This window comes from Mercurialis annua, linkage group LG1-X (genome assembly GCF_937616625.2).
Source record: "Mercurialis annua linkage group LG1-X, ddMerAnnu1.2, whole genome shotgun sequence".
Classification (NCBI taxonomy): domain Eukaryota; kingdom Viridiplantae; phylum Streptophyta; class Magnoliopsida; order Malpighiales; family Euphorbiaceae; genus Mercurialis; species Mercurialis annua.
The window spans coordinates 14,568,157-14,640,245 of NC_065570.1; the positions used below are offsets into that span (position 1 = coordinate 14,568,157).

Below are 72,089 nucleotides of genomic sequence, written 5' to 3' on the forward strand. Positions count from 1 at the left end.
CAACCTCACTATCATCGATGTCGATATTTGTATCTGGATTAGATGAAGAGTGCGTGTGCCTGTTTCATCAAGTTTTGTTTTCTTGGAAGCATATTGAGGAGGGTAATTTGCTTTCCATTTTGGATAATATTTCAACATAACCCACACGTGTTAAAGAATAAAATTTTTTGACAAATTTGAAAATAAAGCTTGCGGACACGCTGCTGTAAGTGATCATCGCTCCATCCGCTATGATGTTCAGCCGCTAATTTATTGTAATATTGGTTGTATTCATTCGCCATCGGAATCATCCAATACCAATGTTGCTTAATCGAATTACTTGTTCTTGATGGCCTTGATTTTCAATTGTCGTTGAATTACTCGGTGATCCTTTTCCAATATTGCTTGCTATTTGGGGCATTTTCAGTAATGCTATTAGTTGAAATTGTAAGTCAAGCACTTACAAGAAGTCTTTCATCATTGATGTTCCACAGAACACACTTTTCTTATCCATCTGAATCATTTGTGAGGTCAATATTTTCAGGCCCTTCTTGAGTGGAATACGGCAAAAATTGTGAATCGGAAGAAGAATTTTTCGGTATTTCTTGATTACTATTGGAAGCTCTATCAAAATCTTTTATTTCCTCACTTGTTGGTGTTAAAATTGCAATTCTCATGCCCGAATTATAGTGATTATTTGTTATAACCGGATTAAAATAATTTGAGTTCGAAAACATTGAAAATGGGTATGAAAATTTTTGTAGATTTTGAAAATTTGGTAAAGAAGTAGAATTGCCCATTTGTGGTGGATATCCAATATTAGGCATATTTGGATTAGGAAAAGGAAATAAGAAATGAGAAAAATTTGGACGAAGAATTTTATAAATTTGGAGGATTGAAATTATTTTAAAATAATTATCACTAATAGTAAATAATAATTATTTTATAAAATATATAAAATAAAAGGATGAGAAATTTTTTTAGAGAATGACAATTAAAAATTTAGGTGTTGAGAGCAATTGAACAAATAAAATTAAGTTCAAGTAATATTTATACTACAAAAATAAAATAAAATAAAATAAAAACAACGGTAAAATGCGCAACAGTGTTGCCCATTTTACTTTCAAAAAAGAGCAGCCCTGAGTTTACCGTTGCCCAACATTTGATTTATTATTAAAAAAAATAGAAGGACTCAACATTGAGCGGTTGCCACTAACCAACCGCTCAATGTTAGTTGAGCACTTTCTAATGGGAAGTGCTCAACATTATCGGTTATTGGTGGATGCTCTAAGGACATGGGCCAGCCCCTTAAGATTTCCTTTGTCTTAATTTTTGTCTCTACGCTATATTTTATAGTGTAGAGACATAAATCTACTTTTTTAAAAATATTTATTTTGACGGTTTTTGAAATATAGACAATATCTTCTCGTAAACCACTTCTGATGCATTCTTAAACATTAATTTTAACTTTAAAAATCTAATATTATATTTTATCCAAATTTAAATATTTTAAAATCCATTTTAAAATATTTTGCATTTATTTAAGAAAATGTTGTTGCACATAACAAATCGATTTCTAAACAGCACGTAATCTATTTGTAACACGTAATCGCATAATTCCAACAATTTGACTCAATTATAACCTTAAATCGCCAAATTTATATTTCTATTCTCCCTAGCACTGGTCTCGACTCAATAATTTGGGTGACATAAAGATTAAAAGTTTAATTTCCATTTGAAACCGAAACTTTAAGGGATTTTTAGGTATAATATGATTTAAAGATTTTAAGTTTGAAACTTGTTGAATTTCAAAGAAAATAAAGATTATGAGATTATATAATTTTATGGAAAAATAAAATGTAAAGATGGTTAAATTTTTGTGTAGGCCGAATATATTGAGTTATTATTAGGCAAAAAAATTTAATAATTTTTATGGAAAATGTTTGGTGGCTATGTGTTATTTTTATAAAGCATGATTATAGGATTTAATATTCATGGTCAAAATGTATGCTTAGATTTGATGAAGGGTGATTAAAAGAGTTAAGTTATAAGCTAATTGTTTGATGGATTAGTTAAATAACATTTAGGTTGATGTTATTTAAAGAAATGGAATATAGTTAAGAGTTGTCGAATTAGATTATGTGGATGCGATTGGTAAGCGACGTTTATATATTAAACGTTATGTTTTGGTCGAGAATTAGCTATAGAATAGGAATTGTTGTTATATATATTATAACGATAAAATCATACATTAAATACGACGGATTATCGTGCTACGATTTTGGTGAGTCAAATAAGTTTGACGGGGATTAACGAATTTATATATTGTTTTGGAATGTTAGCGGTCATTATAAGTTCGCAATTTACTTTTGTGTATTGTTGTTTGTGCAAAGTTGACTTCTTATATTATTAGAATAAAAGTATCGTATATATTATGATCATATTAAGATGTTTATTATACGATGTTTTGGCTTTTTATTTCGCAACCCAATATAATGATCCGAAGGAACGAGCTACCTATTGGGCATCAATAGGACTGTGTGATTTATAGGAGTAAAATATTCCTATGTATTCTAGTTATTTTCCGTATGCTTTTACGTGTTTCGCCATGCTTTTCTGTTGCTTTGTGTACCTTATTGTGTGTGTGTTGTAGGGAAAACAGAGCAAAACAAAGTCTTTATGCCCTAAAAGAAGGAAGAATCGATAACCGAGAAAAGGAGTGAAGTCTTGAAGTGTTTTGACAAAGATTTTCACCCCTCAGATAGAGGGCTCAATCAAGCTCTCCCTGTTTAATGAAGGGCTCGATCCAGCCCTAGCTCTATAGCTCAATCATAGAGCACTCGGATAGAGGGCTCGATCGAGCTCCTCTTCTTTAATGAAGAGCTCGATCGAGCCCTGATATAAAATAGAGGGCTGAGATTGAATTTAGGCACAAGACAAGATGGAGGCCCACTTCCGGATTTAGCCAAACACAACTATTGTACTAGGAGTCTTCTTTCCATTTTTGCAAGCCCTATATAAGGCATTTTCCATTTTAGGTCATGTATCATTTTCTCTACATCACACTTTTAGCTTAAGGTTTTATTCTCTTTATAGAAGCATTTTTAGGGGTTTGTGTCATCTTCTCTAAGTAGCAATTACTCCATTGTTGAATACTTTTTGAAGTTTTAATTGAAGATTGAGTTCTTTTTACTATTGAAGATTTATCTATTGCATTGAATGTTCTTTATAGTTTATTTTACAAAGGTAATTAGTTCTTATTATTTAATGCTTTATTGTTCCATTTTGGTATTGTTATTGACTTAGCCATGATTGGCTAAGCCCCCATGTTTAAGGGTTGGTATGAAGCTTGTGAATGCATGATTGGGTTAGGGTTTAGGCTTTTTGCTGTTCTAATCAATGTTCCTAATGCTTGTTTTAGTCTAGCTACCTAAAACATGATCCTAGGTTGATTAAGGCTTTGAGAGAAGGTTAATTAATTGGATTATGTTGATTAGAATCTTAATTGTTAACACCATGAGAGTGGGTTAAAGATTAGGAAACCTTAGAGTTGATTATTAATTGTCAACTTGCTTGTTAATCTTGTTTAGTTCCACGAGAGTGGGTTAGGCTTGTTTAGTAGGTTTATTTGCGGTTTTGTAGCTCTTTGAGGCTCGAGAGAGCGGGAGTTATGCTTTAGAGACACTCGGTTCATGTTTATTACCTTAGACCCGATTCCCTTGATTGTATGACCTAAGTGTAGTATCAACCTCCAAACCTCTATCTATTAGTATCTCGTTAAGTTATTATTCGTTTTAATCTTTATCAATTGTTTCTTTAGTTTGTTAGTTGCAAGTTTGGTTTATGTTTAATTGCTGATTAATACTTTAGTTGTTAAACAAATTTCCTTCTCGTTTTGCTAAGCGAATTAAGATTGGTAAGAAAATCATTCTCACTTAGTCCACTATCCTCGTGGGTTCGACAACCCGGACTTTTAGTCCAATCTATATTACAAGTTGGTATTTTTATCAACAAGTTTTTGGCGCTATTGCCAGGGATAGTGTTGTATTAAGTAAAAACATGAAATTGTATGAGATAGAGTTAGAAAATGCAAATTTTGCTAGTCAAATGTTGGGGGTTCTGGAGATGGTGTAGGCGATGGGTAGCGTGGCCCGCCTTGGGCATTGTAATAGTCTCTCAACTTTTCCTCTAGTCTCATTTGTCTCGCCTAGAGCCTTTGTTGTTCATAACGGATTAGCTTCCACATTTTCCGTTGCTCCTCCATAAATAGGCATTGCTCCGCCTCAAAATTGCTTGGAGTCGGTGGTTGGTCCCATTGGGCACCTTGAAATTCAGTTTCGGGGAACATTTCCCAAACCAGAGCTTGCTCATAGCCTTACTCTTCACCTTGAGCGCTTGATTCTGTAACATGCTTGTCCTTCCTCTTCACACTCTCTTTTTTTGGCCTTTGCATTGGCTCTTCCCCTACCTCGGTTTCTTGCTCCTCTGCTATAGGAGATTCTGGTCTTGCACCATGGCAACTCACATATGTGGATCTTCTATAATAAGGTACAATTTAGCCACTTTTCACAAATGAGGCCGTCGAAAGGTGTTCCAAGTTTATCATCCGAGGGGCTTCCATCTTCACCCGACTCCAATTCATGCCCTCAATTTTCCGAGCTAGGTAGGTCACAAACCAACCAAAACAAATCTTCTTCTTCTGGGGGCCGATCTCAACATTTGCACTAAGCGGAAGGCGGTATTGACTTGCCACGAATTCACTTTCGGGTTATACTTGGTAATGTTTGTTATGAGCTCATTGATTGTACCGTGAAATGAAAATGAGGATTATGAATGGTAGATACGAGGTTAACTCGGCGGAACTATCCGAGACCTGTATTTAATGAGTTAACTCGGTTGAACTATCTCGGGACTCACAACTTGGGTATAAAAGGTGACATGAGTTAACTCGGCGGAACTATCTCGGGACTATGTCACATGGTAGCGGTAATTTTGGTTAAACTATCTCGGGACCATACCATATGGATCGATCGATTTGATTTAGATTTATTATGATACGAATATGATACGGATAGGAAATAGTATGAGTTTGGGTTTAGAGTTTCGATCATATTTATTATTTGGTTTATTTTTAATATATGTTTTAATAATACCCGATTTATGTTTTATAATACCATTAGTAAATGCGAATTCACTCAGCGTTGTGTGAGCCCCCAATAGTGTTTTCATTAAGGGTTTGTTTTGGTGTATGTGGTCTAGCTTCCATTCTATATTCTGGAAGTCTCAGTTCAAAGCATTCATGGAAAGCTTTGTTCCTCTTTAGAGTTTTAGTAGTCGTTAGTAATAGACCTAGTTTTGTATAAAACAGTTTTCATGTTATACACTTTGTTACATTATTTCATATGAATAAAGTTTTAATTTGATAACTGCGCTTTCAACCGCTTGATACCAATTGCCTATGTTTGGAATTGGCTAAGTACTATGGAATGTATGTTGGACAGGGCAATCCTCGATTGTGTTATCGCATAGTAAGTCTCTGGTGCCTATGGCTTATGCATCGGTTTTAAGAAAGTGTTTTCAACGTTTTCAAGTTATTGTTTAAAGAAGTTTTGGAAAACGTTTTATGCTTGATTCGCAAAAAGTATTAAGTGGTTTTTATGCTTGCTACGGGTTCTAGAGCAACCACTCCCGTACCCTAGCGCCGGTCGCGGCCCATGGATTTGGGTCGTGATAAAGTTGGTATCAGAGAAGTTTGTTCAGGATACCATTGTTTTTGTGTGTGAGTCTACTGAGAAACTACTACAGCATATAGGATTCAAGTCATGCCTTTTGCAAGTTTTCTTCGGTTTTCTGTTGTCTCCAACCTTCCTGTTTAGGATATAAGTCTGAAATTGTTGTGTGTTATTGCGTGCGAACTAGATGAATAGTATTTGTATGACTCGGTAACTAGGCTAGTATATCGAGCATCAAACGACATGAAGATGCTATAAAAGTTATACGATAGAAGCGTTAACGGATGATTAACAGAAAAACGTGGATTCAAAGAGGTGGAAGAACTTACCAAGTTATAGAGTTTAGGGTCTTGAGAACTTCCAAAGTTAAAGGTTTATGATTTACTAATACAGATTGTTTAAACGGTTTTAAAAGCATAATTGTGCCTAGACCCGCGATAATCATTGATAATATGCATCAATAAAACATGCATCGTATGCATTCTGTTTAGACAAAAAGGTGAGTTGTGGAAACTCCTTGGGCATGAGAAATGTCATCACTCTAGTGCATAATATAGCTAATGTTTAAACGGGATTTTGGATACGGATTTTTGTAATGAGTCATTTATTTGAAAGTGTTTTAAAGGGATTTGTTTTATACGTAAGTATATATAGGCGAGAACTCTATAACAGAAGTGAAATGTTCGAGGTCAAGTTGCTATCAATGCTCGAAGGAACAACGAAAGCGTATAGGAACGGGAGCTAAGGAATTATGTTTTGGATATACGAAGTTAGAATAGCAATGCATATCTGATTAAACGATGAGCTAGGATGTCCCTATGTTTAAACGAGGTGGCTAGGATTTAAATTCGAGGACGGATTTTTATAAGGGGGAGAGAATGTAATACCCCCAAAATTTACAAATTTAAATTTTAAAAATTGGACGGTAAAAGTTAGTCCCGTTGACAAAAGAGCCGAATGAAAGTGTTAGCTCCGAAACCCGTAGCAAGCCTAAAAATCACTAAAACTTTTTTGCAAATAATTGACAAATAACAATCATACAAATGGAAGCAAACATATATACATATTTACACTAGTCGATCGATACAAAACATGAGGGCATTTCACTTCTGTACCATGTACGTACTAACCCGACTATATACAAACATAAGTGCAAGTATAAACAAAACCATATGACACCCTGATGTAATGGCTACGACTGACAACCTACTACTGCAGACAGTGCACTATACATGCCCAAAAGAAGACTCCTGAAAAAAAAATAGGAAGCCTTGACTGTCAAACTCTAGGTACCTGAAAATATTTAATAACGGGGTTAGATTATGCTGACTGAGATATACGTTATAATGGTATTATAAAAATAACATCGCAATTTAAAACAATCATATAACAAAGTACAATATATACTTATACAACAAGTATTTGATCCGGACAAAGCTTTAATCCTAAAACGATCTTAAACTAGGTAATTTCCTAGTTTCAACGAGCGAAAGAGATTTTCTTAAATCCTTTTGGTATGGTCCCGAGATAGTTCGACCGAGTTTAACCTATACCGAAAGATACAGTCCCAGGATAGTTCGACCGAGTTAAACTAGTATTGATACTTTTATCCAAATGATCAAGGTGTGAATCTCGGAATAGTTTGACCAAGTTCTACTCACTGGACATAGGTCCCGAGGTAGTTCCATCGAGTTTAACCTCGTGTCTAACGCAAAAAAAATTGGAAAAGCTTTTAAAATATGAAAATAAAAGAAATAGAAAGTTTTTCCTTTTATGATAATAAAAACAAAATAATATCACATGCAAACTTAATCTTCAAGTTTGTTTGTAAGAGTGACACATGTAAGGACATGTGCCAAACCCCTAAAATTTCTTTTGTCTTAATTTTTGTCTCTACACTATATTTTATAGTGTAGAGTAGACATGTTTATTGGCCGACCTTGGACGGGTTCGGTTCAGGCTTGGTTCGAATTTCAAATATACTACCCAAATCCGGCTCTAATGCACTATTTTTACGGGATCGGGCCGGGCTTGGGCAGGCCTACATTGATTTTTTTACAATATTGAAATCCTGAGGACGCCCATAAAAAACGGACTTTTTTCGGGCTCTGGCTGGACTTTGGACAAAATATTGGTGTCCAAGCCCGGCCCTAAGATGACGGGCCTGGGCGGGCGTGCTGGGTAACCAAATCCATGAACAAGTATAGGGTAGAGACATAAATCTACTTCTTTTAAATACTTATTTTGACGTTTTTTTTAAATATATACAATATCTTCTCGAAAACCACTTCCAATGCATTCTTAAACATTTATTTTAACTTTAAAAATCCAATTTCATATTTTACCCGAATTTAAAATATTATAAAATTTATTTACGAAAATGTCACTGCGCATAATAAATCGATTTCTAAATAGCACGTAATCTATTTCTGACACGTAATCATATAAGTCCAACAATTTGACTCGATTATAAGCTTAAATCGCAAATTGACTTTACTATTCCTGGCTCTTATGTCAACGGGACTAAATTTATGTTATAACCCTGAAAATGTTAAGGCATCGGATCGTGCCACGGATCCTGAAATTTCATAATTTGGACTAAGTAGGTCGGAATTGGACACCGACATAAGAATTTTTTTTGAAGATATGTCATAAAATAATAACAATTTAAATGAGAAATTATTATTATTATTAATAATAAGTATGGACTTGTCGGAAAAATATTTTTCGAAGTCGTTTCGATAAGTAAGTACGTCGGTTTTGTGTTTGAGTTAAATTGGATATTTAACTCAAACAATTTGCTAAGTGTGAGATGACATAAGTTCAAGGACTAAAGGGAGTATTTTGTACATCTATCTTAAATAAGTTAAGATAGCATAAGATAACAAAACAAAATAAAAGAAAAAGAAAGAAAATAACCTTACCTTCGCTTCTCCTCTTTGCTGTGACCTCCATCTTCATCATCACTTTTGGATTAAGCTCTCAAACTCCATCTTTTTACTCGAATAATCATCACAAGCTTTAGGTAATCTCTTTCCCTCTATCAATTGTTAAGTTTTATGGTTGGTTATGGAGTTTTGATGATAAATTAAAGTTAGATTTTGAAAGTAAGTTTGATGAATTGGATTGTTATGGTTTGTGTGATGTTTGTATGGAGTCTAAGTGTTGTTTTCATGGTGTTTTAACTTGTGTTTGAGCTTGTAGTTGCGACAAAGGGTTCGGGCATGGACTGAAAGCTTTGATTAAGCTTGTTTGCTGTGTCTTGGGGATTAGTTTAATGATGTTAGAGCTGTTTATGTATGTTTTGTGATGAGTTTTTGATTAAGTGAATGTTTGGTAGTGTTGCTGGAAATTTTGCGTGTGGAACAGAGGTATTGCGAAGGCGATATCTCGAGCTATACAGCTCCGAATTAAGTTCCGTTTGTTGGTACAGAAACTAAGGATGTTAGCTAAAACTGTCTAGTTTTGAGTTTCTATTGATTCGGCCTCTAAGTGGCTCGAATAAATCAAAACATTTTGTTATACGTAGCAGTTTTACAATAAGGACAGCTTGAGTTTGAAATGTTTTAAACATGGTTTTAAAGGTTTTAAATGATGGTTTTGAGATATGGAAAATGTATCAATAATACATTCTGAAAGCCAAACAAAGTTTGGTTATTTGATGTTTGGAAAATGGTTTAAAGAAGTACGAAAACAAGGTTTTAGGTAAAACGTTTTATAAAATATAAAAGATGTTTTAAGCTAGGACTAAGTCGTATAGCTTAGTAGTTTGGTTAAGTTGTGGCTAAGCTATAAGTCGAGATAGATATTGGTTTTGCTTAGGTCATTAGTGACATTAGTCGATAAAGTTAAGTTATCGAGTTAGTTTGATATCCGTGTTAGATACTGTAATACCCCGAATATTTAAATACATTATATCGCGCCACGTGTCGAAATTTTCGATAAAAGTCGATTTAATATAATAGTGTAGGAAATTTGGAATAATTTCATTAAACAAAATTGTCGGGATTAAGAGATAATCGAGAGAAATTAATATAAAATAAAATATAAATCCCGAGTTGATAATTATTTCGCCAAAGACCGCGAGATATTTTGTAGTATCTATGGTAGAAGTTTCGAGTTAATCAGAGACTGTTTAAAATTTGGACGCGGATAAGTTTTGGGCTAAATTGCAATTTTTGAAAAGTTCAAGGACCAAAGTGTAAATTAGCCAATTAAGCCTCTAGAATAGCAATTAGAAGATTATTGACGGAAGGTAATAATTTTGGGCTAGTATTATTTATTTGGATATAAATAATACGTATGTAAGTGAGTTAAAGCAGATAAGTTTAAAAGAGAATTGGTTTAAGTTTAAGAAATCAGGGACCAAAATGACCTTTTAGCCAACCTATATATAATGAAAACATATGAATTAGAAAGGAAGCGAAGCATCCAGAAGAAAGAAGAAAATGTATCAGAAAGAGAGAAAAGTGACGATCGTTTCGATTCGCCGCGGTTTTGCCGTTTCTCGTCCGAATCAAGGGATTTTCATCCGGTTGCTTCAAGAAAATCGATATCTACCATCTCCAAGTTTCGTATCTAGGTAAGCTTGACGTTTTGGTTTAGGGTATTGAGATATATGAATGTTTTAGGTTTAATACGTTACGTTCGAGTCGAATCAATCGTAACCACATTGTTTTTGATATTTTTGGTGATATTTGAAATGGGAATTGTTAGAAATAATGTTGGGATCGCATTTGGAGCACGTCAGAGCGGCCCGGAAGAGGATTATGGGGCTGTGCAAAAGCACGGCCGTACGGTGTTGTGTGCGAGCGCACACCAGTGTGTGCGAACGCACACAGCCTCTTGTGCGCTTGCACAACCAACAACATGCCCGCTTGGACATTCTCGCCCCGTTACGACCTAGTTTCCGACTTTTACAGTGTCAGACATTGAAAAGGAAACACGAACTCCGAAAATTATTAAAATTGGATATAGAACGTGACAGTTACGATTAGGGTTTTGATACTGAGCTTACGTTTAGGAATTAAACGTTTGTGTGACGTAAATAGGTAACTGACGTACCGACGAGCTACCAGACCGACGAGCTGGAATAGCTGTGAGATCGAATGATGCATGGAACCTACGTGATTAATTGACGATATTGCAGTTTTTGGATAGCGGTTTCTGTGAGTTGCATTTTACTTTCGCGTATTATTTATAAAAGCTATATTCGTATATTATGAATGTTAGTATCAAATACATCGCATTTATATTCATTGAATGTAAGATATATTGTTTTATTGATTTTTTTGAATATTTGAATCTGGTGTACGATCCGAAGGAACCAACTACCTATTGGGTGTCATAAGGATGTGTGATCACCAGTATTTGAGTCAGTCTAGCGTGTCTAGATTGTTGTCGATAATATGAAAACGATAAGTGATATATGATAAATATGAAAGTTGGAATATGAATGTAGATACGAGAGTGAACTCGGTTGAGGTATCCCGAGACCCGTATCTAGTGGGTTGAACTCGGTTGAGCTATCCCGGGGCCCACAACTTGGGATTAAGAGGTGGTCGCGGCTAACGCGATTGAGTTATCCCGGGGCCGAACCATTGGATATGAAATGATTCGATATGGAAATGATATGAGTACAAAAGTTAGGAGTTCAAGTTCAGGGTTTCGATCGGATCTATCGCTTGAGAACATTATATTATTTTCATATGTTTTGAGCATGTGATGTTATGTTTTCTTTTTAATACCGTTAGTAATATGCAAACTCACTCAGTATTTTCCCAAATACTGACCCCTCACTTTTGATGTCTTTCAGGTGACTGGAGTCGGATCAGACAGACTATTCTCTTTGCCCCCGAAGTCGATTGGCTTGCACAAAGTACGAATTCATACAGAGTTGCAGTAGTCCATAGGTGTCAGTATATGGGTAGAGTTTTGATCTACAAATGATATTTATTTATAAAGATGCATTTTATCCGTTTGATTTCTTCACCAATTGCCATGAATGGAATTGGTCGTACTTATGATTAGAAACAGGGCAGTGTTGGATATGGGATATCGCTTGTAAGACCCTGGTTTCTTTTGTATATGTTTTCAGGAAAAAAAAAAGAGTATAATATTTTGATATTTTTAGTAAACGTTTTATACATATTAATATATTTAATTCGCGAAATTTTTTTATTGTGAATTCTAGGCTTGCTACGGGTTTTGGAGCTACCACTCCCATTCCCTAGCGTCGGTCGCGGCTCAATAATTTGGGTCGTGACAGATACGACTAGTATAGCAAGCCGTATTCGTGTTTTGTCTGAGGTATATGGTATCTATCGAGTTAGATATTAACTCGATGTCTATGTGGCGTTTGTGATAGGTTTGTCCGATCAATTTGTTAGTGGACAGGGAGTTCGGGGAGCTTACGCTATTAATAAAGTTTTTGGGAGTAGCACTGTGAGTTTGTTATGTGGAACATTTACGTTTGCAGCATTTAGATGCATTTCTTTCTACGCTATATATTATATAAATTACATAGCAAAGTTTTGAAATGAATGCTTTGCTTTGAAATGCATACATCATAGTTTTTTGAAACCAATATAGACCCGATTAAATGAGCTATCCTATTGGGCGACACTAGGAACTGTGTGATCACCAATTAAACTTAACAAATTCGAATTTCGGCTTTGGTTTGAGGTTGTGTGGTGTGGTGTGGATTTTTCCTAGTATGGTGAACTCGAGCTAATTATTTCGGGGCTCATAACTAGAAGAATTTGTACGTACTTACATTTATCTGCTTTGTGTAAGTAGTACAAGTAACAAAATATTTGTGCGAAACATTTGGAATCCTTAACGATCAAGGATTAGGGTTTCAATCAGAGACTTGTATTGGGATGCATACGAATGAAATGATTATACATTGTTTTCAATGTTTTGAATAAATACTCTTATGTAAACTAACAAACTCACTCAGTCTCGACTGACCCCCACTATAGTGCTTGGTGCAGGTGTCTAGTTTTTGGCAAGCCGGACTTTTATCCTTGTTCTAGAAGTCTGACGTATGTACAGGATTAGTAGTGCTGCAGTAGAGTCGATTCATAGTGTGTATATGTTTGTCAAGCAGTGTTCATATGTTTTGTGTGTGATCTGATATGTAAAAATGTTTTGACTTCCGCTTTACACTGTTTGCTTTGTTTGACTTCCGCTTTACTCTGTTTGTTTTGTGATGGAACGGGCTGTGCTAAGATATGAGATATCGCACGGTAAGACTCAGGTTCCTATATAATATTTTGTTTCGGGTTTTGAGCAGACGTGTATTCATCAAACTTTGCATGGTTTACAATGAAACCATATTTGTATATGTAAGTTTTGAAAGGATGTTTTGAGAAAAAAATTATGCATGGTTTTGTACGTATTTTTAAAGGCTTACTATCGGTTTTGTAACAACCATTCTCATTCCCATTCCCATTCCCTATCGCCGGTCTCAGCTCGAGATTTCGGGTCGTGACAATTTTACTGTCCGATCTTTAAAATTTACATTTGTAAATTTTGTGGCATTTTAATTTATTATTTTCTTTAGGCTTGCTATAGGTTTCGTAGCTAACACTCCCCTTCTTTAGCGCCGGTCTCGATCCAAGAATTCGAGTCGTGACATAATCTCAATTGGACTTTTCTCACATAGCCATTTAAAAGTTTTGTGAACATATGCATACAATAAACACATTGAATTTTATGGTTCACATGTGCATGAATTTGAGGTGGTTTGCCTCTAATGATCTCATGTGAACAATCATAAACATGTGTATTAACATGTGAATTCTTATATGTTTTTTTGTAATCTCAAAAAAATACGTTCAAAAAAACATTGTAATGTATATAAATAAAAAAATACCTTTTAAAAAAACCAATTAGGCACTAAAACTACATTGGAAAAATACTAAAAAATACCAAGAAAATATTAAGAAAACACATAAGCTACCTAAAAACACTAAAATGACACTCATACATAGAAAAGTCAATAGTCCCTTGGTCAACAATGCACATAACACATATTGACCAAGTTGTCAACCAGCGTTGACCACCACTGATCAAAATTTTTTTGGCCAGATTCCGGCAACATGCTAATTTTCAAGCGAGACTCATGTGATGTTTTTCTAATTTTTTCCAGGTATTTTTTTAAATAAGATTTTTATAAATAAAAACTAAAATAAAGTTCATAGTATAATGTATTTTAAGAAATGAGTTTAATTTTTAAAATTTTGCAATATTTTTATAATTAAATTTTAAAAATAGTAAATAACGTATTTTTTATTATAATTCAACTAATTTTTAAATAAGGTAATTTTTTTATTATGGGTGGAGAGAGTAATAAATTATATTGAACAAAAGATCAATTCAACCTCTCAACTTGATACCGAAAACCAAACAAGCCTAAATTCGCGAAACCAGATCAATTCAGCTCATAACTATGCCAAACCGGATAAAACATATCCTCCCCCACTCTCACTCCAGAGATTGAAACACACTCTCCATTAGAAAATGATAAAAAAAATATAAAATAGTTCTTAATATTACTTTAATTATTCAAATTAGTACTTAAAGTTTTTTAAAAAACAATTTAATTTTTTTAATTTTAAAAATTCATATATTAAATACAATTTTATTTAGAATAAGGACTTTACTATACTTTTTACATATTTCCTTCTTAGGTTAATACATATTAACCCTGAAAATCCTCCGTCGCCACCGCCTGCCTCCACCAAGGGACTGTTGCCGCTGTTTTATTGTTGTCCATCTTCTTTTTACCAAAGACGAAGCAACAAACCGCGGTCTTCTGGTTCGTTGTTGTCCATTTTCGTCAAAGACGGACATCAAAGAACGAGACGAATGTGGTTCTTTGTTTCACAAAAATACCGACAACATGAACCGACAGGCGAAGGCGGGTGAATAAGGTGATGGAGTACGAACTAGGCGAAGGGAACAAGCCCAACGATGGAGAATGAACCAGACGACGGCTGATGTCTGACTGATCAACGGCGTCAAAATTAGTTAGATAAGATTTTAATTTTCTTTAGATCAAGTTCTAATCAGATTTAGTTAGAATTTTAATTAATTTGAATTAATCATGGTTAATTAGAATTAATTAGTATTGAATTAAGGTTAATTAGGTAATTCCACTCTCTTTTTAATGTAAAAGGGTTGTTTTTCAACTTTTGGGTTTTTTGTCCAATGTTTTAAATTTGGGGCTCTTTGGTTTTTCATGCCAAGTTGAAGGGGTGAAGTGATCCTTTGTTCAAATTAGATTAGTTTGTAAAATTGAGCTTGTTTTATACAGAATTTGTTGGTAGATGAGCGGTGGTGTGAGAAAAATGAAAAATGGTTTTGGAGAAGAAGAAGAAGAAGAAGAAGAATGGGATGCAGATTTCTTAGACCAATTAATCCAAGTCGAAGAGTTCGCTCTGTCTTCCTCTGCTGCAACCCAAAACCCTAAAAATCCAAATCCAAATCCCATTCCTTTTCCATCGTTTCAACATCATTATCCCAATGCCCACTCTCCTCCTCCGCAGCTCTCTCAAAACCCTACCCTTCACACCCTTCCACAACCACCGCACAATTTTAAAGATCAAGAGATTGATCGCTTAAAGGTACCTCTTCGCTTTTCGGTTTTCGGTTTTCTAATGTTTTGTTGTTAACCTAGTAATTTGCATCTCATGATTCTAACAGTTTTGTCTATTTTATTACAGAGGGAGTTGGCAACTGCGTCCAAGCAGCTTTTCGACTTGGTATATCTCTCTCTTTTTATATTAACTCAACCTATACTTAGTTGTGAAAACCTGTTGATACTCCACCAATTATGTTGCAATCACTTTTATTTCGGTCCTACCTAATATTCTTGACCAAAAAATGTGATGTTCAAGTGAAGACGAGGTTAGAAATTTGCTGGTTTTGAAGCTCCAATTTGGCTGCATTTTATGTTTTCTGCACACAATCCACGATTTAGGCTTCTATTCAGTTTGCATGATTTAGCTTTAATCTCCGGTTCTTTATTTTTTCAGATTTAGCTTATCGTTCCATACTGTATTTTATGGTTGCTTTTGCTTCCTTTCTTTAAGTATTGAATAATGGCTTACATACTGTATTTTATGGTTGCTTTTGCTTCCTTTCTTTAAGTATTGAATAATGGCTTACATATTTAGCTAGCCATTGCTATTTCTTTTTGTTTTTGACTTATTTTTGCTTTTGTTCAAGTCTTATTTTAAAAAGGGCTCTATTTCATAAGTTGTTCTACTCTTTCAGGAACAAGAACGCAATCAACTTAGGAATGAGAGGAACAAAAAAGCGGAGCAGATCAAGTTTGTATACCCGCACGCTGCAGAAAAAGATACCACTACTTCTAGTAACTTGTGAGTTATAAACCCCTCACTGCACTTAAGCAGATTACTGGTGTTCAATGCTATCATGCCTTCCCATTTGTGTTTGTCATATCTGAGAATCTTTTGTCCAAAACTTGATTCTTTATGTAAGTGCCTTGTGGTTGAATTTTTAAATAATGTAAATTCCCTTTTTTTTTTGCATAGCATCACCGTCCAGGTTACTTATACTTATGTTACTGTTCAAACTAACATACAGTGAAAAATCAGACGTGCTTATCAAATTCTGGTTTGGTAGATAACTTATTCTTTTGTTTGTTTGGTTATGTAGGTTCATATTGTAATATTTTTATTAAAATGCAATATCAGTTTGTTAGTAGTTATAGAAACCTTATAATTTTAGTTATATATGAACAATTTATTGCTTCTCTTATTTTTGTTCTTTGCTTGCTTCCTTTATAAACCATGTCTAAAGATGTTTTCCTTAAAAGAATCTGGCCAATGCTCCTATATTATGCATCTGAATGGGCCTTTTTTAGTTAGACGATCTTTATCCCTTATTAAAAATGGATGGTTGTTATTCTTGAGGCCTGAACCTTCACTAGCAAGGCATTATTTTCCATTTGCAAAACCTTGGAATAATTCTCTTCTCCCTCTCCCCATTTTCGTGCTGCCATCTCTTCTATTTTGTTTTTCTTGTATGTTTGATACTTAGCTTGTGTAATCTGATTATAATTGGAATTTGATAGTATTCTGGTTCTAAAATGGAATATCTTACTTATTTTAGAATGGCATGACTAATGACAGGGAATGTGGAGTTCCTACTTTTGATAACCATGGGGCTACCATGCAATTTAAACATGCAAAAGCTGCAGACACTGAGACTGGATATCAGATTAATTTAGGTGTAGTGCCCACGTCAGATATACTTCCATAACTGAAGTGTTTTCTTTTTTTTCTTATCTCTCAATGTGCATGATATCTCGTTTTTTTGCTGTCTAGCCACTTCATCATCAAAGGCCATAGGAGTTCAGACGGATAAAGATGGTGAATTCAGCAACCTAGATTTGAATGGTAATCAACCTTCCCAGGTTAATCTTTCTGAAATGCTGCTTGGCATATGGGGTTCTGCAAGTGCTCAAGACATGGGTAGAAATTTACTCTCCAAGCTGTTCATGGCTTGTCCAGCAGACTTTCAGTTGCTTTTTGCGCACATGAGCAATGATATGACTGCGAAGTCAGGTGATTCTGCATTGGCCGAAGATTCTTCCAGTGCAGCTTTGCAGTCCCTTATCTGCTCCTCTAATGATTATGAAGCTGTAAAAATATCGCAGCTGTATTCTGTATTGACAAAGGTATGATTTATCACACCTCTTATTGTGGAAATTAACCTATTGCTCAAAGTGGAATAAGAAATTTTGATAGGCTGTAGGTCATATACATCTAACTATGTCCTAGTATATTTAATCTTCTGGATTTTCTTTCTAAGAAAAAGTATATGACAAATAATATACACACTGCATCTTCCTCCCTCTCCCTCTCCCTCTCTCTTTTTCTTTACTTAAATTAATTATTAATTTTTTTTAAGTGGTTAAATGTGAAAATAGTGTAAAGTTATGTAGTTAACTTCTCGATTGAGGGTGGGCAGCTGGTTTAAAATTCAATATTTTGTGTCGTCACGTTTCCTTTTAACAAGCATAGTAATGATTTTTTTAAATCTGGCATATCTCATGATCTTTTTATTATTTGTTTTTCTCTACCTGCATTTTCTATATGACACTATCTAACTAGGAATATTTCAAGATCCTTGCATGTCACTTTGTCTTTTCTGGCTCTGTTATCTTAAGTGTCAATCTTGGATGGTTTAGATAGTTGAAATCAGATAGCTGCTACTCGTGCTTTACTTGGACTTCTATATATAAATAATTAACATGCTGTAAATTGAATAATGATTGACTGATAATTGACCATATTATTTTTAATGCATTAATGCATATCAACAATCTTAATTGTTTTCTTCTATTAAACGTATTTTTATGGATAACCTCTTTTTATTTAGCTGTTTTTAATTACTTTTGTTATAATTAAACCCATAGTTATCAAAACGAGATTCGACTCGAGAAATGAAATCCTAATTTTGTGAATCGAGAACTGAATCGTATATTTGGTTTAATATTTATAAAATAATATTAAAATAAATTTTATGTTAAACCATAAATAAAATATTATAATAGAAATAAAGTATTCTTATAGCTAAATTATCTCTAAAATAAAGTTATATCTTCTGATAAATAAAATCAAATAAACTCATATATAGGAAACAAACTTATCTAAAACGAATTTAAGAATCCTAGTACAATCAATAGGACATTTCTTATTTAACATGATTTAATGGACAAAATAATTAATTTACTTTTATATATAGGAAACAGAATTCAAGAATACAAAAAAATACTTTTCCTAATCTAAAAAGGACTACTTAATTATTTAGTAAAACTCATACATAGGAAACTAACTCATAAAAAATGAAATTAGAAATCCTGTACAATCAAATAAGATAATCTATAATTGGACAATTCTTATTTAACATGCTCTATTAGTAAAAAATATTAATTTACTTTTAATTTTACATACACTTCTCACGTGTGTAGTAGATACCAGTACAATAAAGTATAAGTTAAAAATAAAACAATTAAACTTCATTGTTTTTCTTTTTCTCTCCAGTTTTTTTTATCTTTTTCATTCTCTTTTCTTAAATTTTTAATTTTTACCTCTTTTTCTTATTTGTTCCTCATGTGTAACAAGATCTCACATTTAAAAGAAAAAAATATGGAGTTTTGCATGAATCAAGTCGGACGATTCGAACAATTCCCTTCCGATACGAACGAGTCCAGACTGATTCTATATTATTCTTGATTCATGCATAGAGTCGCGTCAATTTTACCTCGACTTGTGACTCATAAGAGTCTAACAACAGTTAGTTAAACTTAAAGAATTAGTTTTACTTGCCGAATTTTATGAATGGAGTTCTAAATTTATTAGAATTCATCATAATTGAATGCACAAGAATTGAATATAGCTATTTGCAATAATAGTTTTCATTTTCACTTCCCAAAATTTCAAATTTATATTGTTCTTGTATTGAAATGAAAATGCAAGCTCAATCTAAATACAAGGAAATGTGGTTGGTTCAAAATCTTTGTTGAAAGAAAATTTTGCTTATGTGATCATGAAAATGATATACTCAGCCTTTGTTAGTTGTACATTGGAACCTGAAAGTGATATTACATTTGAAATTAAGAATACAATGTTATAGTGACATTATCATGAGGTCAACTTTTTTTGTTTCTTTCTGTTTTTAATGTCCATGTCCATATGTTAATTAATTACTTGCTGTCAAACTCAAATTTTGATGTGGATACGATTATAAATTATTGCATGCTGGTAAATGTTAAGCTTACAAGTATGGTCAGAATTTAACTATTCTAGACATTTTTATGCTTGTTAATTTATGCATGTTTATGCATTCTTTTGAATTGTAGATCAGTAATGGACTGCTGCAGTTGGAGGCTTTGCTTGAGCCTTTGATTGATCTTTGTCGTCTTGAAAGTGTGAGTTTCTAAAATCTCTATTTTTCCTGTACTTAGTGACCAAATATTTGAAAAATGAGAATGTTCTATATTCCTTTTTCTTTTCTCCTAATTCCAAAATAAATTTGACTTCAAAAGCATAGGCCTTGGTTGGAGTGAATAAAAGGCCTCATAATAACTAGCATGAAGAATATACAGGTTGGAGATAGTTTCATTCCATGGTAGATTCAAAATTTCATAGACTGTCCACATGATGCATTGTTAAACTCTTGGTTGCATTTTCACTATGTTGATTGTTGTTCTTTAAGCGATTTTAGACATACTTTGTAAGTGGATAAGTCATTGTCATATTAATTTTTTTTCTTTCTCTTTGACGCATTAGATTGTTGATGTTCTTGGTTATAGACGCTTAAGGGTCATCGTTACTGTTTGTAACATGTTGTTTATTTGTTGATATGCCTTAAATATGACCTTCCACCTAAGAGTTGTTCCCATTCTTACTGCTCCTCTTTATATGAAATTTAAAAATTGTGAAGTTTTATATGTTAGCTCCACCTCTCTCAAAATACTGCCACATTAACAAATTTATTCATTCAGCAGGTTGATATCCTTTGTAGTTCTCTAAGCATACTGCATGTGTTTCTGAAGCAACTTTTATGTTCGAGAAGGAAATTGGGAGAAAGGTATCATCTATTTACTTGGTTGAATATTCTTCCCTGTTCATTCACTGTACTTTGATCATTCGGATGGAACACAAAACACAATTTCTTTTGCAATTTGCTTCTTGTTGATTTAACGTAGTGACTTTGTTGAGAATATAAAGAAGTTCATGGAATCCTTTGGTAGAACGAATTAATTCTTGCTCTTGTGTTTATCCATGTTTGTCTATTTTCCATGAAGTAATGCTTTTGAAAATTCTTACTTATATTTGTGTGCTTATGAACTTTGATTTGAACTTTCCAGTGCACTCTACTCAGGGACAGTGTCAAGGTTGAGGGAGCAAAATCTGGGAATAACATCGAGGATAGAGGCCTGTTTATTGTGAGTGATAAGGATGAACCTTTTGCAAGCTTCAGGCCATTTGTTAAGAAGGAACTTTGGTGTTCTGACATTGGATCGCCACTTTCTGTAAACTGGGTTTCTCTGTTTGAGTTGTTGCATGCAATTGCTGTTAGCAAGACACAGGGTCATGTAAGATTGAAGGCAATCTCTATCATGAATGTGATTCTGCTGAGAACAAATGCTCACTCAGAAAGGGAAATGTGAGTTTCTTGGGGATTATTTTATTGCATTTTATGACAGGTTATGATATTGTTTTATATCCGAAATATTTTTCTTGAACAGATTTGGCCAGGCAGCAGTATTTCAAAGTATTGCACAATTTTTAAAAAGGGAAGCTGGCTCACATGTGCAAAAGAAAGCGCTTCATCTACTATACCTACTACTAAACTGTAAGCATATGTCATCGAATGTACAAGCAATTTTGTTTATCTCATCTATATTGTCTTCTTTCTAGTTTATTTAGCAGTGTTTAATTGACTTACCCCACATTAATGCCCTTCTTTGAGATAGTAGCTTATGCTACTAGCTCACTCTCTAATCGATAGTAGTCTTATTGTTCTTGAAAAGGGCTTACTATTGTACTCTTTCATTATCTCTCTAGGACAGTACTTGGTCCACGCACACACACTGTCCACTGTGATGTGCATGTGAAGGATCTAGTTGGTAGGTATAGCTTTGCTTATTGTTCTAGCATTTGGAACTTCTTTTCCTAATACTTTAGGGATTTTCTCAGTTAGACAATACCTTGTGCTGGTAGCTATTGGATGTTATCTCGTGGTCACCATATCATTGATATGTTAAATGGGTAGCTCTATATTTTAGATCAGAATCAGTAGATGCAGATTCTCTTAGAAGCTAACAACAATAAAAAATTTGATTTGGCAACTTCACTTTGGCCTAGCTGTACAAGTGTGAAACTGAAAATCAATAACTAAATATTACACTCTTTTGGTTCATTAAATTTTCAGTATATTAATTTGACTGCCTTTAATAAGTTGGGCGTATGCGTTATCTTAAGCTCTCCCTAGTAAGTAAATGTTACTGATGGGTAGGAAGCAACAGTTAAAGTTGCAATATCCAACCCTGACATATATCAATATTCATTGAATGATTTTCTGTAGACACCTAGAACCATAGTAGTTTAAGGTGCAAGGAGCAAGAAAGCCTGAAAGAGTCTTGGAGTCTGAGGCACTAGGCGCAAGACGAGCGAGATATACACCTTATTGAAGTAAGGTTAATAAAATGGTAAAAGTGAAACGATATGATTGTGGATTATATCATAGTACAATGACAAAAAAATTAAAAGTACAAACCAGAAACAACCCTATTGCATTAAAGCATAAGCTATCAAAGAGAAGTAGATATAGATGACACATAAGAGCAGAAAAGAAAAAAAACACAAGAAGGAAAAAAAAGAACATAACAGCTGATGGATGAGTAGAGAAAAAGAAAACCACTTTGAGAAAATAAACAGTGATAAATATATTATTCGAGGTGAGTGGAGGCTGGAAAGGGTTTGCCTGGAATGAAAGGATCTTTTCTTTTTCCAGCAACTCTGGAAGTGCTCGATTGATTTCTGGTGACATCCCTACAACTGAATAGTTTTTTTTAAGTATCAGGTGAAATAAGGTCTTATTTTTGTAGAGTGGGAGTTGCAAAACCAACAGCTGTAATTCTACAACATTTGGTTGGTTCTTTTTCTTTAATTTGGAAAACTAATAAATATAAAGAAAAAATCGTTAAGGCATGTTTTGCCTATAGGTGCAGTGAGATGTGTGTCTTTGAAATATCGTCCACCTTATGGTGGGTGGATGGAAGTAAGGCAAAGTACCTCAGAGTAACGCCTTTAATTACTATGACTAGATCTAAATTGAAAATGTTTTTGTCTAGTGATTTACATTGGACTTATATCTTAGTAAATTTTTCTCGAGTATTGCTTCTTCTTGCATTTGTAACTGCTTTTGTGCGTAAACAAAAAGTTATACTTTGACGTATGTGTAAAATTTGTTTCCCTTTTCATTGGTTTAATTAGTATCATTAAAGTTCCGTGGGAGCTTATCTTTTAGAATATTTTTCCCCTTTTTTCTAAATAATATAGTCTTTACTGGAAGGTTTTCTTATTTTCACGTTAGTATATTAATATCTGAGTTGGAGGACGATGAAGATAGTGCATGAGTCATTAATTTGTTACGTATGATTAAACTAGCCTTATCTTTTAGTTCTTTTGAATGATTGCCTCAAATCCTTTTGCTCTTGGGTGACGATACGTTCTAAGTGCTCTCTTGCATGGGTCACTTCATCTGGCTCCGGCCTCTATTTTTGAGTTTAGAATACTTTTGAATTAGGATAGCATCCTGTTCTGTTGAGGGAGAAGGATGATGGGAGACGGGGAGGCAGGCATGGATTTAGGTAAAGACCAAAATCGCAGCCGCGGCCGTATAAAATGAAAAAGTATCAATAACAGTCTGCCACGGCACAAATTATTTTAAACTATGTGTAATTATCTGGAGTTAATAGATTTTTAAGTAGTTAAATGGAACTTAACAATACAAATATCTAATAGCTTTTTTAATTTTATTTTAATAAAATATGCTCAATAATTTATTTTATAAATTATTAAATATGCATTACCTTTGGTTTTTTCATATTTTGCCCCTGTTAATGATAGTGAAATTTTCCATAGATCTTTTTTTGAGACGACTAAAAGTAGGGTAAAAAGAAAGCTTCAATGTAAAAGTACTCTAAAAATAGAAATGAGACTTTTAAAGTGGGACATCCCAAAATGGCAAATGAGACCTCTAAACAGGATGGAGGGAGTAATAAAGTATAAAAAATACATAATTTTTTTTCATGTTCACAATCCATATAATCAAATTTGCATACAACATAAATTTAGAGTATTCACACTTTATTGGAAGAGTAGATATAAAAATCGATGCAAAAATATGTCTAACTATTTCAATTAAAAAATTATTGTAAATCAGATCTGACTTTCTTCTCATTCTTTCTCAGAATTGAAAAAGGAGATTTAAATTTCAACCCCTAAACACTGTAATTTGTTTTTGCAAGAATTCTTAATTCTTTGTTCTGCACAACGATATCAATTAAAGGTAACAGTTTGATAACGACTGATACCTGTGCATAAAATAATGATTGCCGATAAGGGTAAAAATGTTAAGGGCAAGCTTAAATCGTTTGAATGATGTCCGTGACATCTTGTAACTCGCTGTTATTTGAAACCATGGGTGCAGGAGCCTTTGAAAAGTTGCATACTTTGCTAACTACGAAAATTAACCTTGAGAAGGTGACTAATATCTCTGTCACATTTTATAATTTTTAACTACTGCACTATAGGTTTAAGGATGTGAGCTCTCATGCATACCTGTTGATGCTTTTCTTGACTACTAATAGAACAGTCTTGCATTAAGTCAACTCTAGATTCTTTTCATAGCCGTGGAATGAGCTCTTGATTTTGTTCTGAAAAAAATCCTTTTTTTAAGAAATTTTTTCCTTAAGCTGAATGCAAATAGCTTACTACCTTTCCTGGATTAGCTTCATTCCTTTGGTTTACCTGCTAATTAAAGAGTTTATGATTTTAATTATTCTTTATTTGGCTCTTCATTCATGCATCAAGTTTCTATTATTGTTTTAATTCAAGGTCCCAAACTATTGAGTGTCTTCTGCTCTGGTCATAAAGAGGGTGATATTGCTGCAAATGACAATAACAACGCTTCAAATTGCGAAGGGTTCAGTGCTCTCCTTGAGGGTTTGGTAGACTGTATTGCCTGCAGTGGAAATAATGTTAAGGTAGGCAGGATAGTTTATGTTTCATTTTAACTGTTGATTTGACACTTTAATTTTTTCAACCATCCTGCTTGACATTTTACCTGTGCTTGTGGATTTGAATTGATAATGAAAAAACTGTAAATGTTTGAGGGCATCAAATTGTGCAAACTTGTGAACATCATCGCTATAGCATAGCTAAGTTGTTATTATGTCAGAAATGGTCTCGTGTTGAAGGAAGCCCCGGATATTATAAGAGTTTGGATCTACTACTTGCTAGACTACAGGGAATTTAGGGCGCTGTGGTTTATTTGTTTTGTATTTTATGTTCTTCCATCAAAAATCTAATTTTATTTTCATATCAACCTGGCTCTAATTTTTTTTCCATGTTACTCTTCTTGCTGGGCACCATATATGTAGCAAACCTGCACTTTAAAGTGAACGCAGTTCATATCAATATCTCTCTTTCTTTTGTGATTTCTAATCGGTCGCCCTTCAGCAGCTCACCTGAATTGCCCATATAATTCCAGCTACCATATCAATCCCTAAATTAGCCTTTGTTTTTACCAAACTTCTTCGCATGAATTTGGCTATGTAGCTTCAACATCACGAGGTTACAAAGAATTGATAATATGTTTGAAATAGCTAGGACGCAAGCACTCCCTTTGAAAGTAGACTTGACGGGTGTTCAAGTTTGTAACCTAGTTTCACTTTCCTATCAAATTGGGTCAAATAACAGTAAAATTTTCCATATTATTACTCTTCTTACTGGGTACTGTTTATGTACCAAATCTATTTCTATTGCTTGTTCTTCTTTGATGCTTAATCGGCTACCATTTTACCTACCCTAATTGTTAACGTACATTCTTGTTCTTATTTCAACTTCAAATTTAGCTTTTAGTTTTACCAATTGCTTCTCATGAGTTTGGCAATGCAGCTCCAAGTTCATGAAGTTGCAAAAAATTGAAGATGTCTGGTTGTTCTGCATCAATCTGACTTGAAATTGTGATATTCTCCCAAGCTGCCTTTTCTTTTCTTTTTTCTTTTCCTTGATTCTCCCATGAGCTTTTAGTGCTGAATGACATTAATCATAGCAATTGGATATGTTTCTCGGATTTTGTGTTAAAATTGAATGATGGATTCTTTTCCAATCTTGATTTTGGTTTACTGCCATGCAATGTTCAGGGTGAATATTGAGAATCGACTCTTCCAGTTTGTGTTATTAATTTTCAAAATATTAGAATTTACGTTTTGGTTCATGTTCTCTGTTTCTAGGATCAAAAACTTAAGCAAATTGTCGAGCTATTCTCAAGGCATTCTGCTGTTTCTATTGGCTGTGAACTTTTCATGTCATCTGCATCCATATAAGAACGCATTGGTAGTTGCATAATTCTAATCTTTGGTTGATGGCATTGCAGGACATAGAACTTCGTAAAAGAGCTGTTACTATGCTGGCTTTTCTGGCCTCTTCAGGGAAACATGGGTTTGAAATTCTAGTGAATTACAAGTTACTTGGAGAGAAGAATTTTCTTATACTAATTTTACAGGTTTTGATATCAGAAATGAATGTAGAAGAGTCGGTCTCTTCTGAGCCAGTAGAATGCATTAAAGCAAGGTTCGTACTAATCATAAATGTGATCTTCCTGTATAGTTTCGCTTTTAATGGTGGTTTCATGCTTGTAGCACTTTTTTCTGATTAAAAATGTAGCTTTAAGTTGTTGATTCCTCAAATCTTATACCTTTTAATTTCATTCTCAGAACTAAAATTCTGCATCTTTAAACTAACTTTTGTGTCAGCTAAGTCCTAATACTGTTGTTCTGCGAGTAAAAGTCTTGTTTGTTTTAAACTTTCTAAATCTGGTCCTCGGACTTATTCTCAAGCACATGGATTCTCTTTCTCCACTCACATGATTTTGGGTGACCTCTTCATTAAGATCAAGAGCTGCTTGATCATTTTGAATCACTTTTATTCAAGTTTGCTTGATTCTCTTCATCCGACTTAATACGTCTAACCTTCTTCTTTCCATAGTGTCTACGAGCTCTATCAGTTTACTTGTTTAAGAGACAATATTCCAACTCCAAGTACCAAATCTAATCCCCGGTTTGTTCTTTCTTCCAATTTTTTTTGTAGAAGCATTTACCTTCTCTTGCACTTGTTATCTGGACCAGCTTCTTTAACCACATCCTTCGTTGATTGAGAACCCTTGCTTACTTTGTACCACATCCGGGCGTTGAGATGGCGCGTTGCTTTCGAGGACCGCCCTATGCTCTTGCCTCTTTGTTGTTACACCTGGGTTCTGACGCAGCGTATCGCAAGTAGGGAATGCCCCAACTTTAATACCAAAGAGTGCATATATCATGAGATGTGACGGAATGTTTACGCAGGTTGTTACGAATCTACTGCGACCCTCCTCCTTGTTGACTTTTGGACCGGGCTATGGACAAACGACTTGTCCATATGCGGAGTTGTGATGAAAAAGTTAGTATTTAGATTAATATATATCTAGGAGCAGTTTCTGGGTTGCTCGACTTTTGTAGATTCAGGATTGAAATTGCAAGAAAATAACCATGTAGGCAAAAGGAAATAAGTTGGAAGGAGAAAGATCAGACTTGATGCTGAAATGCTAAGTTTACTTTCAATTGAATTTAATCTGGCCCTTTAATAATGCGTTGTTATTCTGAACCTGAATAAAGCTTTTTGTCTGTCAGCAATGTGAATACAGCATTATTGGACATTGTGTGATATTTTCAATGTATACTCGGATATTTGTATTGTTTTTTGTTCTTGTGCTGGCTTGATTTTTTTCTTATGCTGTTTAAATTCTGCAATGTGTAGGAGTTTGCTGATGCGTGAGGCACTGATTTTACTGAATAGAGTTGTATCAAACCCAGGGTACTCGAGTATCGTTTTACAAGGGTTAACAGCAAGTAGAGAAATGGCCAGTTTAACCATTGATATTGTATCAAGATTGTCTCAAAAAGACCAGAAGATGAGAGAATCGGAAATTGTCGACTTAGCCCGACTACTTAAGAAAAGGGTTTTTACATATTTAGGATCTTAACGCACGTCACTTGTACATATTTGTATCAGTAAATTCCCTGGCACATGTAAATACATGTTCTTTTAGTTCGACAATTTCTTATTCGTATTAACAAGATTATTGATAGCCTTCCACACAATTCGGTGACGGACACAGAATTCATTACTAACATACATTATACTTTTTGATTTTGCAAATCATGCAAGTGCTCTTTAGTTTGATCAACTACAGCTAGGGAAATACCAATACCGTATCGTATGTGTTACTCCGGTGTCAGTTTATTATTGGAAAATTTATGTATTTACCTTTAAAATGAAAATATTGCACTTTTTACCTCAATATGGAAAAGTTACAAAAAATATTTCATGTTTTCTCCAAAATTATATTTTTACTCTCGGTATTAAAACAATTATGATTTTACTCCGTATCATTTACGTATCATGACATTATCATTTCAGTATTACGATTTGTCTATAAAAATTATTTTTCGCACTTTATCATACTATTATTATAATCCATTTTTATAAAAGTTATCATAATATTATCATATATCGTAATATACTTTATCATAACTATATTACAATCTCTTATCATAACCTTATCTATCTATTAGTATAACCGTATTATACTATTATCATATCAATATCATGATGTACTTTATTATAACTATATCATAAATTTATTATACTATTATGATAACCTTATCATATTATTATCATAAACCTTATCGTACTATTACCATAACCTTATCTACCTATTATAATAACCGTATTATACTATTATTATAAATATCATGATTCATTTTAGGGTTCATGTTAAAAAAATCACGAACTTTACACGTTTTTTCATTTTAATCACAGTTTAAATTTTCTCATTTTCATGCACAAACTACCACTTTTTCTCAAGATTCATGCACGGTGCTGAGGTGGCACTCATTCATTGGTGTAAAATGACCCCCCACCTCAATGAATTACACCAATGGAGTCGTGACACCTCAGCACCGTGCATGAATTTGAGAAAAAGTGGTAGTTCGTGCATGAAATTGAGAAAAATTTAAACTGCGTGATTAAAATGAAAAACGTGTAAAGTTGGTGAATTTTTATGACATTAACCCTTTATTTTATCATAATCTTATCATATTATCATCATAATCTTATCATATTATTATCATAACCTTGTCTATCTATTATTATAATTATATTATACTATTATCATAATTATATCATACTAATAATCTTATCATACTATTATCATAACCGTATAATATTGTGATGATAATATGATAATCAAGTCTTTTTTGACAGAAAATCGTTTTTCTCTACAATGTTATGATACCAATATGAAATCCCTAAAAAGGGGAGGGGGTAAATTAGGTTTAATAGAGAAATTAAAATTTTGTTTAAGATAGAGATGGATGAGGTTAGGGTTTAGAGAAGAACACAAAGTAATTTTAGAGTGGTTCGTAATAAACACAATCCTACATCCACTACTCAATCAATGATTGAGATTTTCACTAGATATAAACTTAATTACATATTACAAATTACAAATTGTGCTTTAAAGCTATTTTGGCTCAATACTTTTTTAACCCCTAAATTTTACCCTTTTGTTCTTTGTGACCTCTAAACTAATTTTTTGTTCTATTAGAGCTCTTAACTATATTTTTTTTCTATTTAACCCCTCAAACTGTACGTGAAGACACGCGCGCTGACGTGGATAAAAAAATTTGAATTTTATTCTACTTGACCCCTAAACTATATCATTTTGACCTATAACACTCCTTAACTAAATGTTTTTTCCATACATCTAAGCTACTATTTTTTTACCCATTTAACCTCTCACACAATGTATTGATTTTAAAAAAGATATAAATATGTTTTTTATATTTAAAATAAAGAGCGATGTATTTATATACTCCTTCCGTTCTTTTTTAGTTGTCCATTTAGCCAATTTTATTTGTCTACAAATAATTGTCCATTTACTAATTCCATGTGATATTAGCTACTTATCTTCCAAGTTTACCCATCCCTAATAAATGACCCTATGTTTTAATTTAAAAGGCATTTACTAACTAATAGGGCTATATTAGTATTTTTCTTTATAAATTAAGACAAAAGAAGCACTATCTTGGTATGAGCAACATTGGCTAAATGGACAACTAAAAAAGAACGGAGATAGTATTATTTAAAATTTCATTTAAGGATTAATTGCTTTAAAAATGTGAACTTTAGCGTGTTTTGCAATTTAAACACAAACTTGAAATATTTATAATTTATTTAAAGGTTTGAAATTGCAAAAAATTTAAAATTGGTATCTTAAAATTTTTAAAATTACAAGTTCGAGTTAAATTTTTGAAACACACCAAAATTTGGAAATTTTTTTGAACAATTAAGCTTTCATTTAATATCATCAAAGTATAGTAAATTTATGTATTTTATAAATATCGTTAATAAAAAAAGACAAACTCCTTTTATCATTGTTGAAATGTAAAAAAGTATACATGTACAAGAAGTAATATCATGTAATCATTGATTAATTTTAAATATTTTTTATTTATTTCTACCATTTTTGTTCAAATTTCTACTATCATCAACAATTTACATAAAATATTATTAAAATTTAGAATAAATATATGCTTATAAGAATTCATGCTAGACATAATATGATTGAAAATTAAGTAATTGTATTTTTCAGGAGGTTAAATTGGTAAAATTTTAAAATTTAAATGTACAATAGGAAAAAAATAATAATTAAAGGCAGAACAAAATAGTATAGTTTAAGGACTAAATAGAACAAAATAGTATAGTTTAATTATCATTCACGCGCTTCAAGTATTTGAAAACACGCGTTTTTGCCACGCTGAACAAAAAGGGTCAGATTGGCAAAAAAAAAACATATGGAAAAGGTCTCAAACCAACAAAAGATAGAGCTAAACAATTCTCAAAACATAAAACGACATCATAATAAGCTATCAAACACATGTGTCCATAAGTTTCAAAAGATAGCACAAAAAAAGAAGCAGAACTAAATAGACTCAAACATCACCACCATCGAAAGCATCACCACGTCCTGAGATGTCGTCGTCCATCGAAGCGGCGTAGCTAGAACCGATCTATGATGAAGATGTAGTGCACGCAAATCCCTCTCAATTCTCTCAAAACAACGATCATACATAGAATGAGCATTGGTGATCGAAGTACTAAGCAAATCAAAACGAGTGTCCAAAAGAGTAAAGCTAGACTCGACCGAAGTACGAAAGGAGTGGAGACTCGAGAGGATAGAGTTTAAGGGATCATTTTGGGAAGAGGACGACGCAGAGTCAAAGGGACAAGGAGTAGGCATGAAGGAGATAAGCGAAGAATATGCTCGGAAGCTCTCTTCACGAGGATCATCTTCATCACGGGATTCGGAAGGAGGAATGGGGCCGGGTTCAATCGAATCTCGACAAAAGACATAAGACTTTGTCTCTAGATCAAGCTTAATGATGTGAGCATTAAGAATAAAAATGAATATCCAACAAGGTAGTGGTGGAGTCATTAGGTAGTGGAAACGGGTCATTGAGAGACATCGCTCCAACGGCACAAGTAATGCGAGTCACAAATCGACCTATTGTGATCGCACTACCTAAACGATCCTCCACAATACTAAAAAGTCTATCGGTGAAAAAGAGACCGCTTTGCACCTTAATATTATTGATAGCATAATGCATGAAATTAAATCATGTTTAGTCGTCTTTTCATACGACATACCACGAGCAATAATCGAATAGGAAATCACATATTGGAAATATCAAAGGGAAAGCGATTTAAAAAGAGAACAGCGATGCTTACGATATTCCCACGAGTAATGACCACAAATAAATCTTCTATAAGTGGTACCAACCATAAAGTCATTCCTACACATAAAGGATAAACCATCGATTGAAAAGCTAAGCATAGCATTGAAATCTTCCTTAGTTACTGAATACTCAACACCCTTAAGCCTAAAGTTCAAGGAGTAGTACGGAAGGTCTGGGACATTGTGGCGTTTGGTCACTTGCAACGTAGACAAAAATTCAAGAGTTAAAGCCCTATCGCTAACATTTTCGACATTGCGAAAAGTATTCCAATCAAGATTGTTCACCCACAATTCAAACTCATTCTTAAAACCTAGAGACTCAATAGTGTGTAACGAATGAACTCTAAAACATTGAAAGAGGCGTTTAGAGAGATAGTCATACCGAGAGCGTGCGTTGGCGTCAAGATTTAGCGGATTTGAAGCCCGAGATGGTATGGGATTGCGATTAGCCGATATCTTTTTCTTCTTTCCAATATTGGGATCCATTGAAGCCGGAGAGAGGTGAAAATACCAAGAAAATTGAAAAACCCCAAAAGAGTGAAAAGCTAGGGTTTCTAAGAAACCCACCAAAAAGCCAATAAAAACCGGAAATTAATGAGTAAAAACGATGAAAATGAAGTTTTATTTGAAGTATTGGCTTTTATTTGAGATAAAACGGCTTTAAAATGAGGTTTATTTTATTTTTTTTGGCAGCGACGAGAAGAGATTGAGAGAACAATAGAGAAGAAGAAGGAAAACTGATTTTAAAAACCAAAAAATTGCATATGCACGATCATGAAATTTTTTAAACGATCGTTCAAGAGCTCTTCCATTAGATCGTTCCCCAGGCAGAAATTCTGAAATGAAAGGAAAACGAGATGAATGATTGTTCAGAATGTTGAATGATAGAGATAATGAACTATTTTTTAGAAAAAAGAAACAACAATCTAGAAACATGTATGGATAAATTCATGTGATACTCATACATAGAAAATTGAATATAAATATCCAATTTTAAAGAGTTTGAGTAGATGAAGAACAATGCCGCCGAACGAAAAAATTTAGAACATATATAAACAATTAGTTCAAAGAATTCCCATCGAGCATACCGATTTCTCTAACAATGAAGTTCATGCGATCTTCATTTAGAGGCTTCGTAAAGATGTCCGCAAGCTCGTGTTGATAAATTCAATCACAACATAGGGTTTCTAGAGGTTAAGTTATGTTAGGTTTTTTAAATCAGGTGGAGGGGTAGAGTTAGGAGTGTGAAAGAGTGTTAAGTGATAATCTTTTAGGTGTTAGGATTAGTTAAAACTTCTATTTATTAAATTGAATTCAGATTACTTCTTAAAGATATCCAGGCTCAATAATGTTTGGTTGGAGAAGAAAGATTGTAGTGAAGGGGTGGCGTTGGGTTGGGAAGGTGGTAGTAGAACTGACATTGTCGGAAAATTGACTTCGAGTAGAGAAGCTCTTTAAGGGTGGGGTGTAAACCAAAAGCCAAATTACAAGAAGAAGATTGATGAGAAACGTAAGGTGTTGAAGCAGCTCCAAACTTGTTCGAATATAGAAGGTATTAATAGGTATAACAAAACCCTAGAGGAATTTCATATCCTTTTGGCGAAAGAAGAATAATACTAGAAACAAAGAGCGAAGGTCCACTGGTTGCAAGGTGGCGACGCGAACACAAATATTTTTCATAACTCGGCTTCGTCCAGACGTAGAAGTAACAGGATTACAAGAATTAAAGAGGTAAGTGGTGGCTGGAAAACGTCTAAGAAGGATATCGATGACGTCTTTATGAGGTAATACAGTAATTTGTTCGTTGATAGCAGTGTGCCTGTGGAGGAAGTTATCAGGGGCTGTTCTCGCATTTCTGAGTCAGATAACGAGTTGCTCTTGCAGCCTATTGATCCCGAGTAAGTTAGGAGAGCAGCGTTTAACATGCATAATGATAAGTTGCCGGGCCCAGACGGGTTCAATCCCGCTTTTTTTTTTAAATCGTATTTGGGGTATTGTCGAACCTGAGGTGGTTAGGTGGTGCCATGAGTTTTTTATGACAGGGGAGTTAGTTAAGGGGTTGTACGACACTGCTATTGTGCTTATTCTGAAAGGTTCAAACCCAGAGGTTGTTATGGATTATAGGTCGATCTCGCTTTGTAACGTCGCGTATAAGATCATTGCAAAGGTTCTTGCTAATCGGATGAAGAGGCTTATACCTATTGTTATTTCAGATACCCAAAGTACTTTCGTTGAAGATAGACTCATTACAGATAATTTTATTATAGCCTTTGAAATTGGGCACTATCTTATGCAAGAACAGAGCGCCGGCTTTAAAGGTCGATATGAGGAAGGCGTGTGACCGTGTAAGGTGGAGCTTCGTGGGTAGTATGATGTCTGCTATGGGGTTTAACTCGCATTGGGTTAATCTGATTTTGAGTTGCATTTCTTCAGTGCGGTACACGAGTATCGGAGATTGTGTTGATTATTATTCCGAGTAAAGGCATTAGGCAAGGAGATCTGTTGTCGCCGTACTTTTTTTTCATTTGTGCAGAGGGTTTGAGTTTCTTACTTAATGAAGGTGTGAGATCAGGAAAGCTTCATGGTTTTGCTATTAGTCGGAGCGCCCCTGCTGTTAATCATCTCTTTTTTGCGAACAATTGTTTCTTTTTTTTTCGAGCTGCTGAGGAGGAGCTGTTGGAGATAAAAAAAATATATTCTAGACTGCTATGAGAAGCAATCGGGACAGCTTGTGAATTTGAGTGAATCAAATATTATGTTCAGCCGTAATGTGAAGGAGGAGGTGCAGACTGATCTTGTAGATTTGATTGTAACAATGGTCGAAGATCAAGGTAAATACCTTGGACTCCCTTCTCTTATAGGGAGGAATAAACACCAGATATTCATTTACCTTTCAGATCGTGTTGAGCAGAAAATTAAAGGTTGGAACGCTAATTTTTTTATCTCGAGGTGGAAAAGAGATTCTCATTAAAATGGTTGCTCAATCTCTTCCAAATTATGTCATGAATGTGTTCTTGATCCCGTTGCGGCTTTGCAAGGAATTGGAGCGTATGATGAACTCGTTTTGGTGGAGTCGAAATCAAATGAAAAAGAAAGGTATATGTTGGGCTAGGTGGGATAAGCTTTGCGTTCCGAAAAGCTTTGGCGGGCTTGGATTCAAAAAATTAGAGAGTTTAATGTGGCTATGTTGGCAACACAATCTTGGCGGTTGATGTCTATGTCGGACTCTCTAATGGCCCGTGATGTTAAGGCGAAGTACTTCCCTAACACTTTGTTTTTTTGGTGCTAAACTGGGTGCAAACCCGAGCTATCTATGGCATACCATTTTTAAAACACAAGATATTATGCGGAGAGGAGCTCGTATTCATATTTGGAATGGAATTAATATAAATGTTTAGGACGACCCGTGGCTAAACGACGTGGAGAATGGGTTTCTGGTTGGTCCTAAACAAGCTAAAATTGCATCGACTAAGGTGGTCAATTTGTTTGAAAATGGCAGTATTCGATGGGATGTAGACCTGGTGCGGGACGTCTTTCATGAGGAGGATGCTTCCCGGATTTTAGGAGTTCCTCTAAGTTGTAGAAATGTTGAGGATAGTTGGTTTTGGGTGTTTGAAAAGAGGGGTCTGTGTACTATCCAGAGTTGTTATCGTGCGACATATGGCGAGTTGAGTTCTAGTAATGATAAGACTTGGGGTAAAATTTGGCGTTTTGAAAGTGCAGCTTCATAGCAGAAACTTCTTGTGGAGAGCAACGTCGGGTTATCTTCCAACGGCGAATGCACTTGTAGGGAGGAAATCTTCATTTATGGTGATTGTAGAATCGGTGCAGCTGCTCCTGAATGTGCTCTTCATGCTTTAAAGGACTGCCTTTTGCGGTAGATGTATGGCGTGCTTTGTTGATTCGGTGTCAGTTGAGAGCAAGTGATAGCGTGTTTGGTTGGGTTCAGAGTTGGCTTGAGGAATTATTGGAGGAAGATGCTTACATTGCGTGCATGATTTGTTGGGGTCTTTGGAGAAATATGAATGATGTGGTCTGGGCGAATAAAACAGGTACTGTTGCTGCTGTTTTAAATAATGCAGGCCATCAGTTAGCTGCTTGGAAGCCGGCAAACTTTAGGCGAGGTGATCTGTGTGACGTTAACCTGTTGAAAGAGGATGGTCGGTAAATTGGCGTGCTCCAATGGATGGTTACTTGAAAATTAACGTTGATGCTGCATATTTCAGTGAGAGCAGGTCGATGGGGGCTGGTCTGATCATCAGAGATAGTTTGGGAAGATTTATTCAAGCTCGTTCATTAATATTCCAGGTGTTGTTTCTTCTCGGTTAGTTGAAGGTATAGCAATTCGAGAAGCGCTGAGTTGGATTTAATGGTGGTAGAACGTTGTTTTGGAGTCAGGTGTTCTTGAAGTTATTTCGGACATTAGGAATCCAAAGTGTGTTTTGTCAGACATTGTGATCGAGGACTGTATTGAGCTTAAGAAGCAGTGTAGTAGTTTATCTATTTTTTTCGTAAGGCGATATCTGGCTGCACATTTGTTAGCGCGTTATTGCCTGTTTTCTGTCAGGTCACCAGGATTGGTTTACCAATTATCCTGGATTTCTTACAAATGTCATTGCTTATGATTTTATATAATTAAGGTTTTTAGTTTTCAAAAAAATATGGTTAAAAGTCATTTTTGGTGCTCGCAAATATTAGAAAAAGGCCTCTGAGACCCTATAGTTTGGAATATAGTCAATTTTAATCCATCAAACTTGCAAATTGGCTCATAAACTTCTAAGATATTGCAATTAGTCCAATTTTTAAACTTAAACAATTTATTTGAATCGATAGCTTGTCATCCGGACGAATTTTTCTGAAAAAAATCATTGGAAGCTTCAGTCTTTTATCACTTTTTACCTGTCTGGAAAATAGGTGTCTACAGTTATATCGAGTTAAATTTTATTCAGGAGATTGGTACTTAAGTGGTCCACTTGTGACCCAACAATTTTTCCTGAGAATTTTTCCAGTATTATTATTTAGCATAATACGTGATTCAGTAGCATAATTGATTGATAAAAAGATTTAAATTTTGCGACTTATATTTAATATTTTTATGTTGAATTGGACTAATTATTTTTGTTAGTGAAGTTAAATTTAATTTTTTTTTTCTATGATAGTTTATGAATGATAGTATTGTTTTTTACACCCCCAAACAAATCCTGTCTCTGGCGATGTGGAATTTTATGATATTTCATCACTGCTTTCGCTAAATTCTTACTAATTTTTTTGTAATCGGAAGAAAACAAATATAAAAAAATAGAAAAACATAAAGCATAAAAATTAAAATTTGAGTATTAAAGTTTAAAAGTAAGTTCTAGAGTTTAAAAGTAAGCCCTTTCTATTTTTGATTGTGTCCGAACTCGGTTTGGCAAAGGGGAATGATGCCAGCCGCCAACTGGGTGGTGGGGCGTGGGTGTGTAGGGTTATATAGCAAGTGGAAAGCATAGTGTAATAGACTGAAAATGAACAAAATAAGGGAATAGATAGTTTTATTATTGAAATAAATAAATTTGACTAAATAAAAAAAGAAAGGTTGAATGTAGAAAAAAACTTTTGTAGTTTTTTATAAAGTACAAGACAGTCTTTTCATTTTTTTTAATACAAATCGACCCTTTAATTTTTTTTATGAACAAAAAAACTCTTCCTTCCAAAAGTCTCTATTAACTGGTGACATGGCACATAAGAAAAAAATTTAAAAACATCCTTAATATTTAAAAAACTTACCATTTTTATATATATAATTTTTTTAACACATTTCACACTCTTTTTCAATTAAATATAAAAATTAAATTTATTTAATGAATTTTAAAATATTAAATAATTTTTTTAATTAATTCTTATTTTACCTCAAAATTTATTATTCCGAAATAAAACTCGCCCAAAAATTTTAGACTCCGTAGTTCTTCACTCCCGCTACCGCCCTCTCGTAATCTGACCCGCCGCCGGAGACACCGACTTTCGTCTGAGACGAAGCTCATCGTCTCAGACGAAGCAGCTCATCTGAGCTTCATCTCAAACAAAGCCCATCATCTGAGAATCGTTTGAGACTCGTCTCAGACGATGAGCTTCGTCTGAGCTTCGTCTCAGACGCAGATCTGCGTCTGAGACGGAGCTCTACGTTTGAGACGGAGCTCTACGTTTGAGACGGAGCTCTACGTTTGAGATTTGTCTCGGACAAAACTGCTCCGTCTCAAACGCAGATCTGCGTTTGAGATGAAGCTCTACGTCTGAGTTTCGTCCCAGATAACTCAGACAATAAGCTTTGTTTCAGACGAAGTTGGTGTCTCTGGCGCGTTTTCTGAAAGGGGCGGCGGTTCCGGACGAAAGTGGGTGAAGGTGGTGGCTATGGAAGTGGATGCAAGGAGGAGAGAAGTGGAGAAATTAAAATAAAAAAATACATTCTCCGGAAAAAAACAGAAAACATAATAAAGACCAAAAATTAGGTGAAGCGGCATACAATCGATAAAGAAAAAGAATTCCAAAAATAAATTTTATTTCAAAATAATAAAATTTTGAGATAAAATTCAATCAACATTTTTAATTGTGTTTCGAAGTGTTTAATTAGGTTTGATTAATTTTATCGGGTTGCGAAGTGTTTATTTAGCTTTCGATTCGTTAATTAAGTTTTAATTATTCATAAAAAAAATTGAGTTTAAATTGATTTTAATTTATAATTTTATTTAATTATAGATATTTAAATGAAGAAGAGGGCGAAAATTGTTAAAAAAATTTATAGAAATAAAATTAGTAAGTATATTAAACACTAAGGCTGATGTTAAACTTTTTCCCTATGTGCCACGTCATCAATTAACTGAGATTTTGGACGGAAGGATTTTGAAGTTCAATTTTAAAAGTTTGAGGGTCGATATATACTAAAAATAAGTTAAAGGCCCGTCATTTACTTTTTTGGATACACTCAAGGGTTGTTTTGTACCTTTAGCAAAAAAGAAATAAAGAAATTGAGATTCGAAAAGCTAAGAGACAAAACCCATTACACAAGCTAAACCCACCACCCTTATCGTCTTCTTTGTTTATATTTGTTGAGAAATTGTTTCTTGTTTTTGAAGATCAGAATCTAATTCCGTGAGAAATCTTTAAATTACAGTCTTGTTTTGTGAAGGAAATGGTGGGTATTTTCTCAAGATTTTCTGTTGGTAGAGTTGGCCATAGAAGAACCCAAAGTGCTCTTGTAAGTTCTTTTTTGGTTATTTATAGTTTTGATTGTACAATTTTCGTTTTCTTTTGATAATTGGGGATACCATTTGAGTTATAGAGCATACTCACTCCGTCCCGTTTAAGAAGGAACAGATGACTTTTTTACATAGATTGAGAAAATATTAACTATTGTAATGTTTTTTTTATTTTACGTAGTGTTGTATTTTATGTATAAACTAATAGTCATTAATTATGGAAAGGAAAAATGGTAAAAAAGAAAAATTCATATATATTAGTACAAAAAACACGATATGGCTTTCTTAAATGGGATAAATAAAAATGAGGTATGTCCGTTCTTAAATGGGACGGAGGGATTATGTGTTTACTGTCAAAAGAATTTGTTAATTTCATGTTGTAATCTGTGAAGTGGTGATGTAGGATGAGAGGGAAGTGATGCCTCCGAATGCAGAGATGGCGACTGCTGCCCCTCATGGAATTGAAGTTGCAGTTGAGTTCAAAGCAGTTGAGCACCCGATCGAGCCGCTTGATACAGATCAGCCCATCCAATGCCCCCTTCCTGAACCTTCAATTCTTAATGTAAGCTCCCTTACTTTATTCCCTGCTTTACGTAACTTGTTGCTGCGTTTTCAATTTGTGCGTCGCTTAGAGAAGTCATGTTTATTCGAGAACAAAAAATAATGACTCGAGGTCAAGTACGATTTTAATGACTGGATGATGATCTTTTAAGGGAAATTGTAATTAGCACAAGCTTTTCGAAATAGGTAAGAATTCAAGTGATTGATTAGGAATTATGCCTCATAGAATCCATTTCATTTTAAGGTTTTGTCAGTATTTTTTGCATAATTGTTGATTAGTGAATTGAGAATCAAGGCGAATCCTAAGGTTGAAAAACTATACGCTCGCATTAACGGTGCATGAAACATTTTTTGGGTAATTATTTCATCTTTTCTTCTTTTTCAATTTAGAAATCTCTTTTATTTTATGAATCATACGATTGAACAGTTCGTCATGATTGATTATTGATTTCATATATTCAGCACCGATTATAATTAATTTCTGATGTCTTTGAAGATACAAATTATTTTGATGATGAATCATATCGAATCATCAATTGTACGATTTTGATAATATTGATTCTTGGTCCATTTACTTTTGATGCATGAAGTCAATTGTGCAATGAAGCACTTGCCTTTAGGGCATTAAATTTTAAACATAGATTTAAGCGCAGTGATTTCAATAATATAATGTTGAGCAAGTGAAGTCGGTCAAGTGTGGAGGGTATAGTGATTTTACAAAGGCAGTTCTTATATCCAGGCTATATCATACTGCAGAAATTTTGGATGAGGATGACACAAATTACAATGTCAAGTAGAATGGATGAAATAGAAATTTGTACGACAGTTAAATTGAAGGTGAGATGTTGTGTAGAAATACAAAGATTCAATAAGTTGAGTCCATAATTGGGAAGATGGAAATAGCACTAATAACGCAAAACAAATTGTGAAACTAGAAATTTAAATTTTCTTTATGGAATTTAAGGTTTTCAGCTAATTAATTTAGTTGTTAAGTTAATCAAACTTAAAATTATGTTTTAGCGCAAGAATTCTGATATGTTAGTGCGGAGTATTTTTGGTAATTTCAGATTTGTGCATGGACAACATTGTTGTAGCAGAAATTCAGTTGTTTATTTTTATTATTGTGTGTTTAGACGTTTCTAATTGATATTGGTCGAACAAATTGGTGACAATGATACAAAACTTTCAACCAGCTCAACAAGAAGCTGCTCATGCTATTCCTCAACATTCAGTTGGAGGGAATGGTTATCAAAACCAACATCTTGAGCTAGATATGGCTAGAGGTATCACCAAGAAAGTTAAGGCAGATAGGTAGATGTTCCAAACTTTGAAGGAAAATAAATCTTGCAGTATTTTCTGATTGGCTGTATAGTATGTAATCCTATAATAGAGAATAACTGAAGAGTCCAATTTGCCAAGATGAAGCTGATTGGATTACCGAAAATATAGTGGTACAACGTTGACTACGAATTAGAATAAATTGGACTTCCACTAGCAACATTGCAAGAGATGACAATGAGATTGTGAGAAAAGTATGTCTTTTAATTATCTTGATGAGTCGCGAGAACATGTCTATGCATTAAGACAAGACATCATATTCATGGCTGAGTATATGCAAAAGTTTGAAGAATTTACATCTCAAGGTAAGGAACAGTCAAACATGCGCTTAGATTTGCATCAAGAAATCAATCACAAAGACTTTGAAGTCATAGGATTACCACAAGAACAATTGAATTATAAATGAGTGATTAAACTTGGAACAGGGAATAGAAGAGTTTGAATTAGATGTTCAAAATGTTGCGTTTGTGTTGTCTAATGTAAGTGGTGAAAAGATTCCAAATGAGTTCGTGGAAGAGTCCGATGAGAGGTTTGAGTTGAGCTATACCAATTGCTATCAATGAATAAGGTTGGATGGCAGCCTAGCACTTAGTTGGGCAACTTAGCACTTGTACTCTCAATGAAAAGCTAGGATAAAAATTCACATGGACAACTAGGAAACAAGAAAGCAAGTTAGGCTGCATCCGCTTCCATCACTGCGGGTTTTTCTGAGAATGGAATTGTGACATCCAGAAACTTTGGAGGTTAGTTGATGAAGGGCTAGGATAAGAAAATCTTTAAGTTTGAGAGAGGGTTTATCTGAGTAGAGCTGGAGCTAAAATCAGAAATATTTGGGTTTTTAAATGTTAGATTCCAGTTCATATAGTAGGACACTTGGATGAATACAATGTATTTATCGTAGCATACGCTCGTTAGTAAAAATATCTGATTACGCAGACTACTTCACTGCTAGGTACACAATCTTTAGTTCCAGGAAAACTATGTCTTGTTTGATGCTTTGACTGTTTGGACGACGACTGCTGTATTCTTGAAGTTTGATATTGTATTTGCTTGAACATCAGGATGGAAGAATATGGAAAGAGCGAGTGTCCGCAACTGTGCGGAGGAGAAGCGACTTGCCAGTCATGAAAGAAGATGAGGCTCTCGATCCCGACGAGTCTCCAAAGCCAAAGCCGAGGCCGACTCAATCCAATAGGTTAATTCTACCATCCATCAGTGCCCCTGAACATAATTTGCTAAAACTACTTGAAGAATGTAATGCATCTGGCATTTAAAAATTGTCTCATCTGTATCAAGCTTTACATAATTTCCACATCATTTCATATATAAGTTCCACTTATTGTGTATCCAGATGATTTATATTAAAATTATCATATTTCTTTTTCTTTTCATTTTTCGAACTATAAATTCAACAGCTTACATGGAAAAATCAAGTACTTCCTCCGTCCCAATAGAGTTGTCCACTTTGCCTTTATCACACAGTTTAAGAAAAGCAATTATTGTTCATGGGTTTTGCAAAATTTTCTTTACTTTTCTTGTCATACCCCTATTTAATATAGGGTCCACTTTCAATTTACTCATTAGTGAATTTTAAATAGGGGTGATATAGGAAAATTGAGTGTAAAAGTTAGTTATTTTTTGAAAGTGGACAAGTATTTTGGGACAAAAAAATTTCACAAAGTGGACAACTCTATTGAGACGGAGGGAGTATATGGTTGACTGGTGTCTCTGCCAATATAATGTTTATTTATTCCAAGTTGGCTCTCTCTTCACTTATATACTTATCTGCTCCATTTTTGCGGTAATTATATAGCTTGAGTTCCAGCTGCCAAATTAATTTGAGCTTAATTATTTTGGATAAGTTAAATTTAGTCTTTTACATCTACTAATTTTGCATTACATGCGATGCACGTGGCTCGTAACGTAACTCAATAAATATATTCATAAATTTATTATAATTATATCAATTTTTTTATTTATAATTAATATTAAATTAGTTAAGAATTTTTGTAAAAGTGAATATAATATATTCGGTTATTAAATAATATTATATTGACCAAATACATTATTTTAAATAACTAGTTTCACATTACGTGCTATGCACGTGGCTCGAAACGTAATTCGTCAATGAACATATTAGTTATTAATATTTTTTTCATACTGAATTTATTCTTCTTTTGGTTTTATAATAACTATAATTAAATAATTAATTTAATTTTATTAATAATATCTTTAAAAATAATAAGATACAAATTTAAATAATAATATATTGACCAAATATAGTATTTTAATTTTGTAGTTCAATCAAACTAAAAGATAGGTATTCCTACTAATTTGGAGACAATTTAGTTATTTTTTACATACTAAAAACTAAATTAGAGATAATTTAGCTACCGATTCTAATTAGGACTTTAATTACAATAGTGATTAATTAAATAACTAATTAGTTAATGACTATAAAACCTTTATTTAGTAGTAAACTGAAAAGGATTATTCAGTAAATTTGCCTGTCCCCTCCCCATCCGTGCTTTTATATATAGTATAGATAAGATAGGTATTCCTACTAATTTGGAGACAATTTAGTTATTTTTTACATACTAAAAACTAAATTGGAGATAATTTAGCTACCTATTCTAATTAGGACTTTTATTATAATGGTGATTAATTAAATAACTAATTAGTTAATTAGTACGATGTGTATAATGTCAGTATAATTATGGTATAATTTCGGTATATTAAAAATATAAATAAGAGAATTTAAAAATAGTATTTGGTTTATTATTGGTATACTTTTAGTATACTCTCGGTATTATCGATAACAATATTTTTACTAATTGATAACATGTACATTTTTTATATGTATTTTTCACTATAATTGGTAATGAATTAGAGAATTTGTATATTGTTGGTATAATTTTTATATATTGTTAGTTTAATTTTTAGTATACGATGTGGTGTAATGTTGGTGTAATTTTTATCTAATATTAATAAATTTTAGTATATTTTGGTGTGTATACTCTTGGTATACTGTTGGTATAATTTTAGCATATTATTAGTTTAATTTTTAGTATACGATTTCATGTAATTCTGGTAATTTTTTTATTTAATATTAATAAAATTTAAGTATGTTATGATGTGTATAATTTTAGTATAACGTTGGTATAACGTTGATATAATGTTGATATAATGTTAGTATACTTTTAGTTTATAGTTATACTGACATTATATTAACAGTACACACTTTATGTTTGTAATTATTTTTTATTTTTTGATAGTTTTATAAATATTTTTAAATCAACTAGGATTTTTGTAAATGAAAAAAGTCTATATGTATTTTTTTTTTAATTTTTTTTATAAATGGTGTAATTTCCTCCAAGAAAATTGACAACAGAATTGATACACTATAGCAAGATAAATTGTATTAGAACAAAAGATCACTTTACCTCCTCAACTTGCGTCAACAGTCAAAACAATTCAAAGTAGTAAAATTGGATCACTTAGGCCATCTTCAACCACTACTCATCACCGAATATTGATTAGGTGATTTACTCTAAATCCACTCCAACCACAATCACTTTTCCTTACACTAAAGAGAATATTCTTTTCATCTTTAGTATTTTTAATCATTTTTTTACTTTAACATTTATACACTTTTATCAATAACGCCCACAAACTTAATTTTGTTACATATTAGTTCAAATAATATTAATAATTATATTTTATAAAATAAAAAATTAATAAATAATTTATATTATAAATATTTATATTCTTTAAAACTTAATTTTCATTACAATTACATAAAAAAAGTATAATAATTTATTCAAATTAACATAATCAAAAAACTAAAATAAGCGAATACATAATTCAATCATCGCAATTACAATGTCGACTCCACAAATTCTCTATTAAGGCGTTTTGAAGTTCGATATGCATTTTTATCTTTAATTTGTCTATGTCGCGCGAGAAATTGTTGAAAACGCATATTAGCATCCATTATTCTTTCAATCGGTTCATCTGTACTGACACTTATGTTGCATCTTGAATTGGTGCATTTGAGATCTCGTTCATCATCGATTATCATGTTATGCATGATAATACATGTAGTCACGATATCATGTACCATTTTTCTAAAAAACCACGAAGATCCTGCAACAATTGCAAAATGCGACTGTAGAACTCCAAATGTATGTTCCACATCTTTCCTACATGACTCTTGTTTCATTGCAAATATTTTTTTCTTATTTTCCTGTGGCTCATGAATTGTTTGAACAATAGTGGACCATTTTGGATATATACCATCTGCTAAATAATTGTCACGGTCCAAATTATTGGGCCGAGACCAGCGTTAGGGAATGGGAGTGCTAGCTCCAAAACCCATAGCAAGCCTAAAACAATAAAACTTTTTCATAAATAACAAATACACGGTAGCAAACATACAACATATACACAAATATTTACACCAGTCGTTCTATCAAACATATGGGCTCTATCTTCCGTACCACGTACGTATTGGCCCCACGATACTATACTTATACTAGTGTATCCAATATATATCACCGACAACTGGTGCCGTGAATAGAACACACAAACGTAGCCTACAAAAGATATCAACAAGGACAGCAAGTAAAAAAAACAAACATATGCACTACTGCCAAGGCCATGACTCTGTCAACTCGGGACTACTACTGCAGCTCTACGGAAGCCGGGAACTATACATGCGACTGACGACTTCCGGACCCAAAAAGATGGACTCTAGCCAAGTCCAGACTCTAAACACCTTAAAATGTTTAAAAATAACATGTCAAACTATGCTGAGTGAGATTACAATTTACTAACTATATTATAAAAATAACATCGCATTTAAAACAATCGTTTATACGATATATAATATAAGCCAAGTATTTGATCTGATCTAAATCCTAATCTTATAAACAATCCTGAACTAGACATTTTCTAGTATTCATAAACAATAACAATTCCTTAATCTTGATGGAGGTTACGGGATAGTTCAACCATGTCAACCAACCATCTGGTCGGGCACCGGGATAGGTAAACCACATGTCTCATACAATCTTAAATACAATGATCAATCGGAGTCCCGGGATAGTTCAACTCGGCGACTCGCTAGATACAGACCGCGGGATAGTTCAACCATACTGACCTCGTATTGCATTCACAATAAATTAGTCTAGTTCTACTTACTAAGACTTACCCGACATTGGTGATCACACAGCCTATTGACACCCAATAGGTAGTTGTTCCCTCGGATCGGACACCAGATTCTTGTACTTAAAACAATTATTCAATAATATACAATACAAATCAAATCATATAATATGTGATGTATGCGATAATATTTCTTATAATATATCAAATATCTTTTACGAATAATACATGAAAGTAAAATGTAACTCACATGGACCGATATCCAATCTATAATATAATCAATATGTTGATCGAACTCGGCTAATCCCAAAATGTCAACCTCGTAGCTTGCCGATACGTCTGTTACAAATTCAAACCGATATATGTTCAATCTCATAAACGTATCATTAACTCTAAAATCTTAAGTTACGAATTAAAATAGACTTAATCTTATTCTTGAATGTTTCCTTGGTTTGGTAACTTTCAAATACCATTCACAACTTACTATTCAAGTAATTGTACTTGAATTCAATGACATTATATAGTCTTTTAACGGTTTACTTTAATCCAAAACTTTCCTTTTATTTTAATCATGTCTCTTCCTTTACATGTCTTAATCTTTTCAATCTCTTTTAGGTTCCGGAAACAGCTCGAGAAGTCGAAAAACTCAAGTCCCGTGGCTACTATCTCAGTCTGCTCGTCGAGCAGACAAATGTCTGCTCGCGAGCAAACATGCCTTGCTCGCCGAGCAAGGCTGATCTTACTCGTCGAGCAAGACACAACTTGCTCGTCGAGCAAGACACAGCTTGCTCGTCGAGCGAGCTTGCCTTGTTCGCCGAGCAAGCATGAGCTTGTTCGCCAAGCAGGCTCACCCTGCTCGTCCAGCACCCTCTGCTCTTCGAGCAAGGGCATGACCAGGCCATTCCAAGGCTTGGTCGAGCCGTTTCCGACCTCGGAAACCTACAAAACGTTTCTGTCATGCTAGCCTAACACAAACCCACAAAATCCAACTCAAAAACATAAAAAAAACGACGTAATTTCAACTTGAACGATCTGTCACAAACACATTTAAACCAAAACAGCCAATATTCCTCAAAAACCCTAACCAAAATGTCACGCTTACATCGGTACGAAGCTTAGATATGCTATAGGATTGAATTCCAAGAAGATTGATATAAAGAACGCGCGATTCGGACGTCAAAAGGACGATCCGTAAGCTTTGCCAATTTCTTCTTCGTTTTCTTTCTTTCTCTGTTGTGGTTGTTTGATCAAAATGAATTCCTTATTCATAAGGGTTTCCTTTATATACTTTGGAGAATTTTCCACTTTGATGCTTTTTCCTTACCTATCTTTCATTTAACTTATCTTTTAATCAAATGGTTAATTATCCGCTTAAACTCAATTACGGACGTATTATGTATATCCAAATAAATAATACTAACTCACAATCATTAATTTCCGTCGATAATATTTTAATTGTAATTCCTGAGAATTAACTTATTATTTACCAAATTGAGACCTAAACTTTATTTTAATAACTTTTCTTACCGTTCCTTTTAGTCCCGAATTTTATCCTTTAAATGAATTCTAATATCAAACTTACCGTGTTAGAATTCTTAAAACCGACCTACTGGGGGTCTTGCCTATCTAATCAATTCGCTATTCTTTGTCCTATTAGCGCGGGTTATCGAAAAAAAAGACAAATTGCCAATTCTGGCAACGCCAAACGTACGGGATATTACATTCTTCACCTCTTATAAAAATTCATCCTCGAATTTTCATATAACTTCTTATCTTTTCCAACTTTATTCTTATTCACTTTATGACACTAGTTGGCATGTAGTATCATTGTTCCACTTTTCATACTAGTTAGAATCAACGCTTAACGAATCTCTTTTTGATATCACTTTGACTTAACGATTGATATCCAATTGCACTTCTGACATGGCAATCGTTGCTGATTTGCTGATCTACTCTCTTTATAGAATTTTAATGCTCATACTATCATCGTCTGGGCGTTTACTTCACCAATGTTACATGCTCGAGACTTTGCCCTTGTCGTCATTGACCGGGCTTACCCGATCCATTCGTCGATTTTGAATGATCTTTCAATACTTGCAATTACACTTGGACTTCCATTACTAGTGTAATTGCTGTCGTAGCATTTTCATCTTAAATGCAACAATAGCTGCTATCCTTACGTGGATCGTTAATCATCTTTGTAACTGATGACCTATGTTCATACTTCTGATTATTCTCTTTCCTTATATGTTGACGTCTTAGCATGCTGGGAATCTACTTCTGATTATTCTCTTTTCCTTGTTAACTTATGATAAGCGTATACAATGTAATCTTACCATGTTGGGAATCTACTTCGTTCATATTTGAATCGTTCTCGATTTCTGTTTCATGTTATACAATCGCTTTTTCCTTAGCGTTGTACTAGTAAAATCCTTATTTGACACATTTATCGTGTCTTTTCGTAGCTGCTCCTCAAGCGTCTTTCCATTATGTCCAGATCTCTTTCAAGGTATTCGGGTTATCCAGTCTATTATTGGCCAACTTTTCACATTTTTTCCTTAGATGGTTTCAATATCTATTCGTTGTTTCTTCGCATTTCTTTATGAGTCATCTTTTTAACATATCATGTTTTGCTATTACTATAAAACGTCCTTTAAATACGTTTATTTATTAATCAAAATCTTAATTTGATTAAATTTGAATAACTTAATTTTCCGAGTTATTTTGGACTTATCCAAAATTGCTCTTCCAGTCAACCTTGATCTCTAAAACTGCTGTTGTCGAGTAACTCGTTTGCTAAACAATTTTGAAAATCTTATAGTTCTCAATGTCAATTTCAACTTCCGTTAGAACCTCGAGTTTAAAATAATCCTTAATGATGCTAATACTTGAGTTGAAATCGCCTCTTAAAGTAGTTTCGAGACTATTCTTACAGGTCTTGTAGCCGTTGTTCAGGTCAATTAAACAAGAGTTTACAAACGTCACAATCTGAATTAAATTCAGGATTCTTGTAGTTTACTGTCATGTCTACAACTTTTATGAAGACCAAATTTTATTTTGACATTTTCTTAATGTTCGAAATAGTCCTTAAAGTTGGCTAGAAGCCACACTTTTATTCCTTTGTTAAATTGTGGTTTCCGCTTATCTTTAAGCTATAGCTTCACTTATTTCGTATATTCTTTTAACATCTGCACTTACTATTCCGTTATATCTTCTTAAAGTATAATCCTTAAGAGTCAAGTTATCGTGTTTGTCTGAACCAAATAACGCATAACGATCATCTTAGACATTACCAATTTTAGCGTTTCTTATATTTCTCACACATGATCGTGTACTTAATTATCCTTTCTTATTTTATTCCCTTGATGACATCGTGGTTATTCAATTGTCACTTCATGTTTTCCTAAATGAATCTCATGAAGTTGAGTGCGTGTCAGGCACTGCGTTTTCTTATACACCGTCCTCCTTCACCTTTCCAATCTGCTTCCCGTTATTTGTAGCGGTATCCTTATTTACTTCTTAAATAACCTTGCCATTAGATTAAATGTTCCTCATTAGTACTTCGTTCTATCTATTCCTCCGTGTTGCTGTTTGGGAGAAAAGTCTATCTTACTCTTCTCGGTCCTTAAGTTATTTCGTATCTCGTAACATATCCATTATCTCCATTCTCGTATTCATCTACCTCAACTATCGACGTTAATCCTAGACTTTTATCACATCTTTCTCTCAATTTCATTCGCCAATCGTTTGCATAACATTGAATCTCTCTCTGTTATTGCTTTTTCCTTTCGTATCTTCATATCCTTACTACTCGTCATTATCTCATCTTCTGTTCATATTTACATTACCAGTGACGTATTATCTCTTTCTCGTCAATTCCATGGTCATCTCATTAAAATATGGCTTAATATTTTATTGGGGTTTGTTTTACGATTCATTATCTTGCCTATCGATGATCTTTTATTATTTGTCACATAGTTTTACATCCGGGCTTACTTACAAAACAAATATGATTTCAAAATCTTTTGGCTGGCCAACTTTTCAATTTAAATACTCTTTTTTAAATCATTTGAAATCATTAGCACAATTGTAGCTCAGAGTGATGACACCTCTCATCACCAAAGAGTTGCTCGTTAAAAATCACGTTTCTTTGATGTTTATACAAATATGATGCATGATCTATATTTTCAAAATCATCTTTTGTATGAATTGCTAACGTGACCATGTTATGCCACATGCGATGTCTGAGCACAATTACACTGTTCAAATCATAAGGTTTTCATCTCTTTTATAAAACAGTAAGTCCCTCCAGACTACTCTCTTTGTGATTAGATATGCTTTTCATTATTAATTATTGGGTATATTATGATCTCGATATTACTGTTTAGATTATTCTTTAACACTTACTTAAGTGTTTCGCGACCAATACCATTCTTCTTCAATCTGATGGCTAAAATTTTAAATAATTATTTTTTGGCAAATAGTATAAAAAAAAACCCTCAAAATTACCCAAAACTACAAGACATTCCTTTAATTTATTTTTGACACAAATAAACCATCACAGTTCTAAAAGCGAACAAAAACCCCCTTCCATCCATAACTTTGACAAACAAACATTAAATTGGTGTTGTGGCACTAGGAAAAAAGTTCAAAAACACTCTTAATTTATAAAATACTTACCAAATTCATATTTCAATTTTTTTTATTATTTCACCCTCATAAAAGATTCAAAAATACCCTTAACTTAAAATACATTTAACCAAACCCTCTTCTCTACTAATTTTAAAAAAAAAAGAAATAAAAACATACATTTCCGACCTCTTTTCGGAAACCCACCGCCGCTTTCTGTCATCGTCTACCATGCAAGAGCAGCTGAAGCTGGTCTTCCTTTGGGGAAGACAGATCTGTCTTCCCCATTGCAAGACCAGCAGCAACTGGTCTTTCATGGTGGAAGACGATCTGTCTTCCCCCATTGAAAGACCAGTAACAGCAGGTCTTCCATGGGAGACGAGCTGCTTATTTGCAGAAGAGGGCAGTGGTGGAGTGCGGCGACAGTGCCGAAAATGATTAATTTAATTTTTGCTAATTAATTATAATTAATTAGGTTTTACTAATTAAAATTTAATTAATTGAGGTTATTATTTTTTTAATTGAAAATAAAAAATTATTAATTTAGAAGGCCCGCTGTCGTTTGTTCCGGAAGTGTCGGATTACAGTTGTACAATTTTTATTTGATTTTAATAAAAAAATTAATTAGAGTTAATTAGGAAGAAGAGGGTGAAATAATGCAAAAATATATATAAGTAAATATTTGGTAAGTGTTTTAAAAATTAAAGGTATTTTTGAATCTTTTATGAGGGTGAAATAATAAAAAACAAATTGATATATGAATTTGGTAAGTATTTTAAAAATTAAAGGTGTTTTTGAACTTTTTTTCTAGTGTCACGTCATCAATTTAACGTCTGTTTGTAAAAGTCATGGACGGAGGGGTTTTTTGTTTGATTTTAGAACTGTAAGGGTTTATTTGTGCCAAAAATAAGTTGAAGGGATGTCTACTACTTTTGGATAAACTTGAAAGGTCTTTTTTGCCTTTTGCCTTATTTTTTTATCTCAACATTATCAACAAGTGTTGAATGTCGTACCATGAATTTAACAGTCGAGAGTTTAATGAAATTCATCTGATGACTAAAATTCTAGATAAGTATTTTTTTTGTCTCAACATTATCAACAAGTGTTGAATATCGTGTCATCAAATTAACAGATGAGATTCTGATGAAATCCATCCGATGACTAAAATTTTAGATAACTATTTTTTTATTTCAACATTTTATCAACAAGTGTTAGATGTCGTGTCACAACTTTAAAGGTCGAGATTTTTGATGAAATCTATCTGATGGCTAAAATTCTAGATAAGTATTTATTTATCTTAACATTATCAATAAGTGTTATATATCGTGCCATCAAATTAACGGTTGAGATTTTGATGAAATCCATCTGATGGTTAAAATTATAAATAATTATTTTTTATCTCAATATCATCAATAAGTGTTGAATGTCGTGCCATGAATTTAACGTAGAAATTTTGATAAAATCCATCAGATAGCTAAAAATCTATATGAGCATTTTTTTTATCTCAATATTATCAACAAGTGTTGAATATCGTGTCATCAAATAAACAGTTGAGATTTTGATGAAATCCATTCAACGGTTAAAATTTTAGATAATTATTTTTTTTGTCTCAACATTATCAACAAGTGTTGAATGTCGTGCTATGAATTTAACGGTCGAGATTTTTATGAAATCCATTTGATGGCTAAAATTCTAGATAAGTATTTTTTTTTATCTTAACATTATCAACAAGTGTTGAATATCGCGCCATTAAATTAACGGTTAAGATATTAATGGAATTCATCCGATGATTAAAATTTTATATATTTTTTTTATCTCAAAATTATCAGCAAGTGTTGAATGTCGTGTCATGAATGTAGCAGTCAGAATTTTGCAAAATCTATTTGATGGCTAAAATTTTAGAAAATTATTTTTTTTATCACAACATTATCAACAAGTGTTGAATGTCGTACCAAAAATTTAACGGTCGAGATTTTGATGAAATCCATCGGATGGCTAAAACTTTAGATAAGTATTTTTTTATCTCAATATTATCAACAAGTGTTGAATATCGAGCCATGAAATTGACGATTGAGATTTTGACAAACCCATCTGATGGCTAAAATTCTAAATAATTATATTTATATCTCAACATTATCAACAAGTGTTGAATGTCGTGTCATGAATGTAACAATCGGAATTTTGCTAAAATCTATCTCATGGTTAAAATTCTAGATAATTATTTTTTTATCTCAACATTATTAACAAGTGTTGAATGTCGTGCCATGAATTTAACGGTCGAGATTTTGATGAAATCCATTGGATGACTAAAATTCTAGATAAGTATTTTTTTTATCTTTATATTATCAACAAGTGTTGAATATCGAGCCATGAAATTGAGGATTGAGATTTTGATGAAATCCATCAGATGGCTAAAATTCTAGATAATTATTTTTTTTTATCTCAACATTATCAACAAGTGTTGAATGTCGTGTCATAAATTTAACGGTCGATGTTTTGATGATCCTATAGCTAAAAGTTTAGATAAATATTTTTTATCAACAAGTGTTGAATGTCATGTAATCAAATAAACGGTTGGGATTTTGATGATATCCATCCGATAGCTAAAATTCTAAATAATTATTTTTTATCTCAACATTATCAACAAGTGTTGAATGTGGTGTCATGAATCTAACGGTCGAGATTTTGATGAAATTTATCTGATGGCTAAAATTCTACATAAGTTTTTTTTATCTCAACATTATCAACAAGTGTTGAATATCGCACCATCAAATTAACGGTTAAGATTTTAATGAAATCCATCTGATGGCTAAAATTCTAGATAATTTTTTTTATCTCAACATTATCAACAAGTGTTGAATGTCGTTACATGAATGTAATTGATGGATACCGAATCCTACTGTAAGTATAATGGAGCCGAGTTGCAGGAGATCTACTCTCAGGTGACACCGGACTCCCCCTGAAGACCGAAAAGGTATGAAGGAGATGCCGAATCTTTAAGATTCGGTAACACGCTAATAAACACCGAATCCCACATGATCCGCCAAGATCGCGTCAGGCCCGGGATTCGGGTAAACGACTAAATATGGAAATCTTGTCCTATTTGGACACAAACACTACATATGGAAGGATAAGCTCTACTTTAGGAAGATAAGACTATTTAGGAAGACGTTCCTAAATAGGACTCTTATCAGATTAAGGTAGATCCCGACAAATCAGGAGAATCTCTACGATACGGCCGAATCCCTACAAAGTAGGATTCACCTGCCTAATACAACTCTACTAGGTATATTCGACTACTATAAAAGGAGCACGAGGTATGCCTAGAATCACAATTACATTCATATACTCAAAACACTGCTCAAAGCTCTAGACTGACTTTAGCATCGGAGAGTTAATCGGACAACCACCGTCCGGTTAGCTTCTACCCTGTTTTGCAGGTTCACTCACCGGTTCAGAAGGCAGACTCCATCAATTGGCGCCGTCTGTGGGAAAAGCTTAACTAAACTTCAAAAGAAGGAGCTTTTCTGAACTCGAATACAAATCTCATTGAAGAAGATGACTTCTGAAAGAGTAAACCTGAAGGACCAAACGTCACAGAGAAAACGAAAAGCAACAGAACTCTCAACTCCTCCTCCAGTAACTTTTGACGGGGAGGACTTCGGGAGAATAGCTGAAGAGCACAACGAAGCTCTGGTAGTGGCCATGATCATCGAACACTGGAACGTTGAGAGAATCCTGATCGATGAAGGAAGCGCAATAAACCTAATAACAAAAAAGGCCTACGAAAGCCTAGGAGGAGACCTAGCGGAACTAAAAAGAAATGCCACGCCTGTGGTAGGATTTGGGGGCTTGCCAATTAAGCCCAACGGAACAATTACTCTCGACGTCAAGCTAGGAAGGACAAGGAAAAGCGAGGAATTACCTACACGGTTTAGCGTCGTAGAAATCGACCTGCCATACAACGCAATACAGGGGAGACCATTCCTCCACGACTCAGCTGCCGTGACAAGCATAAAGGCACTAACCATGAAGATACCGACGAAACAAGGAATTATCACGATACAAGGAAACCGAGCCGAGGCGAAAAAGTGCTATGAGCAAGCAATAAAAGAATCAGGCGAAGCAATGGCAATAGAAGAAATCCTTAATCACGACATCGAAGAAAAAGAAACAGCACCAGAAGGCGAAACAAAGAAACTCCAACTCGACGAGGAGAAAAGAGTAAATCTCGGCGCAAACATGAACCCAAAGATCGAAAGCGAAATCACGGCCATGCTGAAAAACAACGTCAAAACCTTCGCTGCTAACGCATCAGAAATAGTCGGAATAGACCCCCAAGTCATTACTCATGATCTAAATGTAGCAGAAGCGGCGAACCCAGTGAAGCAAAAGAAAAGGAAGTTCTCGGAAGAAAAACAGAAAATAATCGCTGAAGAAGTAGAAAAACTGGAGAAAGCAGGATTCATACGAGAAGTCCACTACCCCGAATGGGTAGCTAACGTAGTGATCGTAAAGAAAGCCAACGGAAAAAATAGAATGTGTGTGGATTACACCGATCTAAACAAAGCGTGTCCTAAAGATAGCTACCCTCTCCCAGATATCGATCAACTCGTGGACTCTACTGCTGGACACGCGATGTATAGCCTAGCCGACGCAGCTCAAGGCTACCACCAAATTCAGATGAAGGAGCAAGACCAAGAAAAGACTTCATTCACCACGGAGGGAGGAACTTACTGCTACACGGCAATGCCTTTCGGCCTGAAAAATGCTGGAGCAACATACCAAAGACTTATGAATTTCATGTTCAAAGACGAGTTAGGAAAACGAGTCCAGGTGTATGTAGACGACCTAATCATCAAGAGCGAGAAGGAAGAAACCCATGCAAAAGATCTTGAAGAAACATTCAGCATACTGAATAAGTTCGGAATGAAGCTGAACCCTGACAAATGCACGTTCGGCGTACAAGGCGGGAAATTCCTGGGATTTATGATATCTCAAAGAGGAATAGAGGCGAACCCCGAAAAGATCAAGGCAATTATGGATATGAAGGCACCAAGAAGCATAAATGAAGTTCAAAAACTCAGCGGGCGAATCACAGCGCTCGGTAGATTCATGTCTTGCTCAGCAAAAAGATGCTTGCCTTTCTTCAAAGCCCTCAAAGGAACACAAAAATTTGAATGGAATGAAGACTGCGAGAACGCTTTTGAAGAAATAAAGAAGTTCCTCGTCACCCCTCCATTGCTAAGCAGACCGCTGAAAGGGGAGACACTATACCTATACATCAGCACCACGCACGAGACCATCGGGACAGTGCTGGTAAGGGAAGAAGATAACGAGATGAAGCCAATCTACTACATTAGTCGAGTCCTGAAGGGCGCGGAGACACGATACCCCGAGATCGAAAAAATGGCACTTGCCGTATTGACCACAGCTAAAAAGCTGAGATACTACTTCCAAAGTCACAACGTTGTGGTAAGAACAAATCAACCATTGCGAAAGGCGATCCAACGACCAGAAACCTCCGGAAGATTAGTCCACCGGTCCATCCAACTCAGCGAACACGACATAAGATACGAGCCTCGCCCGACTCTGAAAGCACAAGCTTTGACGGACTTCGTAGCAGAAATAACTCCAACCGAGACTGGCCAACCCAAACCAGCCTTGGTATGGGAACTCCACGTAGATGGAGCGTCGAATGAAAAAGGAGCTGGAGCAGGAGCCATCCTCAAAGGACCCGAAAAAATCAGGATCGAATATGGAGTAAACATCCAATTCGCCGCCAGCAACAATGTAGCTGAATATGAAGCCCTAATCGCAGGCCTCGGCCTCGCATTAGAAATAAGAACGGAAATCCTAAAGATCTATAGCGACTCCCAGCTGGTGGTAAATCAGGTCAAGGGAGAATATCAAACCAAAGAAACAGGGATGATCGAATACCTGAGTCAAGTCAAAACACAGCTCCAACAGCTGGAAGCACAAGGAGGACAATGGGAAATCATTCAAATCCCGAGAGAGGAAAACACCGAAGCCGACGCCATCGCTAAATCAGCGTCAGAACTCGGAGATCTATTCACTAAAATGCAGCTAAAGGAAATTCTCGAATCACCAAGCACCAGAAAAACAGAAGTCATGGCAATCGAGGAGGCCGACTCCTGGATGACTCCACTGATCAAATATCTAGACCGCGGCGAGTTACCAACAGACAAAGTCGAAGCCATTCGCACCATCAGAAAATCTGCCAACTACTCTTTTCACAATGGAGTTCTTTACCGAACCTCATTAACTCATCCATGGTCTAGGTGTGTCTCGCCTCAGACAGGAGAATCCATCTTAAAGGAAATCCACGAAGGAATATGCGGCGCGCACGAAGGAGCAGTCACCATAGCAAGAAAAACAATACTCCAGGGATACTACTGGCCGACCATCAAAGAAGACGCAAAAGCATTAGTCAAGAAATGTGATAAATGCCAAAGACACGACAACATCAGCCGTGTACCGGCAGTGCCTCAAGGATCAATGGAAAGCCCATGGCCGTTCGCCACTTGGGGGATTGACATAGTTGGACCGTTCGAAACGGGAAAACATCAAGTGAAATTCCTAATCGTCGCAATAGAGCACTTCACAAAATGGGTAGAGGTAGCACCTGTCGCAACCATCACCGCAGCCAAAGTAGAGGAATTCTTCAAGAACGAAGTAATATGCCGATTCGGCATACCCCACACTGTAATAGCAGACAACGGCAAACAATTCAATTGCAAGCGGTTCAAGGCATTTTGCAAAGGACTAATGATCAATTTGAAATTTACTTCGGTGGCGCACCCTCAGACAAACGGAATGACAGAAGTCACCAACCGAACCATAGCACAAGGAATAAAAAAGAGACTTTTTCAGTATAAGGAGAACTGGGCAGAAGAATTATACAGCATTCTATGGGCATACAGAACAACTCCTAGAAAAGGAACTGGCGAAACACCTTTCAGGCTCGCCTACGGCACTGAAGCAGTAATTCCAGTAGAAATTGGTATACCCAGTATCAGAGTAAACTATCTAGAAGAAGAAACCAATGAGGCTAGAACAAGACTATGTCTAGACCTACTAGAGGAGAGAAGGGATGAAGCGGCAGCCCGAGCCGCTACATACAAGAAGCAAGCTGCAAAATACCATAACAAAAGAATGAATTTTAGAGAATTTCAAAGAGGCGATCTGGTCTTACGAAACGCGGAAGTTGGCAGAGGAAACGCAGGAGTAAAGAAAATGCAAGCTAATTGGGAAGGCCCCTTCATCATAGAAGAAGCTACTGGCAAAGGCGCATATAGACTAAAGACAATAACAGGGTCCATGGTACCCAGATATTGGAACGTAGAACACCTGAGAAAGTATTATCAATAAATTCATGGCTTGTACTTATTTCCATTTTTGAAATAAAAGGCGATTTGGCGAAACAAATCTTATAGGCTCGCTCGAGACCTAATACATACAATTTAACAAGAGTCGTTTGAATCTTAGTTAAAAAATAATTTAGACTCGTCCGAGTCAAATAAATAAAAGGATCCATTCGGACCTACAAATAAATTACACCAGCAGAAGTTTAGATTAACTTCTCAAAATAACAAACGAGTTTAGATTAACTCTACAACTAAAGAAAAGCAATGGTCAAAAGATCATTATATTAACAGAAGCAAAATTACAAAGGATCCGCCTACGATCCAATACAAAAATAAGGCAAAAGCAAAAAATACAAAAAAGAAGAAAATAAAAATTAAGCCTTCTTCAGAGCATCTTGCTTCTGCTTATCAAGCTTCGCCTTCACCTCCTTCGCCAAAGAAGCAGGATCCAACTGATTGACTCCAGAAAGATCGACGCCTGGATTCTGCTCCCGCAGCTTTGCCCCGATCGCCAACCGGTACTGAGTCATGACTTGGGAATAAAAGCTCCTAGAATCACCCAATCGCCGGCGGAGACGCTCCTCTTCTTTCTTCAGATCATCCCTCTCCTTAGTGAGAGCACCTGAAGAAGACTGTAGAGAATCGACTTCCTCGGACAAAGTTTGAACCCGAGCCTCTAAAGCGGAAATCTCCCGAGTCTTGGCAGATACGGAAGACCTCAGCTGCTGGATCAGACCAGTCGCCTCGCCAGCCTCCTCCTCCATCTTCTGTCTCTCGGAGAGCCAGGATTCGGAATCCTTCTGAAGCTTCTTCAGTTGATCCACCGCATCCCTTCGGCGGCGCTCCAAAACAGCGATGGACTGAACCACCTGAGAAAGAAAGCAACAAATAAGAAAAAAAAAAAGAGAAGCAAATCATAATATAAAACAAAAGAAAAAAAAAAGCACTCAGCCAAATTATCGCCATGTTCGCGATCAATGGACTCAATGTCCTCTTTTATCATAATATTCTCCATGCAAGCATGAAGAATGGCGACGTTTGAAAGTCGAAGCGGATCCTGCGCGTCCGCCCAAGCCGCAAACCGAGGTGCCTCCTCGAAAGACACCCCAGAAGATTTCTTCTTCTTGGGACGCTTGGCAGAAGCTCCAGCCTGGTCCTCAGCAGGACGTTTCTGACCGCCGGTAGGCAACCCCTTCAGAGAAGGAGCTGATTCCTTCGAAGGAAGCAAAGGCGACTCAGAAGTCGCAGCAGGAACTTGATCGCCGGAAGCAAGACCAAGATCCACCGGATTAGGTGTTGGATCCGGTACGGCGATCGAAGACGGATTAGGAACGCCACTGGTGACCTCGCCCATATCTACAGTCATATCGACATGAAAATTGTCAAGCAAATGTTCAAGAGAAGTCGACATCCTACAAAACAAAAACATAACAACAAAAGATTAGAAAAATACCTTCTAAAGAAAGACCCGCCAAAAGTATTTCACGGCGACTCAAATACTGTTCTAAAAGAACGCTGTACTTGGGCTTGTCAAAACGACAATCCGACAGCAAAGACAGGGCGAAGTCCTTCTCCCCATCATCCAGATCAGGTACATTAGTAAGCGAAACCTTACTAGAAGTAAAACTCCGCGAAAAAGAGGAGAAAGAAGAGTGCTGAACCAAGAAAAACTTAGGGGTCCAACCCTTCAAAGAAGAAGGAAGACTAAAAAGAGATCGATTCGGTCGACCACCAGCAAAAATAAATTCCTCACCCTTTCGGCGGGAGAAAACATAAAAATAATTAAAAAGAGCAAGCGAAGGCTCCTGCATCCGAACCCTACACGATTCCATAAAAGAACAAAGAAGGCGAATCGCGTTCGGATGCAGTTGACCCAAAGGAACACCTAAATTATGACAGACCTCTACGATTAAAGACTCTAAGGGAAACCTAAGACCCGCTAAAAGCTGCTCATGAAAAATTACTATCTTGGAAGGCGAATCGGTGCTATGATTCGCCCGACACGATTTTGCTGGTCTCAGAATAACATACGACTCAGGAAAGTCAAATTCCTCGGCATACCCAAGTATCTGCTCTCTTGACAAGGAGCTCCGGGTATATTCTAGCTCGTCACGAGCACCCTTCGCCCCCTCAGTTACTTCTGACATTTTAAAATTTTTAAAATGGGGGGGAAACACGGAATGATGATGAAATTAAAACTCTAAAAGATCAAAAGAAAGGAAAAGACGAAGAACAAGACGAAGAACAAGAAGAACAGAAGGAATAAAATCAAAATTGAAGAACTACCAGGAAATTAAATTAGAGAAAAGGTAAAATACCTCGCAAGCAAATACGCAGGATCAAAAGAAAGGTAAGGAGCAACTTGAAAACGAGGAATCTTGACAGCAGAAGAAGGAAACCCACAAAAAGCTTGAAGAAATCGAAGGTTAGCAGTTGCAGAGAAAGCAAAGGTTGAAAAAGAAAGAAAATGAGCAATTATATAGCCTGAACCAAAGAAACTGAAAAGACGAGATCCCATAATTACAAATAGCGCACGAAGACACTTGTCATTCATCCAGTCATAACCCTCTACTGATGGACAACACGTGGCAACACAGAATCTTACTAAAGAAGAAACGTCACCCACAAACATATGAAACGACTCGCCCGGAATACAAAACGACTCGCCCGTATAAAAGAACTCAGCTCCAAAAAAGCTAAAATCCACTAAGGCATAAATGCCAAACTACTTCAGCTCACTTGCGGGGGGGCTAATGATGGATACCGAATCCTACTGTAAGTATAATGGAGCCGAGTTGCAGGAGATCTACTCTCAGGTGACACCGGACTCCCCCTGAAGACCGAAAAGGTATGAAGGAGATGCTGAATCTCTAAGATTCGGTAACACGCTAATAAACACCGAATCCCACATGATCCGCCAAGAGCGCGTCAGGCCCGGGATTCGGGTAAACGACTAAATATGGAAATCTTGTCCTATTTGGACACAAACACTACATATGGAAGGATAAGCTCTACTTTAGGAAGATAAGACTATTTAGGAAGACGTTCCTAAATAGGACTCTTATCAGATTAAGGTAGATCCCGACAAATCAGGAGAATCTCTACGATACGGCCGAATCCCTACAAAGTAGGATTCACCTGCCTAATACAACTCTACTAGGTATATTCGACTACTATAAAAGGAGCACGAGGTATGCCTAGAATCACAATTACATTCATATACTCAAAACACTGCTCAAAGCTCTAGACTGACTTTAGCATCGGAGAGTTAATCGGACAACCACCGTCCGGTTAGCTTCTACCCTGTTTTGCAGGTTCACTCACCGATTCAGAAGGCAGACTCCATCAGTAATAGTTGAAATTTGGCAAAATCTATCCGTTGGCTAAAATTCTAGATAATTATTTTTTTATCACAACATTATCAACAAGTGTTGAATGTCGTGCCATTTATTTTTCTTATCTCAATATTATCAACAAGTGTTAAATATCGAGACATGAAATTGACGATTAAGATTTTGATGAAATCCATTAGATGGCTAAATTTCTAGATAATTATTAATTTTATCTCAACATTATCAATAAGTGTTGAATGTCGTGCCATAAATTTAACGGTCGAGATTTTGATGAAATCCATCCTATAACTAAAAGCCTAGATAAGTATTTTTTTTTATCAACATTATCAACAAGTGTTGAATGTCATGCAATCAAATAAACAGTTGAGATTTTGATGATATCCATCCGATGGCTAAAATTCTAGATAATTATTTTTTTGTCTCAACATTATCAATAAGTGTTGTATGTCGTGTCACGAATTTAACGGTCGAGATTTTGATGAAATCCATCTGATGGCTAAAATTCTAGATAAGTATTTTTTTATCTCAACATTATTTAAAAGGGTTGAATATCGCGCCATCAAATTAACAGTTAAGATTTTAATGAAATCCATCCGATAGATAAAATACTAGATACTTTTTTTATGTCAACATTATCAACAAGTGTTGAATGTCGCTCCATGAATGTAACAGTCGGAATTTTGCAAAAACTTCTGATGGCTAAAATTCAAGATAATTATTTTTTTATCACAATATTATCAACAAGTGTTGAATGTCGTGCCATGAATTTAACGGTTGAGATTTTGATGAAATCCATTGGATGGTTAAAATTCTATATAAATATTTTCTTTATCTCAATATTATCAACAAGTCTTGAATATTGAGTCATAAAATTGACGATTGAGATTTTGATGAAATCCATCCAACGGCTAAAATTCTATATAATTATTTTTTTATCTCAACATTATTAATAAGTGTTGAATGTCGTGTTATAAATTTAACGGTCGAGATTTTGATGAAATCCATCTGATGGCTAAAATTCTAGATAAGTATTTTTTTTATCTCAACATTATCAATAAAAGTTGAATATCGCGCCATTAAATTAACGGCTAAGATTTTGATGAAATCCATCCGATGGCTAAAATTCTAAATAATTTTTTTATCTCAACATTATCAACAAGTGTTGAATGTCGTGCCATGAATTTAACCGTTTGAGATTTTGATGAAATTTATCTGAGAACTAAAATTCTATATAAGTATTTATTTTATCTCAACATTATCAAAAAATGTTGAATATCGTGCCATCAAATTAAGCGTTGAGATTTTGATGAAATCCACCTGATGGCTAAAATTCTAAATAATTATTATTTTTATCTCAACATTATCAATAAGTGTTGAATGTCGTGCCATGAATTTAACGGTCGAGATTTTGATAAAATCCATCCTATAGCTAAAAGCCTAGATAAGTATTTTTTTTATCTCAACATTATCAATAAGTGTTGAATATCATGCAATCAAATAAACGGTTGACATTTTGATGATATCCATCCGACAGCTAAAACTCTAGATAATTATTTTTTTATCTCAACATCAGTGTTTTAAAAATCAAACCGGTGACCAAACCGGCGTGACCCTCGGATTCCGGTTCAACCGGTTCGACCGTTAGTGGAAGCGAATTAAATTGTACTGTGAGCGGTTGATAGTTTGACACTTTATAAACGTTATTGTATCCGGACGATTGACTGATCCCATTCTAATAAAAACTGACATTTCCTTCTCTTTTTGAATAAAGTGCAATGCTTACCTAATCTACCCTTATTCTTTTAAAACCTTCAAAAGAAAACCCTAATTCCTATAATCTCACCCGCCTCCTTTTTTCTTATTCTTCTATCTTCTCTTAACTTTTGAATTCAGTGTATAAAATTCTCTTTTTCATATTAATTGTTCAAATATACCTTCTTTTCCAAAAAAAAAAATTAAATTGATAATAAATATTTAATTTACATAAATTGTTTTTAAATAATTTTTTTTAAAAAAAAATAAAAAATTCGGGCTCCTCCTCAAAGGAGGAGCACGAGCTGCTCCTTCCCCCATGGAGGGAGGAGCAGCTGCTCCTTCCTCCCATGGGGGAAGGAGTCTAGCTCCTTTCCTCCATGGGAGGAAGGAGAGCTCCTTCGGCATCAGAACGATAAAAAAAAATTAAAAAAAAATTAGCGGGTTCGATAAATCGGGGAAGTACGATGGTACGCCGAAAATATTTTTTTTAATAATTTAATTTGTTATTAAAATATTTAAAAATAATAAATTAAAATATTTATTTGAACATTTTTTAAGTTGGAGGACTTATTTGTATTTTTTAAGATAAGGAAAAATATGGTGGAACCCTTCTTTTTAGTTGTTATTAACATTTTTATCCTTAAAAAAATTATATAGTCAATTGTACCCTTTTTGGGGTAGAGACGAAAATGAAAAATCAAAAAAAGGGTACAAATGAACTTTTTCCTAGGTCATGGTATAAACGAAAAAATATTATAAGTTGGATTTTTTTTAAGTAATTAGACCTTATTTTTATTAATATTCTTTTAATTCTAATCCATAAAAAGTTATGGATGTCTAATTAATCTTTAAAAATTAAAATCTTCATATTCTCTTCCTCTGTATAAATTGGGTTTTGCAAAGATACAGCTGGTTTATATTTTATAAAATGGTAATGATGAATTTCTTTTAAAATCGCCATTAAAATCAGTATATACAAAAATTTTATGATATTGTTTTTGAATCGGCCGGTTCAACACTCTAGTCCGGTTCGCGGTTTTTCGGTTCCTTCCGGTCCTTTCCGGTCCTATCCGGTTGGACCAGATTTCCGGTTCTCATGTGGTAATTAAACCGGACAGATGGTCGGGTCCCGGTCGAACCGGTCGGTCCGGTCCGATTTTTAAAACACTGCTCAACATTATCAACAAGTGTTGAATGTCGTGTCATAAATTTAACGGTCGAGATTTTGATGAAATCCATCTGATGGCTACAATTCTAGTTAAGTATTTTTTTTTATCTCAACATTATAAACAAGTGTTGAATACCCCGCCATTAAATTAACGGTTAAGATTTTGATGAAATCCATCCGATGGCTAAAATTTTAAATAATTTTTTTATCTCAACATTATCAACAAGTGCTGAATGTCGTTCCATGAATGTAACAGTCTTAATTTTGCAAAATCTATCTGATGCTTAAATTCTAGATAATTATTTTTTTATCACAACATTATCAACAAGTGATGAATGTCGTGCCATGAATTTAACGGTCGGAAATTTGATGAAATCCATCTAATGGCTAAATTTCTAGATAATTTATTTTTTTATCTCAATATTATCAACAAGTGTTGAATATCGAGTCATGAAATTGACGATTGAGATTTTGATGAAATCCATCTGATGGCTAAAATTCTAGATAATTATTTTTTTTATCTCAGCATTATCAAAAGTGTTGAATGTCGTGCCATGAATTTAATGGTCGAGATTTTGATGAAATCCATCTAATGGCTAAAATTCTATATAAGTATTCTTTTTATTTCAACATTATCAACAAGTGTTGAATATCGTGTCATTAAATAAACAGTTAGATATTTTGATGAAATTCATCTGATGGTCAAATTTTAGATAATTTTTTTTATCTCAACATTATCAACAAGTGTTGAATGTCGTGTCATGAATTTAACGGTCGAGATTTTTATGGAATCCATCTGATGGTTAAAATTCTAAATAAGTATTTTTTTTTCTCAACATTATCAACAAGTGTTGAATATCGCGCCATCAAATTAACGGTAAAGATTTTGATGAAATTCATCCGATGACTAAAATTCTAGATAATTATTTTCTTTATCTGAACCATTATCAACAAGTTTTAAATGTCATGCCATGAATTTAATCGGTCGAGATTTTGATGAAATCCATCTGATGACTAAAATTCTATATAGGTATTTTTTTTATCTTAACATTATAAACAAATGTTGAATATCGAGCCATCAAATTAAGGGTTGAAATTTTGATGAAATCCATCCGATGACTAAAATTCTAGATAATTATTTTATTATCTCAACATTATCAACAAGTGTTTAATGTCGTGCCATGAATTTAACGGTCGAGATTTTGATGAAATCCATCAGATAACTAAAATTCTAGATAAGTATTTTTTTTTATCTCAACATTATCAACAAGTGTTGAATGTCATGCAAACAAATAAACGGCTGAGATTTTGATGATATTCATCTGATGGCTAAAATTTTAGATAATTATTTTTTATCTCAACATTACCAACAAGTGTTGAATGTCGTGTCATGAATTTAACGCTTGAGATTTTGATGAAATCCATCTGATGGCTAAAATTCTAGATAAGTATTTTTTTTATCTCAACATTATCATCAAGTGTTGAATGTCGTGCCATGAATGTAATTGTCGGAATTTTGCTAAAATCTATCCGATGGCAAAAAATCTAGATAATTAGTTTTTTTATCTCAACATTATCAACAAGTGTTGAATGTCGTGCCATGAATTTAACCATCGAGATTTTGATGAAATACATCCGATGGCTAAAATTTTATATAATTATTTTTATCTCGAGGCGAACGTTATTCAACGAAGCCTCCAGATCCGCAACATGATTCTCCTGCGCCCGAAAAGAACTCTACAACATCCTGTTTTTCCCGCTGATCGAGCTGCTTCTTCAAAGAGGTGGCGGTCACGGTCTTCTCGCGAAGATAAGCTTTCAAGGATTCATTAGAAGCCTTCAAAGACACAATCTCCTCCGTTTGACGATGACTTAACCCCCGAATCCTTTTCATAGCCGCGGACATCTGATCAAATTGAGAATTAACTTCTGACCGGGAGTTCACATAGGCGAAAAGGCGAGTCTGGTCGTCCTCTAACTGGCGAACATCATCAAGCAAGTGAAGGGCATTAACATAAAGAGAGGACGCACCTCCAAAACCAAGAACCTTCCAAAAAAGGGTCAGTGGACATTGGCTCCGAAGATATGCGGACAAGGGCATTGCGAATATGGTTGGATTCCAAAGGAGAGCCCTTTGAAAGAATAAAGTTGTCCCGATCAACGACACCACCTTTTAGAACGCATGTAAGTGAAGAGCACTAACATAAAGAGAGGGCACACCTCCAGTACCAAGAACTTGCCCAGAAACGGTTAGTGGACATTGGCTCCAAAGATATGCGGACAGGGCGTTGCGAATATGGTTGGATTCCAAAGGAGAGCGCTTTGAAAGAATAAAGAAGTCCCAATCAACGACACCACCTTTGATAACAAATATAGAACGAGGAAAATCCCAACGCGGACGAGAAGCTGGTTCCGAAGAAGAGTCAAAAGAACCAGTAGCATGACGCTTCTTTGTCCCTTCTCAAGAAATCAAAGGAAGGGAAGCGGACGACGTGACCGTGGGAGAAGACACCACCACAACAGATACGGAGTCAGTAGGAACAGAAGATATAGCTCCAGAAGAGGGAACAATCGACATAACAACCGAAAGAGAAGTCAGAGAAGTAGCAGAAATGGGAGGACGAAGACCGCCAGCATAAACAGAAGGCTCATCCTCATTATCGGACAAAAGAGAGATAAAAGGAGTAGACGGTCGATCAAGCAAAGGAAGATTAGGCATAACAGTGACCTCATCATCGCTCAACATACCCGCATCCATAGCGTCAAAAATATTCCTGTCCATTCTGATGAAAGAAAAAAAAACAAAAGCAACAAGAATTGAAGAGAAAATTCTGAAAGAAGTAAAGAAAAGAAATGACAAAGAAGATATCTATTTATAACTTTTCCCAGGAAGGTAAAAAGGAGAAAACAAAGGGATAAAAGAGGCAAGAACATAAGTAATAAATGGCAATAAAGCAACCGTAACCACTGCTGTGCTATGACGAAGATGCACGAGCAACTCAACCGTCAAAAGCAATCAAGAGAGAGAAGCACGATGTGCGAAAAAAGAGGAGAATTCAAAAAGACAGGACAACTGTAACGCACCACCCTACGACGATATAAATACAAGAGAAGGAAAGAAGAAAATTACACACAAAGAAGAGAGAAGAAAGAGGAAGAGTCAAAGAATGATGACTTCCTGAGCACTTTGTAGTTTATTTGGGTTGGGTTAAACAAAACAAGGCAAGCAAAACAAGCTACAGAAAAGCACAGGGAGAACCCAGAAATAGAGAACGAAAAACAAAAAAGAGGGCAGCTCCGACCATTTTAGTTGCTTGTTTTGGTTCTTCTCATACGTCAAGAACCGAAACAAGCTACAAAAATGAGCGAAGTGAACCACGAAACGAAGCAAGTCACCAAAACCAGGGGTCACTCTCAGACACAAGCGGACAAGATAACACTAGCAAAAGAGAAGCAAAAAATAACACATACGGTAACATAACAACAATAAGAAAGTACAATAAGCTAGACATAAACACCCAGTCATCGTAAGAACTCATGGGGGGATTAATGATGGAATAAACATAAATGAAGGAAGTAAAGCGCTAAGCCATAAAAATCCCACACCAGATAGGAAAAATGGGCGCGCTGGGAGCACTATAAAAAAGACACAAGGGCACATGCCTAAAAGGTACGATAAATATCTAAAAACCATACTTTGTTACTCGAATAGATCCTTACTGACTAGAGTTTCAGAGCGAATGAGGGGTTTGAGACCCGCTGTTTCCGATTCTCTTCTCTTTATTTCCTTTTCAGGACGCACGTCAAATATCCGGATCCATCACTTATATATATATATATATATATATATATATATATATATATATATATATATATATATATATATATATATATATATATATATATATCAATAAATATTAATTCATGAGTGGATTTTAAATAGAGGTATCTATAACAAATATAAAAGTGTATTTGCGGGGGGAACACTTCCATTCACTGACAAAAATACCCTTTACATATTTGTACTTAACAAATAGAAAGATGACATTCCTAATCCATAGGAAATATATTAAAAATAATTATCGCAGTAGCTACTATTATGTATTAAATTCCTAATCTTAAAATGAATTGTGCAACAACTATCATTATTTGTTAAATTCCTAATTCTAATAGGAATTTCACAGATATATTACTATATATAAAAGAATATGACGAGTTTCATTAATATTAAATAATCATATTATTTCCTCAAAAAAAAAATCATATTATAATATGTGTATTAAAGCTTTGATATTTTTGATATTTATTAATTATTTACAATGAAAAATAATATAAATTTATTTCAATCATATTATCATTTTTTGATAACAACAATATCAAAAATTAAATATATTGCTTAATTCTAACTTTTTAACATTTCTAATAAAAGAAATTAAATTTTTTTAAAATAATTAAACAAAACAAATAAAAAAATACAAGTCTAATAAAATTTAAATAATAATATATTATTAAAAAAATATACAATTATAATATTAAATAACGGGTCATATAGATCAGTGTTTTAAAAACCGGACCGGACCGGCCGGTCGGACCGGTTGAACCGCAAACCGGCCAGTGGTCCGGTCTGAAACTGCAAAAAACCGAATTTTTTGGGTGGACCGGTTGAACCGGATTGAACCGGTAAAAACCCAGATCGGACCGGATTGAACCGGTATTAAACCGGTGAATCAGATTTTTTTTTAAATTTTTTTAATTTTATTAAACCGGTTTGAACCGGAAACCGGTGGCCTCAACGGTTCGGCCACCGGTTCAGTTTTTAAAACACTGATATAGATATCGTTAACGTGCATAGCACGTGGCAAAAAAACTAGTCATAGAAAATTTAAATTTAAAAATTTTACTTTTTAGAAATAGATAAGAGTTATGACATTATTTTTTGAACAAAGGGTCAACGCGTCTTCTGAACTTGTGACATATGCTCAGTTAACCCATTTCTTATTTTTTGAGCAACTAACCCCAAAATTCTTCATTTTTAGGTCAGATCACCCTATAATTTATATTTTTATTATAAAAAATAGGTTTAGGATAATTTTATCACAACAATTAGAAAACTTTCTAATTTCTTTTTTGCATCCCTCACCTCCGATTTGTATTTTACGCGTTTTAAAAATACAATTATAGGATAATTTAGTTTAAAATGAAGAGATCTGAAGTTAATTGTTCAAAAAAATAAATAAAAAAGTTAAGTAATCAATCACAAGTTCGAGGCACATTGACTTTTTTCTTAAAAATAAATAAACAATTGTATTACGATTGAGGGAGTAGTAGGTTCAATTCCTACCTCCTCCCTAATTGTATAAGAACACGAACAAAGGGTTAATTTACCCTCTCAACTTGGCACGAAATATCAAAATAGTCATTTTGGAGGATTTTTAAGTCAAACAAACCCATGAATTTGTCAAATTGCATCAAATCATATCCTCTTTCATTTTTCCCCTCTCAACCCGTGTTTGGAACACTCTCCTGGTTAAAGGTATAAAATACTCCCTATTATTTTAAAAATTACAAATTAATACCTAAAATGTGACAAAAAAATTTTTTTTTGAGGAGGAGCAACTGCTCCTCATTAGCTCCCCCGGCGAGGAGCACTACTCCTCAAGAGCAAACCTAGATGGGTATGCTCTTCATCATGGAGATGATGGGTCTGTATTGGGTCTGCTCTTCCACGATTGAAGAGAAGACCCATTCATCGTGGAACACACCCATATGAATCTGCTCCGGCAATTTAACTGAAAAAAAAATCTAGTGAAAAAACCAACGACAGTTTCCGGTGAATGCGGTGGTCGGAGGTGGAATGAAGCGGTGGAAAAATGAGGGGTGAATTGATTTGATTTTATAAAGTTTAGGGGGGGGTGATATTTCCACGATGAAAACACAAGTTGTGGGTTAATTTGATCCAAATTTCTTCAAAATGACTCATTTGATATTTCGTGCCAAGTTGAGGGGTGAATTGATCCTTTCTTCAAAAAAAAATGTTAGAAGTGAGGAAGATGTGCAATATTGACCGATTTTGGCAATTAAGACTAGAATGAAAGTGACGTGGCACATTCAGTCACATTTCCACTTCGCCTCTCGTATTTTTCTTCTCCGTTTCTCTTTTGTTTTCAGCGTCCAAAACCAGAGAAATCCCGCCATGAATCTTACGTCCATCTCTTCTTTCACCTCTTCAAATTCACTTTTCCCTTTTAAATATAACCACCAAATTCCCGCCAAATCACCATCTTCCCTGAAATTCTCATCAGGTAATTAATTAAGTCAAACAGATTCTGTTTTTAATCATTTTTATGGATTGTAATTTGAAGTTGATTGTTGAATCTGCAGGTTATAGACTTACTTGGATCCAAAAGCTGCCTACCAACACCATCACCTGCTCTTCCAACGCTCAAAATGTACATTACTGTGATGTTTATGCATTTATTTATCGATGTTTGATGAGTAGATTAGTTTATCCATATTGTTGTTTCGCAGAGGTTCAATAAGGTGGAGGAGAAGAGCGTTTCTGTGATTTTGTTGGCCGGAGGGACGGGCAAACGAATGGGTGTATGTTCTTTTCCATTTTTATTTGAATTCACTTCTGTTTGCTTCTCTAAACTTAATGTAGTATCGCCCGAGGCAGAAAGCGCAAAAAAATGCTCGCCTGACTGAAGGCGCCTCGACTGGCGGGTGTAGAGGCGCCATCAGTCTTTGTTGCCTCGCCTGACTGCCTAGGCGCACCAGGCGAGCGCCTTTGACTACACTGGCTATCATATACCATCATCATATACGCTAAAACAAGATATGAGTAGAGCAACTGAGAATTGGTACCAAAATTATGTTATCTACACTACTTATCTTATGTTATCTTTGTGCTAATAGGCAAGCATGCCAAAGCAGTATCTCCCACTACTTGGCCAGCCAATTGCTCTTTACAGGTAAATTTTCACCATTTATTTCAACTTGACTTTTACCAATCTCTTTAATTAACTTTTTGAAGCTTCAATAGGCCCTGATTTGGTGAACAAGGACAAATAACAATATTCATTTTTTAATGTGATCCTAAGAGAGGACACTTGTGTATAACAAAATTTCCTAGGTTTGACAATTATAAGCAGCTCCTATTTAGGTGCATCGTTTTCATCTTATTCGAAAATACGCGGTCTCATATTTCAAAGAAATGAAGCATTAGAAACATCAACACAAAGAATTGAAACTCTACCTAAATAATTTGACACGTTTGAGATATTGGATTTTTGACAGCCCACTTAAGAAATTTCAGGAATGACAAACTCTACATCAACAAGGTTTGATGTTTGAATGTCAGACTAATCTTGTTATGTCCTTTTAGAGGCTCAAAGACGAATTTCCTATTTTCAAGATGAATCAGTGTGATTTCTTCTTTAGGTTTCTGATTTAATTCCTCAATATCATCTTTACGTTCCACAATAACTTCTTGCTCATAAACCTGCTCTTAAATACTGACAATATTTTCTTCAGCAAGTTTTAGTTCTAGCGGTTTCAAATCATCATTAAGAGGAGTATTCTTTTTATTATCACAATCTATTTCATCTTCAGTAATATCTCCTTCATTGCTAGTTTAGGTACAACCTTTCTCTTTTGATGTTTAGCTCTCTGCTCAGCTTTCCATTTTCATGCTCTTCCTTAGTCTGCTCATAGAATCTCTTAAATGTTTCATGCACGGCCATCCTCTAGATTTTCTAATATAAGATTTAATTCATTGCTTTCCTGATATTCTTGCCACATTTGGTCAGCTCCCTTTATCATAATTTACAAGAACTCCTCCGTAGAAGACATTTTCTTCACATTCTTCTCTTCTCACAATTCCCTCCCTCCCGTGTTTACTCTCAAAACAACACTCAATTGTGTTTGCACACAAAAATCAGCACAAAATGTATTAAAATAACTGACAAGATTTATATTTATACTTCTTTTATAAATGTGGAATTAAAATAAAAAAACGAACAATTAGAAGACAAACATGAAACAACCTAATTTTATAGCCAAATTCTACAACTAGAGGAGAGTGATAAGATATGAAAGTATGAATATCACAAGTTAAT

At 34.6% G+C, this 72,089-nt stretch overlaps 3 protein-coding genes across 7 annotated transcripts in view; all 3 read left to right on the forward strand.

Moving 5' to 3' along the window:
• The first annotated feature begins 15,026 nt into the window (after positions 1 to 15,026).
• On the forward strand, positions 15,027 to 27,770 carry LOC126664319 (protein SENSITIVE TO UV 2). 5 transcript variants are annotated; one of them, XR_007637391.2, is made up of 13 exons: positions 15,027 to 15,343; positions 15,443 to 15,481; positions 15,996 to 16,102; positions 16,877 to 16,974; positions 17,072 to 17,424; positions 19,612 to 19,680; positions 20,257 to 20,342; positions 20,637 to 20,921; positions 21,004 to 21,110; positions 24,380 to 24,528; positions 25,923 to 26,119; positions 26,890 to 26,983; positions 27,341 to 27,443. XR_007637391.2 is itself a non-coding variant. In XM_050356664.1 (12 exons), the coding sequence occupies exons 1-12, from the start codon at positions 15,047 to 15,049 to the stop codon at positions 26,700 to 26,702; spliced, it is 1,854 nt and encodes a 617-aa protein (XP_050212621.1). In that variant the 5' UTR covers positions 15,027 to 15,046; the 3' UTR covers positions 26,703 to 26,883. The 5 variants fall into 5 exon arrangements, 4 of the variants coding, with proteins under 4 accessions (XP_050212621.1, XP_050212619.1, XP_050212620.1 ...); XM_050356664.1 differs by lacking the exons at positions 26,890 to 26,983; positions 27,341 to 27,443 and adding an exon at positions 26,636 to 26,883; XM_050356662.1 differs by lacking the exon at positions 26,890 to 26,983 and having other exon boundaries at positions 15,030 to 15,343; positions 27,341 to 27,770.
• A 10,636-nt stretch (positions 27,771 to 38,406) lies between these two features.
• On the forward strand, positions 38,407 to 41,904 carry LOC126665775 (uncharacterized). The gene is made up of 3 exons (XM_050358683.2): positions 38,407 to 38,613; positions 39,018 to 39,176; positions 41,575 to 41,904. The coding sequence occupies exons 1-3, from the start codon at positions 38,548 to 38,550 to the stop codon at positions 41,785 to 41,787; spliced, it is 438 nt and encodes a 145-aa protein (XP_050214640.1). The 5' UTR covers positions 38,407 to 38,547; the 3' UTR covers positions 41,788 to 41,904.
• A 28,126-nt stretch (positions 41,905 to 70,030) lies between these two features.
• The window catches only part of LOC126666060 (2-C-methyl-D-erythritol 4-phosphate cytidylyltransferase, chloroplastic), an 8,027-nt gene continuing 5,968 nt past the window's right edge, over positions 70,031 to 72,089 (forward strand). Inside the window, exons 1-4 of the mRNA XM_050359017.2 lie at positions 70,031 to 70,274; positions 70,354 to 70,421; positions 70,501 to 70,572; positions 70,888 to 70,943. Coding sequence (XP_050214974.1) covers positions 70,061 to 70,274; positions 70,354 to 70,421; positions 70,501 to 70,572; positions 70,888 to 70,943 — 410 coding nt within the window. The 5' untranslated portion in view covers positions 70,031 to 70,060. The remainder of the gene's footprint in view (positions 70,275 to 70,353; positions 70,422 to 70,500; positions 70,573 to 70,887; positions 70,944 to 72,089) is intronic.

Bases quoted from the DNA above. Each gene is read 5' to 3' on its own strand.
- LOC126664319 (XM_050356662.1), top strand. From the start codon at position 15,047: ATGAGCGGTGGTGTGAGAAAAATGAAAAATGGTTTTGGAGAAGAAGAA. The intron at 19,681-20,256 runs GTGAGTTTCTAA...TTATTCATTCAG, and splicing joins ATCTTTGTCGTCTTGAAAGT to CAGGTTGATATCCTTTGTAG. The intron at 21,111-24,379 runs GTAAGCATATGT...TTTTAATTCAAG, and splicing joins ACTATACCTACTACTAAACT to GTCCCAAACTATTGAGTGTC.
- LOC126665775 (XM_050358683.2), top strand. From the start codon at position 38,548: ATGGTGGGTATTTTCTCAAGATTTTCTGTTGGTAGAGTTGGCCATAGA. The intron at 38,614-39,017 runs GTAAGTTCTTTT...GTGGTGATGTAG, and splicing joins GAAGAACCCAAAGTGCTCTT to GATGAGAGGGAAGTGATGCC. The intron at 39,177-41,574 runs GTAAGCTCCCTT...CTTGAACATCAG, and splicing joins CTGAACCTTCAATTCTTAAT to GATGGAAGAATATGGAAAGA.